This window comes from Melanotaenia boesemani, chromosome 21 (genome assembly GCF_017639745.1).
Source record: "Melanotaenia boesemani isolate fMelBoe1 chromosome 21, fMelBoe1.pri, whole genome shotgun sequence".
Taxonomy (NCBI): domain Eukaryota; kingdom Metazoa; phylum Chordata; class Actinopteri; order Atheriniformes; family Melanotaeniidae; genus Melanotaenia; species Melanotaenia boesemani.
In genome coordinates, this window is record NC_055702.1 from 11,047,479 (window position 1) to 11,099,478 (window position 52,000).

At 38.5% G+C, this 52,000-nt stretch overlaps 1 protein-coding gene across 1 annotated transcript; it reads left to right on the forward strand.

The window, feature by feature from the left end:
- The first annotated feature begins 3,766 nt into the window (after positions 1-3,766).
- cpxm2 (carboxypeptidase X (M14 family), member 2) lies at positions 3,767-42,481 on the forward strand. Its single transcript, XM_041974371.1, has 15 exons — positions 3,767-3,871; positions 10,468-10,949; positions 13,658-13,759; positions 20,477-20,586; positions 23,066-23,205; positions 30,430-30,514; positions 31,471-31,621; positions 32,046-32,134; positions 34,130-34,253; positions 34,416-34,612; positions 35,916-36,095; positions 37,440-37,737; positions 38,014-38,153; positions 38,816-38,915; positions 41,569-42,481. Exons 2-15 carry the CDS (start codon positions 10,667-10,669, stop codon positions 41,823-41,825), a joined length of 2,256 nt encoding a protein of 751 aa, XP_041830305.1. The 5' UTR covers positions 3,767-3,871; positions 10,468-10,666; the 3' UTR covers positions 41,826-42,481.
- Positions 42,482-52,000: the final 9,519 nt, after the last annotated feature.

The following is a 52,000-nucleotide window of genomic DNA, read 5'->3' on the forward strand; positions in this document are numbered from 1 at the left end:
TTATCAAAGCTTCTTTCATTCTGGTCTGTACTGTATCAGGATACAATGACAGTAAAATTGGCAACTGATACCTCTGGAAAAACCCAAGAGACTATTTGAGATCTCTTTATTTCACTTTTTTTATTACTTATGTGATTAATTTTGGTTTTAGTGATACAAATATGACAGAAAATAGAAATAACTGGCACTGGCAAGCCTCACAATTCATCACCTCTTGTGAGACTGATTTAAAATGGCATCAAGGAGTTAATGTCTGGCGTATCATCCCTAACCTCTGCATTTCCCTCAAGGATGCATTAAATTCAACCCAACAGAGACCAGTAAGATGCAGGATGACAACCCTCAGCCCAGGGGAAGTAAGCCTGCAGATGTTGGTATGAAATGCTGGAGGATTAGCAGCAAGAGCGGTATGGAGGGAAATTCTTCATTCAGCAGACAGCAGATGACCATCAGCACATATAAGTGAGCCCAAGGTTGTGAATTAATGCAATTAAATGGAGCAGCAGCGTTAACCACAGAGGAGCAGTTTAGGAAAATGTAATTATGATAACAAAGTGTAGGCTACAACTCAACTTAAGCTTAACTAAATCTCCTCTTTTATGCTAATTATTCTCTAACATTCTAACACAAATTGTTGGTACAAAAAAAAGGAAAAAAGTGTTAAAAACAATGTGGTTTTACAAAAGACATGACATTGAATTCTTCTGTATGAAAATGCTAAATAAAGTTTGATTAATCATGTTACAGAGTTGTATGCAATTATTTTTATGAGTCACTACATTGATCATAAGAATGTGTTTTAATATTAAAACAAAAAAAAAGTTTTTTGTCTTTATATGCATTGGACAAATACATTCAGTGTTAAGTTATGAGGATTAGAAATGGATTTATAGATATGATTTTAGATGCTGATCCCACAGTTTAAGTGTAAAAACGCTGGGCTGAAATTAGAAATTATGGTCTGTTCATATAAAAAAATGTCCTCAGATCAAGTGGGAATGCAACATGGCATCTAAACAAGCTAAAGCAATACGTCAACACACATACTCGATATTTATCCACATTCATGATATTATATGTAACAGAAAACTAGATCCTTTTCTCCTCACCCCTAAAGCAATAAATCCTTTGTAAACAGTGTTGCCATAGTGACAGGACAGCAAGAATTAACAATTGTAAGTTGGTTTCCAGTTTAAACTGCATTGTGGTGAAAATACTGTAGACAACTAATGCAGCTGTCACTGCCAAACACATCTGTTTCATCCTCAAATGCCCTGGAGCTATTTGGACTGTTATAAAGCCCAGCTTATGAAATTTTATGTCAACAGAGTTGTAATTTATGAACGTTGCTATTGATAAATAATTTGTGGCTAATTGATTTAATGCTGTTAGTTTTAAATCATTTAAGTAGGCCCCAAAAACAGTTTAGGCGAAAGGAACAAATTAGGTGCAGTTGTCTATTTCTCAAATACTTCAACACATGGAAAGGCTGATTATCAAACCAGTGACCTCCAGACCAGTACATGCCAACTCTACCAACTTAGCTACATCAAATTCCATTCAACGTGCAAATTAAATTAATTTAGCATAATCAAAATATCCAAGATGAGCTGTTCATAGATTTCCTATGTAGAGCTCATAATATGACTCCATCTAAAGCTGCTGCACAACAATGATGCATATGAGATGATTTTGCCTTCATATGGGTTTTTAAAGCCAAATGGAAAATGATGCTTTTGTAGTAATAGGAGTACTTGCTCAAAATGCTTTTATTCTAATTTCTGTGGAAATAAAAAGGCATGAAAATGCCATTACCCCGAAGCTATTATTATAAAGCATTACAGTAATGATATCACCATGAACAAAGTCTTCCAACCAAAATGAGTCTGTCTCATTATTTGAGAAATATATATATATATATTGAAATAGAATAGTTTAAGCATTTACAATTAGCCAATCAAATTATCCTCATAAAAATGTGCTGATAAATTTCCACTCTGTAAATGTTAGTAGAACTGTTTCATGTCTTTTTGTGAAAATTTGCTTCTACCTGTTTATTATGTGCTCAAAGTGTTATAACATCAACTTTAACATTGGTGACTTTCAATTTTATTTAATTGTTTATTACAAAGTAATCTGGCTTGTGTGTTTTTACATGATTTTATCATGTGATCAAAATCATGATTACATGTAATTCTGTACATGATGCTATATATATATATATATATATATATATATATCTTACTAGACTTCAACAATCAGTTAAATATGATTCAGAATTATTCTGCAAGTGGTGCCTTGAAAAAAAAAAAAAAGAGCACACTTACATTATGTTCTTTTTTTCCCCCTTTGGGTCAGTGGATTGCTATGAGGAAATACCTGCTGCTATCCAGTTTCCTGAACAGCAAATGTGGGAAAAGACTGGCTACTTTATGTCTGTTCTTATAAATAGATCTTGTTAAAGAGGAAAAAGTTACTAATTTTTTCTGAGGAAAAAAACATAGTACTAAAAACATGCTTAAATATGAACTGAACTTAAAAATGAGCCTTTGTGCAGCCATTGGTTAGACTTTGGAAACAACAGCCAGAACAAAATTAATATCACTCTTTTATTAATCCACTGTTTGATCCACTGTTATAGATCATGGATCAAGAGTTGGTGGACCACGGTCTGAGCATTGCAGGCAGGTCAAAAGGGCTGAGAAGGAAAGGTATTCCTTCTCAACCCTAGGAAAGTTTGATTTGAGCCCTTTAATGGGATTTGCTGACAAAAAGAAGTTAAAAAAAATGCAACTCTATCCTTTGGGGGCTGTCAGCGCCATCATCCCATGGAGCCCACTCACTTGAAAGAGAATCCATCTAGACTTCTGTAGCATGACAACTGAGCCTGTCAGTCTGTGTAAAAACGTAGGCAAGGCGTTTCCGATCACGTTTGTGGGTTTTCAACAGGATGTTGAAGGTGGTTGGGAGACAATTTTCTTTCCAGGTCCATTTATCCTTGGTCACCTTAAGCTTTGAAGTGGAGCTTTAGCAGAGATGGTGGACTCTTCTTTGCTTTCTCATCACTTTTCTAAAGTTGATTTTTACTTTTAAACCTTTAACCAACACAGTCAATGTAGAAAATTCAGCAACGATCACCAATAAATTAAGTAAAAAAACAATAAAAACGTATTTGGATAAGTAACAAGTGTCAATTACATGAGATTTTGAGTGAAAATTGCAACAAGGCAGTTATGTTTGTCCTTTGTTATAATCCTAAAAGAAGATGAGGTTATTAAACAGAAGAGTCCTTCAAGTCCTGTTCTGTTCTTTGTCCTAATATTTGTTGGATGGACTGAGCCGAAAACATCTGTTTGTGATATACAGAGCTATGCTATGCTGTTTTTATCTGTTTTGGACACATGCTGTAGAAAAAGAAATGGTCCCTGGTAAAACCTGCTATCACTGTCTTGTGTATTTCTACACAGTCCACTAAGCGCAGTTAAGAGGTTATACAGTTTGTATGTCTTAGTTTCACTGTAGAGTCATGCATTTTTATTTTTTCTGTTAGTTGTGATGGTCCTTTTTCCAGTCATCTCTCATTTCTTAACAGTGGAGAAAGTTGCAATACCAGATGTTTTTTGTTTTGTTTTTGTCCTCTCAGGCCTCTTATGTCCTTGCAGTCGTGTCACTGTTTAACAAAGTTCAATGCATCCAGGGTCATTGCTCTGCATTAGCTCCCACCTCAGACTCTAGCCAACATTTCAGAACAGGGACAGAATTCTAATGTGGCTACATCTGTGGCTGGGCGGACCATCTCCTCCAAGCAGTAAACCTGCAGATGTCCTTTCACAGTGTCCATATAGGACATAGCTTTATTTCTTCACTGCCAGTAACCTTAATTCTGTTTCTTTATCGAATCCTTAATGGTGTGCCGAGGAAAACTGTGCTGTTTAAGAGCTTTGTCACCTTTTTTTTTTTATTATGTAATTAATGTGTAAACAAGGTCTTTCATGAAGAGTTTTAATTTCCTGAGACAACATGGGGCTAGTACAGTAAAAGCTTTTACAACAAGGAAACAGCTTGGCAACACACCAAGGCTGGAATTTCCCTAATTTTGTTTACATATTTTGCCATGCCCATATGCCAATTCCTTCTTCTATCAAAATAATCTTGTCATTCAAATTCAAAGCTGTTCGTTGATAAGAACATCTAGCATGTTTGATCCCACCCAGATGGAGCCCATCTCAATTGTGGCTGAGTGTGTGTTTAGAATTAGAAACACAGGTGTCCAGGAAGAGAGCATTTAAAGGGAGGAAGCTGAGGGCGGTGGTGCTGAAACTCCCTGGGATGCAGGCCATCTTGTTGTCAAACCAAAATGTATTACAAATACTGTAGGTAAAGTGAATTTTCACTAGCGGTCACACAGGCGATGATCTTTTGTCTGGTACACAATAAATATTAATATATTTTCCATAACTGAAAAGAGCATGGGTTAGATCCTAGAGAGGTTAAATTTCACTTGAATGATTGGTGGGGTGAATACGACTTTTCCCCAACCAGTGGCCATAAATGCCAATGGCTGAGAGAAATTGCATGTGAAGGATAAAAATGCCCTGATTTTGATAGATGCATTGTAAGAAGAATGTATTTTTGCAGTAATTATCACTCCTTTCTAACCTTGCCCAGTAGATGTTACAGCCCAAAGCCAATCAGGAGATGATTAAGTTTCTTCGTGGCATGTTGATTTTACATGTAACCATGGCAATCTGTAAAAATAGCATAAATGAAGGTGACATGTGCATTGAAAAAAGCATGGATTTTAGCTGAAACCATGTCTGTTTTCTAACTTTACCATAGAATTGTTTTTGTCTAAACCTAATCAGGCGAGGACCAAAATGTTTTAGTAAAGATTTGTCATGTTACTCACAGAATGCAGACTGGTTTCAATCTCTTGTCTTACAAGGCCTAAGATTGAATACGCTGTACTCAGCAACATATACTGTTGTATGAGTTTATACTGTGCATGTGTGAATGATAAATACATTAGAAATAATTTTGAACAGCCTACATAGGATTAAAAGATGATATATGAATGCACGTTTGTGTATGGAGTCATATGTAATAGTTTCTGCAGGGATCCTACAATAAAGTTGTCACTGGACAGGGTCACTGCCGAAAGAAGAAAACCATAAAAGCAAGGAAGAGTTGGAAGAGTAAAAAACAGATGCCCAAAGAACATTTTCTCCCAGTTGGCAAATTATTGTGCTTATTGTAGAGTTTTTATTCACATTCCACTATGAAACAGTTTTTTTGTTTTTTTTTAAATATAATAAAAGTAACTTTTGTAGATTTATGACCTACGGTCAGTGCTTTTATCTTTTAAAATAGCTGAGTTAAGAGAGTTAATGGCATTGGAAGACAGCAGAAACAAGGTGTGAACAACACTGACACACACTATTATCACCTTTTAAGTTGACATGGAGACCCTGTTAGCAAAGTGTAGCGCAATTACACATTCAGCAGATCTAAGTACTGGCTGTGCCATCTGATGAACTTAAGTAATAGTCACTGTTCATTTATAGGCCTATCTCTGTTTTGTACAGCACTAGGTCTGCCAAGTTAATATTTTAAAAGCTTAACTATGTTTATCAGCTCATTTTTAACTTTGTACTTCAGAGCTGGGAAAATAATTATTTCCCTTCTAGAAACAACTAGCCTGAAGCATCTGAACATAATTGCTTTTAGGGCACTGAGAAAATGGGCAGGTAGGTAAATCAAACTTGTAAATATATATGAACTAAGGACAGAAAGACTACCTAAGACCCCTAGATGAACTGCTTGTTAGGCACCTTAGGTTGTCGTCTTTGTGGTAATACTGGCCATTTCCAGATACACAACCAAATTTCATGCCAAACTCCCTGTAAACATGCATTGGAAATAAAACCCAACATGACTTTTCATGTATTTCAGTATGTAGTAATTTGTGGCAAAACTTTGACTAGTCTTTAAGGATGCTACCTTATTGTTGAGTTGGAAAATTGTTATACTGAACAACTGGTAACAAATAGTGTCTAGATTTTAATAATAATTTCCAAAAATCTAACCCCTTTACATGTGTGTTACATTTATATTACAACTCCAGCAATTAGCTGGGAGCTTTGTCACCTCACATCTTATGCCAGAAAAGTGATGAGAATATCTCTTTCATGGCAGTTGTTCCCTGCATTTTTACTTGCATACTGCATATATTGCTGAATATATGGTCAGTCAAAGTGCAAAAGCATGTCCTTTTATAATGTGAACCATTTATATGTACCTCTGGCATGAAGATCCCATTTACCCCCTGTGATATTTGGCATTGCATTTAGCTCCTCAGAACGGAAACCCCTGCTTCAAGTTAAGGTGTCACCACTGACAGTTTTAATATAAGCATCCACTGGAAACACATGTTAAGTACAGGTTTAAAAGGTAGATGCATCAAGCTATGCATTTGACCCTTATGAGTAAAACCTATAAAACTCCTTTGGTCTCCAAACGCTGAGTTTTTGACCTTTTAAAGCAGATTCAAATTTTTTCATCATAGTTCAGAAAATGCTATAAGACTTAATATTTTTGGTTTCCATTTGCATGAAAAAAGTGTGGAAAACATCAACTACAAGATCAACTACTTGATGAAATCTGATGAAACTCATGAATAACCATTTTGCTGGACTTAATTTTTGGTTGTGTGGGGTGGCCAGAGAAATGGTCAAATTTATATGGGTGGTAGCCATGACCACCCTTGCTCATCCCTTGACTCTTTCCCTGCAACCTCCTCATGACTATACTTTGTGGCATGGAGAAGGGGAGAGCATTAAAAAACCATAAAAATACCGTTATTCTGATGCAATCCTACTACCTTAATCAAGTTTCATACTGGCTTTACTGACTATAATAACAGCACTTGAAATATCTTAAAACATCTTGACTGGTGAAACAGACTGAACTCCAAGAAGGAAACCATGAAAACATAAACTGATATAGACCTCAAGTCTCAATGTGTACTACTCTGTGTGTGTGTTGGTCTAGCGAATTGACTATCGCCACATTTCACACAGTTTCCATGGACACAAGAGAAATTGTGCCAGGATCCAACACCCGTTTGTTACCTATTTCTCATGTTCACAGCTCAATTGAACCATTTTAGAAGTACATACACATGAAGCCACACAGAAATAAATCACATAGTTTAAAAACATAAAAAGCTGGAGTTTTTGGTGGATGAAATATAACACACTGAAATGTCTTTTAAAGCCCTAATTATACTAGAGGAACAGTGACTCTACTGTACTTATTCTTTGCATACAATTTGGGCTAATAAAGAAGCACTGCTAAATAAGTTAGAGGTGAATAGAGATTTAAATAGCATGTTTTGTTTTCATACTTGTCTTGCTCTGAACTATCACTCTATAGGCCAGTTTGCAATAATTTTGCAGAAATTTGTCCTTTCTTTGTATATAAATAAAGACAAAGTCGAGCAAAGCAGGCCTATTTGTCCTCAATGAACTCTTAATATAAATTTTCATTTGAATTTTTGTCCACCATCCGGCTACACGCGTTCTAAAGTTTCTGCTTAATAGATAAACACAAGATGCATTTGCATGGGTTTTTGTATGTGTATGTGTGCACGCTGTGTGCTGTTACACATTAATCAGATTCTCTCCTCCTGCAAAAACAATTTAAGGGCTGTGTGGGCTCATTACCAACTTTTATTCATTTGATGTTGTGACTGAAGCAGAGTGAGACACTTCTCTGTTTCCCAATATTTGGGACAATAATCTCTGCATGTTGTTTATCATGGAAAACATTGCTGCCTTGCTTTTCCTCCTGAACAATACAGTATTGTTGTGCATTATTCTTTACACCCCCAGATTATTGAAGTTACTTCCACCTATAAGTTACAAGATAAGAAAGCAGCAGCAGGGAGGTATTTGCCACTGAGCCACTAAATTGTTACTCCAGGCACTGTCATTCAATTAATGAGAATTCAGACAGGGATTTTTCTCTATAAAATATTATGCAGGGAGGAAGGAGGCATCACTCTTCAAGTTAGGTGTTCATCACTTAGAAAGACAGGTATTGTCAAAACATCCTTCGCTCAGGCTGCTTTTATTAGAACCCCAAAAGCAGCTGTTTAACGTGCCTTGTTCGGACTATGACAGGTGTTTTACTATGGTTATCTGGCTTTTCCAGGCAGCAAAATTAGAAGCTCATCCCATGCTTTGATACATGTCAGCAGTTGCTAACTTTTTCTAAACTCACTTATTCTGTGAAAACCATGTTTCAAGTGGCACATAGCATTTAAATAAAGACAGAGTGGGGGAAAAATTAGTTCCATAAGCTGGGTAGGTGGCCATGCCTCTTTGCAAGAGCCTATCCTAGATGCTTTGAGGTTAGAGAAGGAGGACAGTCTGGAAAGTTTGCCAGTTCATCACAGGGCCAACACAGAGACAAATGAAACAAGCAACTTTGTACACTCATATGCACTATAGGGTCAATTTAGAATAATCATTTTCATCTGCTGTGCATGTTTTTGGATTGTAGAAGGAAGCCAGAGACAGGGGGAGGGCATGCACCGTAGCTGGTTGATGCATCTTGATTAGTTTTGCTGACTGAGACCAAAACTGAGACAGGACCAAGGTGGACTTATATTAATTGTGTGACTTCTGAATGGAAACGATTGCACCAGGGCTTTTTTTAAGGGCTAAATAGCAAAGGGGGTTATTGATATGAAAGAACCAGTTTTAACTTTTTGTACTTTTTATTATATTTTTTATAATTCCTCTATACTGTAGAGCTGTCCACAAGGCATCATGGCCACGGTGTGTCTGTGCATTTGACATCTTAAACTGCTGAGTTGGGGCTGCAGGGGAAAATGTGTAATGTCTCAGAGTCCTTCTGCTTACGGTAAAATCTCACAGTCCTTTGTGGCTGCCTTCTTCTTATTCCTCCTTCTGTTTCTTCATTCTCTCAGACAGTTCAGGATGGGTGTAGTCTAGATGAGGAGTGGGCGAATTGCAAGTGCCTGCCTTGTTGGCAAAGGATTGCGCCAGCAGAACACAGAGCCTGCCAGCCTTGAGCTGTCCACCCACTCCGGTTCCTGTTCCTCAGTGATTAGCCTGCAGTGTCAGCCCCCTTTTGCCTCTATGCAGCTGCTCTGTCATGGGTGTAAGTTGGATTTCCATGCAACCTTTCCTGACTTGTCTGTATGCTCTGTCCACCTGCTTCAGTTACATGTAATGAACCAATGCATTTAATGGGTAGCATCCGTGCAGGCAACTAGGTTTGTTAAGGGATTATTATATTTGTCTTGGTTTGTCTTGCCTGACGTTGATGAAATGTCAGGAACTGCGCTTTTAAGTTGTGCAAGGACTCACTGGATCCCCCACTCCAGATGATTAAATCTTTCATGCCCAAGGCTTGACATTTCTTCCCTTAGCAGTAACTCCACATTCTTTTTAAATACCAGAAATAACACAGAGGGAGACTTGTAATTAAACTTTAGTCAGTGGCATCTTCAAGTTTTGACTCAAAGAAAATGTTTTGAATATTGGTTTAATCAGGAATGTGTGAGTTTAAAGCTTGCTTTTGGCTTTGTTTCTGTCTTCTATGCAGAATAAGGCTGCTGCATTCCCATATGCCTGTATGAAAGAGGGAAAGGAAAAAAAAAGAAAGGAAAAGCTTTATGAGGAACAGACACTGCTGATGTGATGAGCAGTGACATACAGGGCAACGCTCCATCTCTGTGTTGGAACATGCCTGGTTGCTCCACGGACAGTTTGTTTGGTTAAATTTCAGCTGCTTGTTAATGTGCAAATTACTGTAGAATCCTCAAATGTATTGACTGTACAGGAACATTCTCAGAAAACAAGGCAGCCTGAGTCGGAGCAACAAGTTCAGCACAGGATTTTATTTAGTATTTGTTACACCCAATAAATGTGCTTTGATAAATATATGACCATCCAACATGACATTTTATTTAACCTTAAAAGGGATGTGACTGCTACGGCTGGTTGCAAATGCATATTTTATCCCACTTTAGATTTTTAACATACTACTCCATTGACAGGATACTTCCTTCTGCCTTTCTTTTAAAGAAATGAGATGCAAGATCTATTTAAGCGTCCAAGTTGCTTGCCCTCTATGAAGGAGGAGATCTTCATCTGGTGAAAGCAGCTTTCATCCCAGACAAAGTGGGAGGAGATGAAGATTAAAGCAGATCCTGAATGTGTCACTTGATGATTCTATTACTCATTCACCTCTACCAGACCAATGAAATGAATGTGTAATGTGTCAGCTGCCTGGGTGGATTAGATTTTTAAGAGAAAAGAATAAAGAAAAGATTTTAGTTTGAGTCACCTGTCTCTCTTTCTCCTTCCTCCTTCCTCTCTGCTCCCTCATCTCCTGCTCTCTTTATTTCTCTCTCCCTTGCTGCATTTTTCCCAGACTGAAGCGTCCATGGACCCTCTGGCTCCACTGCTTCCGTCAGTAACTTGGAGTGCTTTAAGAACTTTGTGAACTCTTTGTCTTGGAGTGGGAAGGGAGAGGAAGGCGAGCAGTTGATGGGACACAGCCCAGCAGCAGCAGCAGGCTCCTCTGGAGACGGCATCGGCACTTTTAGCTGGAGATAATCCTCCCCCAGGCCATGACAAGGCAGTGCCTCACCCTTATGACCCCCCTGGCTGTACTGGGACTCCTTCTGTGGTTTGCAGACCTGAGCCTTGGCTCTGTAGGAGAGGATGAGGATTACTACATACAGGAGCTGCTGACAAGAGAACAGTACAATCAGGTTCAAGTGTTGGAGAAACCAATTTCCTCGATAGCTCATCGGGATGAACGTCCAAGACAAAACCCGACAGCAAAAATGCCCAAAAGAAAGGCAGAAAGCAACAAGAAGACAGATAAAACCGCAGCTGAAACAAAATCAGGTAAAGGCATGGTTATTTTCTCAGAAAATAGGCAGGTAGATAGAGGATAAACAATTGTATATTTTAAAGCAGGTGTTTGAGGGCTATCTTCAATATAAATAGCATGATTGCATGACTAAAGAAGAATGCTAATGCTTTTAACAATACAACAAACATTACACTTAAAATTAAAACTTGCTAGTATAACATATTGTATCAGTGGAAGTGAAAAATGGAAGGATTTCCTACAAAATGATGATGGATGAAAGCTGCAAAGACACATCTAAATTAACTCCCCATCCTGATGGATATATGCAAAAAAATGACCTTCTGAGGAGTCCTCCATCTCACATTACAGCATGCACAGACCAGAGTAATGTTTCTGCTTGGATTCTGCACTACAGGAAGATTAAAAGCTTCTTGCTCTGCAAACGTGAGAAAGAGGTGCTGGAGCACATGTGAAATTCATGCAGTGCTGTCCCACTGTGGTCCATGTGGGAATATGCAGCACAGATCTCTTCTTCTCTATAGGAGTCTCAGCTTAGGCAGTGGCAGGTTTGTGGGTATGTTTGAAATACAGTTGGATGATTGGAGAACAGTAGGGGGTGTGAGGGTTTCTGCTGTTTGGTGGCAGATTGAGCAGCTGTGTAGACAGTGACCTCATGTTTCAGGCATCTGGCTTCACATGTTTCTGCAGGCTGAATGCAGGTAGGACTATAGAAGGAGGATAATGGCAGTTAAGATTACAGATGTCAAAGCTTTTTGTCCCCAAATAAGTTTTAAGATAGAATTTGCCTTGGTGCTTCTGAGCAGTTTAGCATCCTTCAGCTTATAATTTCAGTTATGCAGGACACATTTTTTTTTCTTTTACTGATCTCATCAAGTTAAGGATAAATCAGGCATCTGTTTTAAAAAAAATGTGACAGATTTAGAAATAGCTGACAAATTATGGTAGACAGGGAGAGAAAATAGTGGCTGATATAACTGGGCATCCTGATTCTCTGATTTGATATGCTCAACCCCTCCCCTCATATCCACTCTTCCCCTTTGAATGCAAGTGGATGAGGAAAGGGGAGTTGAGGTAACAGCTTTTAAATAAAATTCAACATCTTTACCATTCTTATTAGAGCTTTCATTTCAAGCAAACCTCATAAAAAAAAATCTTAATTGTTTTATATTTTCTTACTGCCTTGTTGTATTATATCTACCAGAAGAGTATTCAACTATTAATTTATTAATATTCGTTCAACATCATGTGACATAACCCTTTTATACATTTACTTTACAAATAAAGTTGTGCCAAGGATGTACCATTGGTTTTCTTTCCTCCACCAGGCCTCCACAGTCTTTGCTTCTCCAGGTGCATTTTTGGAATTGAGACATCCTTTGTTTTTCTTAAATTGAGAGCAGTTTCTGAGTCCTGGTTAAGATGATGGAGGGGCGAAGAGATAGGGGTACAAAAGAGCTTACAAGCTAGAAGTATTTTTAGTAGGTTGCTTGAGTAACTTATTGGTTTAAATAACCAACCTCTTGCAAGTATGGTGGCAAATTGTACACATTCTAGCTTCTAATGACCAAAAAAATATTGTGTAAAAAGCACTGGGAATCTGTTTTCTGGAGTAACACCTTATATTTTGAGGGATTGAGCTCCTGTCCCAACAGTTTTTTAGACTTTTTTCTGGCATTGTTTTTAAAATTAGCATGCATTATTTAACAAAAAAACAAAAAAAACAAAAAACAACCAAACAAACAAACTAACAAAACCAAAACACATTCATATATATTTTATGGATTTTACAAGTGCAGCAAACTAAAACATCACTGCAACCACAAAGATATGTGGTTGTGGCATATACTGTATTCCTGTTTTATCTTGAGGCCAATGATTTGATTTTCTCAAAGATTTTCCGGCATAGAATGATAATAGAGACATTTTTCAATAAATGCAGGGAGGCATTAGTATTTCTTCTGATCTTACAAAGGAAAAAAGTATGTTCACTGCAACCATAATGTGGAACAACTATGCACAGACAGTGTGAATGCAGATATGGCGGAAAATGTAGAAGGAACTAAAAGAGAAACCTTTATATGTCTCTCTAAAACAATGATTCATACATGGTAAAATATTCATGCATTTACTGCTTAGAGGGTTTGACATAAATAGAATATTATTAACATTTACTTAGGTTTGTTTGGATCACCTTCGCATCCTCATGTGGTGTCTGTTTTGCACCAATATATCATTGACCATATGTCGGCATGGTCTAAATCCATTATGCTGAACCACATCTGCAGAGAGGTTTGAAGGATTTAACCTGTCCTCATAATAAGACAAAGATAAAGACTTTCAGATGTGAGAGAAGTTGTTGTCATGTAGGGCCTTTCTTGACTTTAGACTTTGTCTAATACAAAGCACAAGCCTCGCTCCTATCTTTAATCCCTGGAATGTGACTATCCTCCTTCATATACAGAAAGTTGTCATGATTGATTTGAGCCTAGAGGGAATCATTTCATACATGATATCTAAATAAATTAAAGATTTTTAACCAGAATTTAACTAAATTAATCAGGTCGAAAAAAAAAAACAAAAGTTGGGACCACCTCTTTTTTTAACAGCGTTTGACTAGATGAGATCGACTGAGTCAGTAATTTTGAATGCTTCTGTGTCAGCCTAGTAATATTGTATATTTAAAATTCTTTTCTTGACCAAATGTCATTTCCACACTTAGGGAAAGCACCCAACAAAAAGGCAGAGAAAAGCAAGAAGAGCATGGTTAAGAATTCTAACATCATCTCTGAAGGAGACAGACAATACAGCTTGATAAAAGAAGGTGAGTGAAAAACCGAGATCTCTCACTTGGGAACTTAATGATCTAATAAAAATGAATCTTTCCTCCAATGTGCATGGATCCTTTCTCCAACTCCACAGAAGCTGTTAAGATGGGAAAAAAGACACAAACTCTCTCAGAGATGACAAATATTTTGGAAAGGGCAGGAGTGTTCAGAAAGCATATTTTCCCTCAGAGGAAAGGTTTGGCATTACAAGATGATACTTGCAAAAGTCTGTGAGGCATTGTGTTAGGTTTCCATGGATCACAGTATATTTATTTAACTAAAGCCAGGATGCCTCAGTAGCTTTTCTTGCACGTCAAATGTTGATTAAACATTCTTTACTGAGCGTGCAAAGTGAATGTAGTTTGACCTGAGACTGTCTCTCTTCAGAATGAACAGACATTAACCAAATCAAACTTAAAAAAATACTTTAAAAGAGAGATCTTACGGAGCTGCGTTTCATATTGCTGAGAATTGAGAAATGGTTATGATGACCAGCAATAAATTAACATTTTTATGTTTGAGCAACTGTAAGGAACCTCTATAAAACAGGGTGAATGGCTGCCATCTTTAATTTGGTGTTGGGTAATAAGATCAAAAAGTTAAATAAACTTGTGGGTTGGAAAATAGAGGAGTGCTCAGTGGCATGCCTGGATCAAGTGACACTCACTGGCAAGAGGTGGCTCAGACAGACAAAGCCATGTTTTCTTGACTAAAACTCTCACTCAACATTGATCTGTTTTCTGATTTTGTTTTACTGGATATTGGTAGCAGCTGATGTATAAGGTCTTTAAAACAGTAAAGACACATATTCCCTATAAATCAAGAGCTTCATTGGTAAAGTTTTACGATCGTTCCGGCTCCAAACTCATTCAAGGCTTTTCTCGAAGGTCTAGCAGATTTGACTGGCTGCCACGTGCACATATCAAAACAATAGGAAGTTCATTAAATGGATGCGTGGGGTGGGGGGGACAACGGCTGTAAAACCAATAGGGATTTGGAATCAGCAGATGTCTCAACATAATGACCATCAGATGTAACAGAAATTTGTTGAAACTAGTTGTTTTTCAAATATCCCACATATGCTCTGCAAAGTTGCAGAGATGTTAATCAAGTGTAGAGTCTCGCACTCTGAGCAGTGAAATTCTTTTTCTTTTAATGCAATTCTGCTCAAAACACACCGACCAAAGGACATTCATTGCCACTTCATTTTCAAGAAGTGCATTCAGCTGTCATAATAATGTAGAGATGACTTTGATTTCAAACCAAATAAAAGTGAAATTAATTTTATTGTTCAATATTTTCTGATATGTGAACTTAACTGTCTAATCTGTGTTAAATATATCAGCAGCAGATTGTTTGCAAATCAGGAAAAAATAATGTCTTATTCTGAAATACCAGCTGAATGCACGGTTCCTAGATAACATGATGCACAGCCCACAGTTTCTTTTCTATTGTGGTTGTAAAGCTTCTTTTGTAGAATAAGAAACAAATATATTTTTTTATTTAATTTTATTTGATCAGCTGATATCAAAAGTAGTAAAAAAAAACGTTGACTCTTTGATTTGGGTTGCTGCTAACAGATGAAAATATGGTTTGAGATGTCATTTTATTATGTTTAGTGATTAAGGTCTAAATTCACTGACTTGATTTGTGAATTATTGATAATCTGTCAGTTTGTCCTTGGACATTACAAATCTGATTCTGCTGTCTTAGATCATGAAATGTATCAGTGAAAGGATGCTGCTTGTTATAAACAATAGGAGCTGAGCCTGAACAGAAAATGCTGCAGAGCCGGGTTATCACCCAACATTAAAACCACCATCATCACACAAAAAATACAGATTTTAGTCCCAAGTCATTAAGCTGACATTACAGTGTATCATTTGGCAAAAAATACCCCCGCCCCACCCCACCACACACACACACACACACACACACAGACACACACACCTACCCCCGGTGCGCATCACTAAGCATGATTTTTATCCTCATGATCAGAGGTTTAAATTAGGACAATGAAGCTGATGCACCAGTTCTTAAAATGTGATCTTAAATATTAGCAGGGATGCTAAGGGATGTAACTGGAAACTATTCTATGTCTGTGGTGTTCTTGTCAACCTCTTTGTCATTTTGTGCATCATTTTGGCTCTCAGGTTCATTTTGGTCATTTTGTTTCTCTTTGTGGTAATCAACCTTTCCTTTAAGTTTAATTCATTGTGAGTTTCATTCTGCCTGTCTTCTATCTTTATTTGGCTTTCTGTCATATTGCTTTGTTGTCATTTTCATCACTGCCATTTTATATTTTAATTTTCAGGGTTGTTTAGAATCTCTTTTGAGAATAGATATATGTTTTCTAGATAAGACAATGAGACCTTTGACTCTATGACCTGACCTGGGCCTTATGGTTTTATTTGACAATCTGATCTCTGCTTTGTTTTATTTATGGTTTACACAGTGCTGCTTTTATTTACTTCCCTGTGCTCAGAAATTTGCCATGTGTTAGATTAAAAGCTGCAAAACTTTTGTTTTGAATTTTTCACTACGTAAACATCACAAAAGGAATAAATCCTGCTTGTTAAGTATTTCAATACTGAAAAAGAATTTGTGATCTGCAGAGCCTGACTAAATTTTGACTCCAGAACTGCAATGACATGGCAATTGGCCTAGAGAGCATCATACAAGGACACAACTGTCTGTTTTTTATCAGTTCTATAGCACATTATTGTTGAATCCATATGCTGTGCTCTTGTGAGGGTCCTCTTGGATTGCATGCAGATGGTGATAATGATTTAAGGCTTTGCAACATGGCAGGCACCCATCTGTTCTCTCCTCCTAACTTTGATCCATTGATCCATTGGGCTGCTGAAACGGTATCATATATTCTGTAACAGTTAAAAAACTTGTGGACTCAGAGTAGCAGTCTAATATGATTGTACATGTGGGCATAAATCAAATCAAATCAAACTTTATTTTATTAGGGGTCATAAGTTCAGCAACACATGTTTTGTTGACATATAAGCTTACTGTTAATACAACTTTAACTGGGCTCACCAGTGACTTTTCAACTTTTTCCATCAGTTTTAAAGGAGAAGGCACTTTTGTCTTAAATTATATTTACTATATGCTCCACACATACATTATCTTTATTGTTTGTGCATTTTGAATGCTTATCTTTTTGCAGCTGCAACTTCTCCTTAAATCAAAGTATCATGCAGATAAAGCTGTAATACAATGCCTTTCTTCTTTATGGAGCACAAATGTACCTCAAAACCTATGGAAAAGCAAATCCACATCCAATGTATTTTTTAAGAAATTTGATTTTATCTTCTTTGTAGCTTTTACACCTCTGGGTATTCATTTGTGAAGGTGATCCTGGCTTTGTGACAGGGCCATGTGCTGCATATGGTGCATGTACAAACAGACTGGTGCCCAATCGGAAATTCTTCCTCTGATGTTCCATTGCTGTGGTCCAGCTTGATCTAACCGAAAGAGCCTTTGAGCAGTGGAGATTTCAGATGTCAGGTTTGATTTGCCCATTTAGCTCTTAATGGATGACATTCACCGTAGTGTAAAAAGATGAGAGAAACTTACACAAAGAGCCCCTTTCAGCTCAGTTTCTGCAATCACTTAAATACGGGCATTTGTTCAAACAAAATGCAAATCCATTCAGCATGAAAAAAACAAACAAAACAAAACAAAAACATATCTTAGAGATCTGCAGCTTTTCTTTTTTAAAGACTATGTTTAGCAAGCGTCCCCCCCCACCCCAATAAACATCGTGTCTTGAATGCAGCTGAAACTTTTGCAACCATTCATTCTAACGGCTGCTAATCATTAATACTACCAATAAATATATAATGGAAATAATAGCATGCAAGGCTAGTCAATATAACAGATTTGGGCTGTTAATTATCTACACCATCATCTCTTGTCACTTAGACATAAAATTAAATTCTGATTAAAAGTTGTTAATAACAAATAACTTCAACTACGTCAAGTTGTGTTTGAACATCTGACAGTTTGACGCAGTAAAGAATCAGTTTATTATATTTGCAGTAAAAACCAAAGCTGCCAAAGGAATTATAGCCTATGTTTATATTGAAACAAGTAGAACGCGTGCATTTCTACATGACTAAACTTGTAGCTGTACAACATATCAACAGGCCTTATTCCCTTTCTCCAGCACTCATCACAACCCCATGGAGTTACACAGACAGCTGTCACTGTGTCCATCTCAGGTATCTGTAGGTCATTATGGAGAGAATTGAAAGAATGGGTTTAAGTTTATTTATGCACAAGAAATCAGTTTTGGGTCTTGAGAGACAAGCAATGTTCAATCAAGGCTATATACAATTTTTCTTTGGTAGATAGATGCTAATAAATCAATGTGGTGGAGTGGGGGTATAAATAAAGGAATGAAGGAACAAGACAGTACCTCTTGGAATCTGGACACTGATAGCGGATGAACAGAAGTAAAAGGTACAGATTTCTGCAAGACTTCTCAGGGTTTACAGAGTCAGAGATGAGCATGAAGTGGACTGCAAAAATCCATCTGGAGGGACAAGAATAGAGCAGAAAATAAATTTAAATTTGAGCTACAGTCTGAAAAGAAACAAGCAGAAAGATCATTTCTTACCATTGGTGATTTAAGAATTGGTGAGTGAGGTGAGTTTGACAGCATGAAAAAATGAGAGTGATGAAGTATAGATAGAGGAAAAACTTAAAGAATGAGCACAGACATAAAGGAACAAATACTCCCTATGGATCTTATGCATATGCTCTATTTTCATAGGTATTTATTCATTCTTTACTAATCATAGGACCAGTTGTGCTCTGATCAGCCATGGTATTAAAACCACTGAAATGTAAAGTGACGCTATTATTATTGTTGTTGCACCTGTGAAGAGGTTGAATACATTATGCAGGAAGTGAACAGAAAAGTGTTGAAATTGAGGTACTGTAGGATATATGGAATAAACCCACTAATTTATTTTTTTTTAATTCCTTTTTCCCAAGTTTAAACCTTCTCTGATGTGCATCACAATATTGGACTACTGGTATCAAGCAGCACAAATTATGTAAAAATGTGAAGATGCCACTAACATGCCTTTAGCAGTAGCATTCATTTTAGGATCGGTGCTTCCTAGCATGTGCAAAAATCTTCTGTATTGCATGTATCTCATGCTGCCCCCTGTATTAAGGTAGCTCTTTGTCAAGAAGAAGCTAAACATGGAGCTCTGTACCAGCCGATATGTGTTAGTCTCTTTGACTAGGGAGGAGATAGCAGCAGGAAACAAGAAAAGAAGATATAGCAGATGCAGTTTGATGATGCACCAGGCAATGTGGCATCGAGAAACCCAAGGAGCTTAGATTTATGGGGATGACACTCTGACACTAAACATTGTAGCAGACTACATACAATCCTTCATGAAAACAGTATTCCCTTCTAGCAGTGACCATCTGTAGCATGATAATCCATCCTGCCACAAGACAAAACTTCAAGGTGTTAGCTTGCACATTTCCAGGATTCCAAGTTCAATGATGCATCAGTAAGGTGAGATGGAAAAAGAAGTTCCATGTAGACTCCATAATGTATATTGCAAAACCTGCTGCAAAAAATTAATAAAATGCAAAACAAAGTTTACGTGTGCAGTTTATCAGGCAGGGTGGCTCCAGTTTGCATTGTGATTGTTATAGAATCCATCATTTTGGGGCATCACCGCATACTGGAATAAAAGTCAAGATATAAAAAATTTGGGCTTTTACCTTTTTAAAAAATGGACCTCTTTCCCAGGCTGCAATTCTAAAATGAATTCATCTACAGACTGTGGTTGCCAAGCTGGTAACTGTGACTGGACTGGCATCCAATTCAATAAATGTATAATAATAAAACAGATGTTGAGGATTTTGTGATAAAATCATTTCTTAAACTTGTCTTATTTTTTTTAAGCCTGTGGACATCTCAGATACAAAGATTTTCATCATGTATGAAGTCCATTATTAAACTAAAAAAACTTTTTATTAAACTAAGAAAAAAAGTTTTATTGTGATGCACTATTTATTTAGCCACATTTAGCCATAAGCAGAAAATGGAGCTTGCCTGACACTTGATGCGATTTCTTATCATCTTCCTTTCTGGAGAATTGAAATGTAAATATTTAATAATGAATTCAGGTTGTGGTTTGATGGCTTTGATAAAGGTGCTTTGCAAAACTACACAAAGCATGCATTCACAGTTTACAGTCATTAATCACCACTAATGCATGACACATTTTGAAATGAAATTCATAGTTCAAACATCAAAGGCTTCGTCACATATTAACAATCTGATTAAGCAAATTTTCTTCCTCTTGGCTTAATTTTGAGGTTTGATGTTTTCAAAAATGGAGCTCCAGCATTACATTGAGTAAGTCGTGACACTGGATGCACAAAAACTTTACTGTTAACTTTAATTTTAAATTAGCTTACAGGAGAGCTGTCATCTAAAAGAGTATAGAAGGCAGTTGCTTTGTGCTTGCTTTACACATAACAGGACATAATAAACAAGAAAAAAAAATGCTAAACAAAAAAAGCTATTGTTGAGTCAAGCTATTAGCAAATGCATGCTCAGGAGTTATTGTATATAATGTGCACAGAGCAACTCTTCTGGAATGATGCAACTCATGATACATAATAATACCATCACCGGGCAATTTGTCTTTCTCCTTACTCAGAATGCCCTCCCATGGGATTGGAGACATTAAAGATTGATGACTTCCAGCTTCACGCTTCGTCTACGAAACGCTATGGCCTTGGTGCACACAGAGGTCGCCTTAACATTCAGGTAAGACAGGAATGTAAAGTGCTGGCGTAGCTTGGCCAAGCTCACAGGATATGTCAAGGCTTGCATTACACCCTAGGCTCTCTCACCTTTCCTTAGAAGATTAAATGTTTTCTAAAGTCTTTTTTCCCCACAAAGCAGCAATACAAAAGAAATATGATTGGGAAATCACTATCCTTAAATTTCAGAACCAATTTAAGTTCCTATTTAAGCATCTTGAAAAGATGTCAGATGACACTGGCTTTTTAATTCTCAGTTTGGGGGACATTATCTCGTTTCAGCTTACCACATTCAGTATTTCAATATTCCAATGCTAACTAAAAAACAAAAGTAATGGTGTTGCCATCAAATCAGGGACATGTTACCAGACCTAATAAAAAAGGTGGGTATCTGGGAGAAGAGGTATTTCCTGTTAGTGCAGGCTGAGCTTTGAGGGTGTTATTCTGCAGAAAGTTTGCACCAAACCTCATCTTCTCCGAGCCGAGCTGCTCCAGTCCAACTGCAAAGTTAATGAAACACGCAAACACATGCTCTTAATTCAGTCAAGACACACCAAGCAAAAGAACAAAGGATATATTGTCTGGTGTGTGAACCCATGTGTGTGCAATTGTAGGGTTCATAGGAGGACAGAGATTGTGTCAGGAGATATACATAGTGACCAGATGCTGAAAGGATCTGTTGGTTCTGGTCTGTTTCCAGTGACTTTGGTTTATTTACACTTTTGTAGCAGCGACAGTTAATTTCTGGAATCTTGATATAAAAAAATATCAGGAAAAAACATGAACTAATATTTTAGAGAGTTTCCAGATAGATATTAAGCTATAAATTTTTAATGACTGCGACATTAATTGCATACAGAATCTACACAATGTTCTCAACAATGATAAAGCAAAACCAGGAAATAGAATTGGTTTAGCTCAAAGACAGAAATATAACAATGCTTTAAGAACTTAATTGGTGCCAACTTTGTCTTAATTCAAATCATTGGACACAATGAAGATGAGAGGCACTTGTATTTTCAAGGTCTAATAGTTGATGGTTTGCGGTAATTTAAAAAGCAAGACATGATGATGAGAGAATTTTTTAGACCTGTGAAAAATGATTCTTTCAAGAAGCTGATCTGAGGACAGATTTCTACAGCATCCAAAGTTTCATAAAGCCCAGTATCTAAATCACTATCTCAACAAAAAGGAGGCAATCAAAAAGCACAGATGTGGTTTGTAAAATACTGTTAAAGTCCTGCAGTGACCCGGCCATAGTCTAGACCTGAACCCAGATCAGCATCTCTACAGAAATCTGAAAATAGCTGTACAGTGGTGGCCCTCATTAAACCAGTTTAAAATAAAGGGTTAAGCAGAACCAGTTTGCAAATCTCTCCCATCGCTGAACACACACATGCCATAATTTTAAAACAGCAAAATGTTAATTTGATAATTGCCTCCTACCCATTTTAGGAAACCAGTTTAAATTTACGTAGTCACCTTTAACCCATCTCTTAGATGTCAATGTGTAATGAAGAGCTGGTGTTTACATCTTTAAACACTTAGTTGTTCCATGTTTAAAGGGCTAATGCACTTCAAGCAGACTTGACATGTATGATAAAGAGGTTATCTGCACTCAGCATGTGCAGTATAGCCCAGTGTCCTTTTCTTTTCATTTCTTCATCCACCACTGTACCTTATTTTACAATCCCATACTTTTGTTGTTCATTTTTTAACTGGAAATTTATTTGTAAATTGTATATTGTAAATTGTAGTATTTTTCTTTTTCTTTTCTTTTCTTTTTCTTTTCAGTTTTTGACCTGAATATTTGTAAGATCTGCTCTGTATTTGGTATTTTTCAATCACACAGTTTTATTTTATTCTGATCCTCTTTCTTTTTCCTTAATGCTGCTGTAACACTACAATTCCCCATTCTGGGATCAATGAAGTGCATCTGATTCTGATTCTGATGTTATAGTGTTTGAATTTGGATGATTAAGATAACCAGTGAAGCCTGCCAGCTTGCCAGATCATGTTCTTATCAAGTATTAAGTACAATAAGCTGTGTATAGAAAAGCGTAATAATTAAATCTAGCAGCTGAAAAAAAGGAAAAGGATTAATAAATGTGTCACATGGACCTTAAAGAACAGTGTTTTCAAGACTGTTTTACAGAAGTGAACTGTTTTACAACCCAGCTACTTTTTTCTTAGTTCATTTTCACTTTTTAAGGACCAAGATTCAATTTAGTTTTCACAAACTTGTGTCTATCTACACTTGACATGCAGTTCTCTCATGTCAGAAGTCAGATTAATCTATCTTTGCCAATTCTTGTATAGGCAGCACATTTTAGAACATCATGACAGTTCAGTCATACTTAGTTTCACATTTTTCACCATCTCCATTGCCAGCACTGTAAAAGACTTTAATTAAAACCACTTTACCATACATAGACTGCATGAGTGGTTTGACATTCTGCTTCAAATGACTGTTTGGCCTGCAGGCTGGCCTTTATGAAGATGACCTGTACGATGGAGCCTGGTGTGCAGGGAGAGATGACCCACTGCAGTGGCTTGAGGTGGATGCCAGAAGGCTAACAAAGTTCACCGGGGTCATCACACAAGGCAGGAGCTCCCTCTGGTCGTGAGTAGGATGCCTGCAGGCATGCACAGTAGTTGCAGATGATTGCACAGTAAGGATGAGGATTTTCTCATCCAAGATAATGCTGAATGATTTTGTGCCAAGTGTGTTACCTTTTAGAGATGTGACGTTCGTGAACGAATCGATTCTTTTGAACGACTCTTTTAAATGAACGATGGGAACCGATTCACAGCTGTGAGCCATTCATTTGTGAGCCATTCTTTTTATATAGAAATTTTTGACACTCCCTTCATCAAATCAAATCAAACTTTATTTATAAAGCGTTTTCATGACATAGGCAACACAAAGCTCTTTACACGATTAAAAACATTGATGCATATCTCAGTTCATATCTCATTGTTCAATTAAACAAGCCTTTACAAACACTCAATAAAATCTTTCACACAGTCACACGCACACATGTATACACACACATGCCAAGCCCAACCCCCCCCCCCCCCCCCTCCACCTATAAAAGACTGAATGAATAAATAAATTAATAAATAAGTAAATAAGAAGTAATACAGTTGAGTCAAATGAAAATAAAATAAATAAAATTTGTGACATCATAGAAGTCTGACGTCCAACACGGTCCATTCATGTGAAGCATCTATGGGCAGAGAATATTGTTCGGAAACAAATGCTGTGAGTTCCATCCAAAATATTTACTAGAATTTACACTGACTGCTCAAGTTTATCCCTTTTTATCTATATTTTTCCCATAATTTTTTAATCTTGTATAGTGGATTTTACAGTATATAGGTACATATTTTGTCATTCGTATGTATTGTGAAATTTTGTAAGATATTGTGAGAACGAGCCAGTTTTTTGAATGGCTCTTTGAAAGTAACGGCTCCTCAAGATCCGGCTCCCTCCAAAGAGCCATAAATCCCATCTTTATTACCTTTTTAAGGGCTGGCTTAATATAATTGGATGTTTTACTCAGCAAATTTAGGGTTTTTTTTTTTACTTTGTTTATTTGCTGTGTAACTATAGTCTGGAAAATAATGTAAAATAAGATGAAATATGAAGAAGAAAATGTGCGTAATATATTTTTCATGCTGAAATCTGAAATCACCAGCTGAATTCATCCAGAGGCTGACATCATGCCATTTGTCTGAAAATAAGAGTCTACAGCCATGCTAGTGGGTCTGTGAAGCTGGCACTGTCGTCAAAACAAACTTTTCCGTGCAAGGAGCCACATCATTAACATCCCTAATTCAAACCCAAGCACAGCAAACTGCCAAATATCTAATTACATACATGGCACAAGTTTCAAAATAACTTCGAGACAAGCACCACTGGAAACAGACAGACAGTGGGAAGTGCTCCAGAAACCAAAGTGATTCTTGGATTTTCCTTTTAATCCATGGGGAAAATTGGACCTCACAAATATAAACAAGAAAAGCTTTTCAAACTTTCTCAGATGGTGCTGAACCTTCACTTGGCATTTGCCCTTTTCACAAGTCTTTTCTGATCTTCTGACTGTAGGATTAAGGATTTATGGATTTGATTGATTTGAGTACCTCCTCATTCTTTCATATCTCTTAAAAGGTCAGTACATTATTAAAATAACACTGGATTTTACAGCACTGAAAACTATGAGAGGAGGATAACAACGGATACAACAAGTAGATCAAATTTACATTCTCAACAGATTATAATGAACTTAGTTGCATTTTAGTAACTGCTTTACTACCAACATTTGTAGTCTGTAAATATTGCACATACATAATATTAAATTCCTATGACATCTATGTAATTTATTGAATAATACCATCTTCCACTGATTCACCTTAACAATATATTATGTGTGTATGATGTGTTTGTTGTCCATGTTGAGCTGAGCAGCTGCAGCATGATCACCTGTGTGTTTAAACAACACTACTTTACTGCTTGCATAACCACTTACTTAGCAATGATTTGGTAATGGCCATACATACACAGAAACTATATAATCAAAAAGAGGCTTTCAGATATACCACCCTCATTGAGTTTGAGCAGAAACAAGCCTGCTGGAGGTCATTTTGTAGGGTTTTGGCAGTGCTCCTCCTGCTTCTCCTTGCACAAAGGAGCAGATAGCAGTCCTGCCCCTGGGTTTTTGTCCTCCTACGGCCCCCCCGTAACATCTCCTAGTATACCGGCCTGTCTCCTGGTCTCTCCTCCATGCTCTCAACACTGTGCTGACAGACACAGCAAACCTTCTTGCCACAGTGCACATTGATGTGCCATCCTGGAAGAGCTGCACTACCTGAGCAACTTCTGTGGGTTCCAGACACCGCCTCATGTTGCCTCTAGGGCCAAAAATTATCCTGAAAGGATGAAGACAGAGAAATGGTCTTAACACTACCTGCAGGACCATTCCTTTATTGGGGTTGTCTTCCTAATTGCCTCTAATTTCCATCTATTATCTGTTCCATTTGTACAACAGGAGGTGAAATTCTCAATGTTACCTCCTAACTGGACAGATTGATATCCCAGAAGTGTGACTGACTTTGAGTTACATGGTTATGATAATGTGTTCCCCTTTTTTGAGCTGTGTAGTTCAATGTGATCAGTAATAAAATTCTTATTTGAGAAATTAACTAGTAACAAAATATCATTTTTTGTACTGCTTAGTCCAATTCAGTGTCACGGGGACGCTGGAACCAATCCCAGAAACTAGCAGGCAAGCGAGGCAGGGTACACTCTGGACAGGTCGCCAGTCCATCGCAGGGCAAAGACAGAGACAAACAACCACCTTTGACCACACTCCTATGGAGAATTTAGAGTAACGAATTAACCTAACATGCATGTTTTTGGATGGTGGGAATAAGTTGGAGTACCTAGAGAGAACATGCAAACTCCACACAGATAGACCACTTCCTCCCCCCAGCCAAGGCTCGAACCAGCGACATTAATTGCAAAACCTATGTCCAACGATATTGCTGCAAGGAAATAATTGAAATACTAATTAGTAAGTTGTTGGACTTAGGACTAAAGCATACAGTACTTTAGCATTAATGCAGCAGCTATACTGGATTTAGGCAGATAAAGACGGATTATGATGTTCACATTCTTTAGTTTTGAATTTTCAAAGACAAAATCTCTTTTGGGGTGAGCAGAGTGAGCAGAGTTCTGGCTTTTTTCTTCCTGAATAACAAACGTTCTTTAGTCAAAAAGACTCTCATGTACTAGGTTTAACTTTCAGTTTTGGCTAAGTTTAATTTGGATTTAGAGTCTGCTGTTCTGGTGGGCAAATAGGGGTTGTCTAAGGTCACACATTACACCTTTAAAATATATTCTATCTAATCATGCATGTAGATTATTATTTGCTGACTATACTAGTCTCATCTAATGATGAATACATTTTTAAATAAACAAATTAAATCAATAAAGTTTGGCCCTCATAGCTCAATAGTCATTAGTTTGTCACAGATTTGGGAAGGAATTTACTGAATATACATCCTCAAGGATAATTTGTGCCTTAGTAAATGTTGAAAAGAGGAATATATGTGTGTTTTTTTATGTAAAATGTCCTTTACTCTGACTGCACCTTAATCCATTCAGTCCAGTGCAGCTGTTAACAAGACCAGATTATACATTTCAAATGACCAGGCAAAGATTGCTCTGTGCCACACAGAGGTTATGTTTTCAACTGGATTTGACTGCATTTACAAATCAGATATACTTTATAAATTATGTATGAGCTGTAAGCTGGGATTGATATTTGAAGTTTTGTTTTTTACCTGGTAAAAGAAAAGTCAAATTTTGGCAACACTTGTTTATTTAATTAAATGCACAGTAAAGGACATGGACTAGTATTTCATATTTAAAGGTCCCATATTATGCAAAATTCACTTTTTAATGGTTTTGGAACAGTCATACTGGTCCCCCCGCATGTGTAGGAGACCCGTAAGTGTGAAACTCTTTCAGGCGCTCTCTCTCCCCCCTGCTCCACCTCTAGGGAAGTAAGCGCTGAAATGAGCTTGTTTGAAAGCGTGAACGTTATGACGTCATAAGGGACAATAACCACTCCCCACAGAGCGATGGACCCGTCTACCGGCTCTCAAAGCCCGCCCTCTAAAAATCACCTAGCGCCCAGTGTTTTTCCCTCTTCGGCAACCCTCGTTAGCGGACATGGCTAAGCGACAGAAGCACTGTTCTGTTTGTGGCTGCATAAATGAACACGAAAACGTTTTTTTACTTCCATCCACTGAACCCACGAGGACTGAGTGGATTAATTTTATTTTTGGAGGAAATGTACATGCATGTCTGTGGCCAGCATTTCAAAGAGGACTGTTTCCACAACATGGGGGCATGGAAAGCAGGCTTCGCCAACCGTTTGAAGCTGAAGCCAGGTTCAATACCAACTGTCCGTGACACAGCTGGAGAGGTAAGAGCTGGCAGTTATTTTATCGTTTCGGCCTTATTAGTCTGATAGCTTGAAAATATATTAACCTGTCAATCACCTCATGACGGGCGATGCGATGGGCGGAGCCAACAGCTGAGCTGCTCCACCAGGGTTCCGCCCACCATAAACGGCACATTTCTGAAGCTGCTAAAAAGAGGGAGGTGAAGAGAAGCCGCTGCACTCAAACTGAGGGTTGATTTGTCCATACCATGGCGGAAATATTTCATTTAGATATTAATGAATGGTCTCAGATTGGGAATAAAGTGTATAATATGGGACCTTTAAAGTTGCTCCTCTGCTCCATAAAAGCTGCTACAACTGCCTCCTCTTACTTCGCTAAAATGACTTTGCTTTGCAACAACATACAAAAACGTTCAGCTTTTATGCTTCTAAATTGGAAAGGGAGGCACAGATGTCTGGAAACTGCTGCATAGTTTGAGAGAAAGGGAGAGGCTCTTTAATAGGCTGCATTTGTGATTTGCCCTTAAGGCTAGCACTATCTGAAGGTGCAGAAGACACAGATGCCTGAGACAGAATTTCTCTGCAATTAGTTCTGTAGGGCATGTAAGTGTCTGCAGTGCCAACTCAGGGGCTCCTGTCTGTAACAGCACTTTAATTAGTAGAACTGGGAATTCTTACCAGGCCGGACCAGCGCAGCACCAATGTCTTTATCCAGAAGCATGGGAATCACTGCCAACGTATGTATACAGCACACTGTGGATAGAGCTCTGGCTGGCATGATGGGACATTAAGTCATCAGTGGCTTCTTATGCTCTGTAAAAAACTGAGAAGTTGAATGAACTTAAAAAAGTACAGCATCCAGCTACAAAGCTTGAGTAAACTGAACTTAGGAGTTTTAGTGTTGTGTGAATCTAAGTTAAGGGGGAAGCTCGAAGTAGAATCTTAGATTAAACAAAGTTAGGATCAGTTGTACCTATGTATTTAAAGCGATGGCAATATGTATGTTTAAATATATATATTAAATATATGATATATATATATGAAAAAGGTAAGTCAACTTATGTTCAAAAGTTGCTTCAGCTTAATATTGTTAGTAAATCTGAATAGCCAAACGGTCATTCATGCTCACTCACTCAACATGCAATCTCCACACAGGATGGTAAAGGTTTGAAACTTCTTGCTGTAAGGCAGCAGTGTTAACCACCACTGTGCAGCCCATCATCCGTATTAAAAAACTCAAATCCGCCTTGATAAATCATTTAATTTATTAAGAACAATTAAACATCTCATTGCAACATAATTGCAGGCTGTTTCCATGCCCAAATCAATTTTATTAGCTAACAAACTATTCATTAGGGCTTGAATCCTCACTGGGCACAGGTGCAGGTGCATGGACACCTTTTAAACTACCTCAGAAGTGTATTTCAAGTCCTTTGGATAGTTCAGGTTTAGAGCATAATAAGGCAAACCTGTACCAAGCAGGGTATTTGATTTCTTTGATACAGACTTCCTAGGGGCCTCACAGCAAGAAGGTTCTTGGATTCGATTACTATTTAGACTTACTCACGCAATTGAGTTGAGGCAACTTGTGAACATAAATTGGCAGAACTTTTTCCAGAGATATACTTAACAACCTGAGTTGTTTCAGTTTGAGCATACCTGAATATCTATCTTTAACAATTTAACAAATTCACTTCGTTAAATTTAAGATTCTACGTGGATTTGCTCTCTTAACACTAGAACTCCTTTGTTGAATTTACTCAGAACAGCTTGGCAGCTGGTTGCTTTACTTTTTTTTTAAGTTAACTCAGCTTTTTTGACATTTTTTTACAGTGTGGACATACATATAAAGGTCATTCTGCTGATTGTGTTACGTCTCTGAAATACACCACAAAGCATTTTCTTCTTTCCCTGTTTACGGTAACTTTTATGTAGTATATTAACCTCAGGTTGACTTGTGAAATTTAAGACCTTAACTTTTTTTGTAATCAGAAGCATCAAATCTGCATTTTTTTTTAAAAAAAAAAAGCTTCAGTATTGTTGCCATATTGACTTTCACAATGTTGATATATTTAATGTTCAGATTATTGATTTATCTAGCCTTTAGTAATACATAACTTGCAGTCAACACTCATCATGGCAGATTTCAGTTGGGCAATTTATCCTTCTACCCTCATACTCAAGTTGGATTAAAAAAAAAGTTTCTGGATGATGATGATGATGATGATAAAGTATTAGATTGCTTTTAAAAGTGGGCATAGTGTAATGTAACAAGAAGTTATGCAAATTAGATATTCATTGTGATGGACTGAACCAAAAGAATGATTTTCTGTAAGAAAATAAAAGGAGACAAAGACTAGATCATTAAGACATAACATGTTTTAGCAGAGAAATTGCACAGAATTTACAAATACTTAAGATTATTAAATATTTTTATAAAGTGAAAAGAAGTAATCTTGCATTGAATAGTCTCTTAGAATTGAGTTGTTTAATTGCTTACAATATGAAAGTTATATAACATTTATATAACAGGAGAAAAGAGTTTAGGACTGAAAAACCACTTAAGATGACTACAGAAATATACATTCTGGCGCGGAGCAAGGCTGCAGTATTCATGCAGTTTTTTGAAAAGAAACAATTATGTTTACAATGTTCTGCTATCCATATGCACTAAATCATATGAAATATAATATAAATTCATGCTCTCCAATTGTACTGTTTCTAAATGGGTTTTTTCACACTAAGAGAATTTAATTGTGCCTGAACTGAGCAACGTCTTCACAGTCTCCTTGGTGCTCAATATGCATTGAATTCTGGCTGACAATATATTGCTCTTTTCCCCTGATCCCCTCATTTGCTTGTAATGTTTACAGGAGCGATTGGGTGACCTTGTACAAGGTTATGGTTAGCAATGACAGTCACACTTGGATAACACTTCAGAATGGCTCAAAAGACATGGTGAGTAACAATCATGACATATCCAACTAATCCTCTGACATCCAGTTTCTCTGCAATGAACAGGCAATTATTATCACACTAACACTTTAAAACCTTAATTTCTCTCTGTTAACTAGCTACATGCAGAGTATTGTTGTGTGTATCCCTGCTTGACTGGAAACAAATAGAAAAATGAATGCTTGCTTGAGAGTAATTACAGAGGGAGATTTAGATGCCTGCTTATTTCCAGACTTAATGAGCTGTGAGGCTATAGTAAATACTGATGATACTCAAGCAGATGGGAACTCATTTTGGCTCACTGTCAGAGCTTAGCTTGTTTTCTGCTTTCTGCTTTAACTGTAAAGTGATCACTAATGCCTTCTGGTGTAAATCTTGCCATTGATGAGACAATATGTCAGATTATATTTTTAAAGAGAATCTTAATTGTTGCTCCGTACTCTGGTTTACATGTCAGTTAATGAAGTTTTGTGAAACTGTTCTCTCCTGTGGCTGGTGATGCTGTCTGTGTGGGTGATTATAACCTTAGTTTAGTCAGTCTCTGCTACAGGCTTGCCTCTCACCCACTCACTCACCTTTTGTGCCAAATGCCAAACTATCCTATTGGTCTTTCAAAATGCCAGAAAGGTGCAGAGAAGATCCCCAGCTGTGGGTGTTGAAATTTACAATGAACTCCTAAGGGTATCATAGTTTAATAATGTTGTACAGGTGCACATCTGTTAAATATTTATCCTTATCAGATGCAGGTTCCAACATGAAATATGTGTATATACTTTTTTTCTTTACAAAAGTTTATTTAGTTCCTTTGTTAGTTTTAAGGGTCCTTTTGTTACATCTGGTGAATAATTTATAATTAGCATTCCAGGGCCACATTTGCTCATTTCACAGATATTTAATCAAGGTGTTGATCTTCTCTTTCTTCTCCTCACTATTCATTCACCATGTGTTTGCCTCAGTAGATATTCAGAGCTAACAGAGAAAAAGAGATTCCAGTTCGCAACATCTTCCCTGCCCCTGTGGTCGCCCGGTACATTCGAGTTAATCCTCGCTCCTGGTTTCACGGTGGCAGCATCTGCATGAGAGTAGAGATCCTTGGTTGTCCAATGCCAGGTGACGGGTTTGTATGAACAAAGCAGAAACATGAATAGATCCTATCAAACACACATTAGCAGTGTGCTGTTGCTGTAGGTCTTATGTGCTAAGGCTTGGCACAGATTAAAGCTTGGCCCAACAAGGTCTATAGAGATTATACTCAGAAACTGGGACACTATTTCCAGGAAGCTGCTCGGGTATTAATGTGTAATTGTTGAATGCCAAGAGTACAATTTATAAATCAAGTTGAAGTTATTTTGTGTTGAAGATGTTGAGGAAGCAAATATGTCAAAGCCTTGGCAAGATAAAATAAACAAGAGGCTTTCTATGGCGTTATTTACGGTTTTGAAAGCCCTTTCTTTGCAAACCATTTCATATAAATGGAACTAATCCACTTGATTAAATTTGTGAATATCAGTAACTGTGTCTAATCTGATTCCAGATCCAAATAATTATTACCACAGACGCAATGAAGTCACAACAACTGATGACTTGGACTTCAGGCATCACAGCTACAAGGAAATGAGGCAGGTGGGTCACAGTGGACAGACAACAGACATTATACTCTTCTTATTATTTCTCTTTCAGCAGAAAGAGGCCATAATCCAGAGGGATAAACATTGTAAGGAGCTGTTAGCCGATGCCAGTCAGGTTGCTTCCTCTGTAAAAGCAAAGAATGCAGAACAAATGAACTGAGGGCTTCTAGCAGCATGAAAATGCATAAAGCATCTTCTGGGTTGTGTCATTACTTATTCATATAGTTGTCATGAGCAGAAGCCTGTTTGTGCTGAGAAGGAGGACAGCTGTATTTGTCACCACAGACGCTTTGCCTCAGTGGCTGTAACGTTAGAAGCGCTGTGAATTGTAATCTTCTGTAATGCAGCATCTCTCTGTGCCAAACGGTGGACCCGAGCTTCAAAATACCACAGTCATAATGAGACATTGTTAAATTAATGATGCCTTTCTAGTGTGACAGCCTGAATTGTTACATCAAAGTGAATTAATGGCCTGGTCTTTTTTTTTTTTTTTTTTTGGAGGCTAATGTGTGTCACACAGGGCACCCATTCTCAAAAGGATTTCACAAAGGAAGGAAAGACTATTTTTAAAGCTCCTTTAACAGAGCTTTTTCACCCTTGACATTTGCCTTCTCACTGTGAGCACCTGGTACCCTATCTCCCCTTTGGTTTTAATAGTCCTGTGAGAGAAATCTCGGGTCGGGGCAGTCCATTGTAGCTCCTCAAAAAACATGTATGTCCCCCATGAGACAAAAAACTGTAGTCTGAAAGCAGCATCATTGGAGCATACAGTAGATGGACGACAGAAAGAGGAAAATACTAAACTGATGTCATCCTCCTGTAACACTGCAGTCAATAAGCTCCATAAATTACAGTTTTTAGCTGACCTTTTAAAGTAATTGAAAACATAATCTCTCTAATTCAGGTTTAAAAAGTGTCTTTAAGAAAAAATAATGACTCTTCTATAGTTAAGAAGTGAAGATTCTAATAAGACAGAATGTCTTGCATTGATTATGGGAAATTCTACAATCCAGGTATATATTTATCAGGGGAATGCTGTGCTTTATTAAACTGAGTGCAGAACTTTCACCCCTGTCTTGTAATCCTTTATTTCATCAGCAAAACCTGACATTGATTTAATGATTTTCTAGGATAGACAAGTCAAGATTTAGGACGGAACTAATTAAAACCCCATCACACCTGCCTGGTTAATGAGTAGCTGGAAAAGCAGATAAACATGTTTCTGTTGGTTTTACAGTTGATTCATTCACAGTTAGTATTTTTCCTGCTTCACTACTTCTTTGTGTCTCCACTTGTGCCTATACGGTTAAATGATAATTGTTACTACTTTTAATCAGGGCCTCTAAGCCTGTCTTCAGAATTGCCTTGACTACCTCTCCACGGCAACCCTCACATGCTAGACTGTAATTAAATGAGATCTGTGGGTGCAGCTCGGGTGATAGGGTCTTTAAAAGGTCCTTTTTCACTGTTTTGAAGTTGCAAATAGCCATTATTAAAAGAAGCAATGAGATCCTTGGAAGCTGATAACTAGAAAATGTGCAGAAATAAAACTTCGTTATTAGATGACAACTAGATCAAAATACCACCAGCCTGTCATCTGGTGTTGATTCAAATACTGCTAAACTCTGATTGGTGCATTTAGTAGGTGTGCACCATCACTCCCTGGTGAGAGCCCACCCTCCTTTAAACTAAAGGAGCACTGAGAGAGGAAAAATAAGAAAAGGAAAGAATATTTAATTAGCTCAACCTAAAACAATTACAGCAGTAAAGTGCAACACACAGAACAAAGAAGCCACTATTTTAATCAAAAAACCATCACTTACGTCTTTCATCATTAGCAGTAAAGATTTTCAAGGTATCTAAATAAATGTGTTCATTTATTTTACTAAGTAAAGGGGAAAAGTGAGGAGAAGTTAACTAATGATCAGAGTGTAGCTCACATTAAATTTAGTTACTATTAATTTATGCTTATTTATTTATTTTTTCACAGCTTATGAAGGTGGTTAATGAAATGTGCCCCAACATCACCCGGATCTATAACATAGGAAAGTCTCACAGTGGCCTCAAACTCTATGCTATAGAGATCACTGACAACCCAGGAGAACATGAAGTGGGTGAGTAGTTATTGCAATAATGTGGTTTAATGCAACAGAACATAAGTCTAAATAGTAACAACATCATATATAACACCATGTTCTCACCTTTGTTCTAATGTTTGCATAATTAATTCCAATCTCTTGTCCTGATTCCTCCCTTCATGTGATCCGGTTGACCAGGTGAACCAGAGTTTCGTTATACTGCAGGTTCCCATGGCAACGAAGTGCTGGGACGGGAGCTGCTCCTGCTGCTGATGCAGTTCATGTGCCTGGAGTATCTATCTGGCAACCAGCGGATACGTCACCTGGTGGAAGAGACCAGAATCCATCTACTGCCATCTGTCAACCCTGATGGGTACGAGAAAGCCTTTGAAGTGGTAGGTCTGCAAGACAGCTATTAGTGACCTCATTTCATGAGGTGGTCTGTTGTGAAAACAGCACCATATCTGCTTAACTGGCAGGTCTTTTGTAAAAAAGGCATATGGTGCAGGTGCATGCTATTAAATTAGTTTTAATGGTCTGATAGAAAAGATGAAATGAACAATGACTGCACGTGGGCTGTGTGTTCTGCAATTTATCACTCTGAAACACATGTTGAGGCTTAGATTGGTTGCTTGCCAAGATGAAAGGCCCTGTTTTAAAATTGCATGATAGAGACAAGTCAGAGTGCTCAAGAGTAGGTCCTTGTCCTTCACATATCGCACAGTCCTCTAGATGTTATTTAGCAACATGATAAGCGAGTGCAAGCCAAGTCTGTATCTTCTAACTTAGAAATTAACTTAACATTAATAGTAAAGACAGTCTGTTCAGCTGTGTTTCAGCTCTGGAATAACAACAGCAAAGCCATTTTTAGCTAATAAAATCTATGGTTTTATCATGCCTGTCAGAATACTGTGAGGATTTACAGCTATGATGTAATATTCCCTTGAAAGAAATGACTTTACAAAATATAAATGGGTCAGCTGTAGTCATGCTAATCAGACATAGCTTTAGGCTAGGGTTTTTATCCTCTGGCAGCACATTGCCTTTAAGGTTGATAATGAAGCCACAGTTCTTTAAACTATATCAGAAAAGAAACAAATCAAAACTAGCAAGTTAATGGTAGTTTATTGCTTGTAAGTTTATTCTTTTCTTTTTTCTTTTTCCCAGAAAAAGCAGCTTTCTAATATTGGTTCAACTTTTTCTTCCCGCTGTTACGGTGTGTGTGGAATGTGGACCAAATGCAGGCTGACAAGAGGCGGGAGGCTGACTGGGGCAGGAAAACAATAGTTTTAATAACAGACCAAAACAACTTACAGAGAACATTGGGGGAGATACAATGGGGAAACATGACAATGATCTGACAAAGATCTAAAAGTAATGCACAAGGGAAATATGCTACAAAATAAAACAGAAAATCAGACAGGATAGGCAAAGAAAACCTATGACAGCAAAACAATAGCAACTAAACCAAAAACCCCAGAGACCATGACACCCAGTTTGAATATCTTCCTTAGTAGAACATATTTCTTCCTCTGGTACCTGCCACAGATATATATGCAAAGCCTTTTCAGGGTTAAAAACAATACCATGCACTTCCTTTCTGAACTATTTGCACGGCTCCACCAACAATGTGCACACTCGTGAAAAAAATATACTTTTCTGTGACTTTACAAAATCCTATGTTACTCTTTAACACAGGGTTCAGAGCTCAGTGGCTGGTCTCTGGGTCGTTGGACCAATGACGGAATAGACATTCACCACAACTTCCCTGATCTCAACTCCATTCTGTGGGAGGCTGAATCCAAGAAGTGGATTCCTCGCAAAATGTTCAACCATCATGTGCCCATCCCAGAATGGTACCAGTCAAAGAATGCCTCAGTAAGTCTGCTAGATAAACTGTTGTGTTGCATATTTAACTGGAAATTTCATAATCTTTACAGGGAAAACCATACTCAGAACTTGATTTCTTCTAAATTTTCTACTGTCACTGCTGGACACAGCAATTATCAACACCAACTTTATATGAACATTATTGCAACAGGGGTCAAAACACAATGTTCAAGCAAAAGAAGAGTATTTACAGCTGCAAACTCAAACAAATAGTACATTATTATGCAAATGGACTATTTGGATGCCAGGTAGTGCAACATTCACAAACATTAATAAATTTTTTCCAGCTGTGTTAATAAATGTTTACAGGGAATATTAAAAAGAATTGTTACCGGACATTTTTTTAACTTCACGTCCACGTTGTGGCTCGGTTTTTATGTGTTTTCCCTTTATGTAAGTAGACCAGATGGTGCACTAGCTCACAAAGTTTTTCTCAATCATCATAATCCTGCCCTCAACCCAATATATAAGCATTTCTTACTTTTAGAACAGCAAAGTTAATGTTTGTCAAATCTGGTGCTTTGATTAAAAACAGCTATTGCACATGTCCTGCTAGCTTGTTTTTTTTTTCTTCTTCTTCTTCTTTATTATTAATATTTTTTAATTCTGTCTTCCATGTGCTGCATCTTTAAAAACAAGATTGCCATTTAGTTTTCTGTGAGTTTACCTTTAGGTGACAAAGTGTGGTATTGTTGTTCTTGTCCTGCACCCCCTCCAGAGTAACAAACAAATCTCACAGTGAAGACCATCAAGCATTTGAAAAGGGTAAAGCAGTCACGAGGACACATCAGCGCTGTCTATTTTGGGAGAGGCGAATGTGTTTGCTATGTATGACGAAGAGGCAGTGAGCCAAAATACACCCAGCATTCTATTAAAAGCTCATCCTCACGAGTGTTTTGACGTTAGTGAGAGCCACGGGTGAGTCATACTGAGCCTCAAGAATAGCTGCTGCAACTGTATTGCTGGGATTCCCATCTGTGCTCACAAAGCAGTGAAACCTACCCTTGTTCGCCCTACTGACTGATCCAACAAGGCTTAGAGAAAAGAGAGCTGGTTTAAATACACAATTGCCAGCAGTGAGGGGCAATTCCTGATTGTAATATGCATGAACAAGCAGCTAGATTACAGCTAATTTTAAAACTTCATTCCTCAGAATAAAGGTTTTATTTTTTAGATAATTTAGCATTATTTCAGTAGCCTTATCACTCCCTTCATGAGATCAGATTGCATAGAGTTTTGTTTGTAGCATGTGGGGAGTTAATTGAGCATTCAATGTGGTGAGATGATTGCATTAATTTCATTATCCACTCTTCTCGTGTACCCCTGCTGTAGGTTGCCTTGGAGACACGAGCTTTAATAGCATGGATGGAGAAAATGCCCTTTGTGTTGGGCGGTAACCTCCAGGGAGGGGAGCTGGTGGTGACCTTCCCGTACGACAGAACTCGCTCCCTGGGGGTGACCAGGGAGCAAACTCCCACCCCAGATGACCACGTCTTCCGCTGGTTGGCCTTCTCCTACGCGTCCACCCACCGCCTGATGACTGATGCCAACCGACGGGTCTGTCACACAGAGGACTTTGCCAAGGAGGATGGCACCATCAACGGAGCGTCCTGGCACACTGCAGCAGGCAGTAGGAATTATCTGCTCAGCTCAAAGCTTTTGTGTTGTTGCCTTGTTTGGCACATACGAAAGCATCTGGATATGCAGTACTGGGCCTTTCTTTGAAAGCTTCTAGATTTTAGCCTGAAGCATCATGTAAGCTGTTAAGCCCAAACAAAGAAAGGCAAAAGTTCCAGACCCTCAAATCCATAAATGTCTTAATAATCACAGTTCTGGCCAATACGTGGACAAAATTCTGACCCTCCTGTCAAAGCGTGCAAACAGATGTGTGTGTCTTTCTTGGCAGGTATGAATGATTTCAGCTATTTGCACACCAACTGCTTTGAGCTGTCGATGTATGTGGGTTGCGACAAATTCCCTCATGAGAGCGAGCTGCCTGAGGAGTGGGAGAACAATCGCGAGTCTCTTCTTGTTTTTATGGAGCAGGTACAAAGGCAAAAACGCCCCCCCGCAACTCACACATGGTGTGCACAGGCAAAAAAATAATATAAAAAAAATGGTTTCTTATTCAAGTCTAAGGAATTTGTTTTCACATTTAATTTCTTTCTGATATTCCTTTTAGTTAAGTAGATAATTAAAAGTAATTATGAATAGAACCCCCTGACCAGTATTTAATGGATGCTATGGTAAAATGAATATTAGTATTCTCTGAACTTTGCTTTAAATGCCTATAGAAAACGGAATATAGGGGCATTTCCTTCAAAAGTCTGCTCCCCAGGAAACATAAAGGATGATTAATTAATGAATATTTCCATATCAGATGATTACATCATGTAAGGACTTCAAAGATCTCTTCAATTTAGCATAATAACGTTGCACACACATCAGTGCAAACAAAACTTAGTGATGAAACCAGTTCCTTACATTTATTTTCTCTAGAGTTATGGTCTTCAGACAATCTAGGCCCCTTCCGTGACAAAGCCTTTACTCAAACATTGATGCTACATTTACACAACATCCTATCTATAAAGCACATAGCCTTATGCATTATACATCATACTGGCACATCATGCAATATAGATTGCATTAAATTTAATTAGACAGTTTGTGTTAAAAAAGTTAACTTGAATCATGTTTTCCATGTGCAGGTGCATCGTGGGATCAAAGGTGTAGTTCGGGATCTGCAAGGTCGTGGAATAGCTAACGCCATGATTTCTGTAGAGGGCATCAGTCATGATATACGCACAGGTACACTGTCTTTTAACTTTGGTTAATGTTGGTTATTTTAAGCTTCCAACTAGTAAAAAGTAAAAATAAACGCCTCAAAATGTTCTGATTGCATTGATGTGAGCAGATGGTTGTACGTGCTGCCTTTCAGTGGAATTTTAAGTGTTTAAGCTGAGATTTTGCAGTTGAAGCAAGAGAAGATACCTCGTGGCGCTCTGATTCAGCTATCTCCACATTTCAGCTTATACCTCAGGAATAAGTCTCTCCTGCAGCAAAAGTATTTCAGAAGATGGAATAAAAGGCATAAACAAGAGCAGTTTATGTGATTTAGTTGTGCCACAGGTTGGAGTCTGATCCTGCTCTGAATTTAACCATTGATTGTGAGTCCTAAAGGCAATTTCTGCTGATGCCTAAAAAAAATACATCATTTAAAGCCAAAGTAGTTTCTTACTTAGAGCGTGAAATCAAATGTCTAAAAAGGACTTTAGGCATTATTATTCCTGGAACTGAGAATAAGTCGCTGCTTCCTTTCAGAAGCTTTTCTTTTCTCAGATGCAGTCAGGAAAGTTTTTTAGGCTGCTCATTTAAAAAATTATGACGTTTCAGCTGCTTTGAATTTGCTTTTTGAACCTTTAGGAGCAGACTTTAGCAAAGCATTTTTTCTTCCATCACCGAGAAGACAGGGCAGACAGCCTTACTGTTGCTGATGGATTCTGAAAAAAGTTTTTTCAAAGTGAAAGTTCACTTGTAATTAGCATTTCAGGAGACAGTTAGATTCCATCATGCCTTATAATTGTAGCTAGTCTAAGCATGGATGTCAGTGTAGATTTGCAGGCAAATCTGCTTTAAAATATTTGTCTCAAGTTTGTTTCACGATGACTGGAAGGAAGTAGCAGAAACAAACTTATCTATTCCAGTTGGATAGAGACAGCATTAAGCATAGATTCATGTAGAAAATCCAACATGCCAAAGCAAAGCTATTTTTAACACCAGTTCAATTCTTAAAAAAAAAAAAAAAAAAAAAAAAAAAACACACACACACACACACACAAGATACAAGAAGCATTTACTGTATATTGGAGTCCAGTTAAAACCTTAAATTTTTGCCCTGCTTTCTATGCTGATTCAGATATTGAGAAGTGTTGCATTTTAAAGAACAAAATACGTGTAACTGTTGCATTTATGCTTCTTATTCTTTAAACTGTGCAAACATGCTCTTTGTAAACACACACACACACACACACAAATGGGAAAAGAAAACACATTTAAAAATTTAGCAAAATAAAATGCATTTTCCAAATAAATCACATACATAAAATAACTAAAACAAAGAAATGGTACACTTTTTAGATAACTGCCAGACCTGGTAACTAAGATACATTTTTTTCAGATAACTATTAGATGACTATCTGCTAACTGTAAGATAACTTTATTCTGATGTTGCAGTAACTTGCACGTACTCACCGCTATATAAGTCACCTGGTCCTTTGTTCTGAGTATTTTGCAGCATGTGAAGATAGCAAAGAAAGATTTTTATGTATTTGTTATTAAAATGTGAAATGCAAAGAGTAACTACTCAGTAGAAAATGTTAAACTAAACAGTATGTTCTCGGTATGACGCTCCACTGTACTGAAAAATAAGTGCAAAAAATAAGTTCTATTTATGTAATGATTAGCTCTTACGAAGTCCATAGCTGTTATTAAAGTAATTCAGAAGTAGGCCCCTAAAAGGTCAACAGGTGGATCGGTGCGGCGTCTGCAGTGATGCGGACTCTGCATCAGTCTGTCATGGTGAAGAAGGAGCTGAGCCAAAAGGCAAAGCTCTCGATTTACCCATCGATCTACATTCCCACCCTCACCTATGGCCATGAGCTGTGGGTAGTGACCGAAAGAACAAGATTGCGAATACAAGCGGCCGAAATGAGTTTTCTCTGCAGGGTGGCCAGGCTCTCCCTTAGAGATAGAGTGAGAAGCTCGGTGATCCGGGAGGGGCTCAGAGTAGAGTTGCTGCTCCTCCACATCGAGAGGAGCCAGATGAGGTGGCTCGGGCATCTGGTTAGGATGCCTCCTGGACGCCTCCCTTTTGAGGTGTTCCTGACACGTCCCACTGGAAGGAGGCCCCGGGGAAGACCCAGGACACGCTGGACAGACTACATCTCTCGGCTGGTCTGGGAACGCCTCGGGATCCCTTTGGATGAGCTGGTGAATGTGGCCGGGGAGAGGGAAGTCTGGGTTTCCCTGCTTAGGCAGCTGCCCCGGCGACCCGACTCCGGACAAGCGGCAGAAAATGGATGATGGATGGATGGCCCCTAAAAGGTCTCTTCTAGTCATCATATAATTATCTGAAAGAATTTTACCAGTATTATATAGTTATCTGGTAGTTATCTTAAAAAAACAGCACTTTATTGTAGTGTTACCAACAAAAAAGAAAAAAAAAAAAAATTACTAAACCAAATTCAGCATGTCAGTATAAACTGGATAAATACAACAAAACAATTTCCCACACAAAACACCACACCCCACCACAAACAACTAACTGGTTTACAAAATTAACTAACCCCTAAAGAATTATCTAACCCTTCAGACTTGTTGTTTTTACCATTTCAAAGAAGGGCAACTGCACTGAAACAAAATTCCTAAATATTTACTTGCTTGTGTTTGCTTTCCTTTTCAGCCACTGATGGTGATTATTGGCGCTTGCTTAATCCCGGGGAGTACAGAGTAACAGTCAGAGCTGAAGGATACAGCCTCAGCAGTAAGAAGTGCGAGGTGGGCTACTTGATGGGTGCCACCAGGTGTGATTTCACCATCGGCCGGACCAACTTGTCCCGAATCAGAGAAATCATGGAAAAATTCAACAAGCAGCCCATCAAATTACCCGTGAGGCAGCTTCAAGCGCGCAGGTCCATACAAACCCGTCTGGGAACATAATGATCACATGAGAGAGCCAGTGGAAGAATAAAAAGTAAACATCTACTCTGATCAGTCTGGGTTGAAGGCCAAGCCTACGTTTGGACCTGTGTCAGATTCCTCCAGAGGGCTGTCAGTGGAATTAATGTTTGGAGACTGAAAACATGGATTAATTTAAATGAATGTTTTATTTGATTTTTGATTGATTTTCTTTGAGTTCATACCCAGGAATATGCTCCCTCTCTGTTCATTGTTCATTGTTGACATATCAAATTTTCTTCATAGCCATGCTAAACATTAAAAGTATTTTGTCTACTCAAAGGCCAAGTTTGTCCATGTCTAGAAGAAATATTAAAATATGTGTCCCCACTCCATGTCAGACTGACTAAATGCTGTTAATGCAGATTATTATCACAACCCAGATATTTTCATAAAAAAAACTGAAACATAAATTAAAGATGACAAATTGTTGCAGCACTTAAGAAACTACAATAAATGTCATTAAGCACATACCTATCAGTTGTGTAACAAAATTATATAAACCACAACAAAAGCTCTATTGCCTGCACTTGTATAATTTTCAGTCCTAAAAATGACTTGTGACCCCTTGTGTGTCATTGATTTTTTTTTTTCCATATTTTGCTTTTAGTTTTTCAATAAATACTTGCACAAACATACGTTCTTTAACTGATTATGTATATTGATTTAACTCATGGTAAGTACCACAGACACCAAAGAGTCATACTCTATTTGTATCACACCTTTCACAGTTATTACTGCAGCTTAAATAGTCTTTTTACAGTATATACTCTCAGAGTGACTGAAATTGTTTCTGTCTACTTTGAAAATACTCTGTATTTGTTAAAAATTATAGATAAAGCACTAAGATTTTGGGACAGTTCCTCTTAGTTTAACTGACAGGCCCATCTATGTGGAACGCAAAAATATTAGAAATATAAATTGGCATACATCAAGTTTACAGTTCATATTACATGGAGTATATGTGATATACTTCAGGGCCAAATACAAATTCACATGAGTTTATCATTCTGAAATCATTCAGCATTTCAAATATAGAAAATAAAACCACTAAAACGAAATTATTTGGCAAAGTAACTTTATTTATACAGTACATTTCATTAACTCAATGTGCTGAACATAAAAGACCAAATTAAAAAAGCAGCATATAATGCACCCATAAATATAAACAATATCAAAAACAACAACAAAACCAAAAAAAAAATTTAATAGCCCTACAGCTGTTAGGGTACTACTTGTTTGAAATGTGTGGATGGATTTCTCAAACTCAGTTTAGGATATAAAGTTTGCTAACTCTTGATAGATGTTTTGTTTTTGTTTGTTTATTTTTAAATAGGCAGTCCTAATGATGTCGGTAATGTGATCATCAAAACAGATCAGATCCAAAATAATGCCAAGGCTTCTGACTTATCACTGTATTTTAGAGATGGTAAAGACAGGTATGAACAAACTTTCTGTCTTTAATAATTTGGACAAAAACAAGAATTTCAGTCTCCTCTGTATTCTTCTTTTTTAATATTCAGCATTTAATATAATTGATACAGTTTAGCCTTTACTGAACAGAAATCAGATGAAAATGTGATGTAGAAAAGTGTGTCACCAACATGGGAATATTAAACTATATTATGATTCTATAGAATTGTACCAAAATATTAAAGATAAGTGAGATTTTTTTTCCAGTTGAAATAACATAAATTAGTAAAATATGAAAATTCCTGTCACTTTGGCTAATGAAAACCAATTAAGACCCTGACCTTAAACCAACCAACTAAACCAACAAACAAAATAAATATGTTAATTACATGCCTGTTAAATAGCTATTACAAAGTATAAGAGCTTTGTGCAATAAGAAATTTAAAGAAAGCCCTAAAAGAAAAAAGAGCAAAATGGCTAGCACATCTCAAATTTCAGGTACAAATTTACAAGCATTTAATGTATTTATTCAACTCACATCAAAGTACAAATACATGTGTAAGCACAGAGCCTTCATCAGAGCATCTTTAGTCCTAGTGATGAAGGCTCTGTGCCTTCATTTAATGTATGAGACCCTTAGGAGCAGCTCTAAAACCTCAATAAAAATACAAGGACAGTAAAGAAAGTAAAGAACAAAAATAAACTTAACATTTTAAAAAAGAGCAATATTTCTGAATGCACTGCACAACAGATAAAAAAGATCCATAAATCAAAAACTAAACAAAAAAAACACAACATTTCACATAACAATGCACTGCACAAAACTAAAAAGTCCAAAAACTGAATCATGGTTAAAAGAAAACAAAAACAAAAAAAATAACAATGTATGAAGCTGCTGCAACAAGAAGCAGTTTACTATGGATGCTGTAGGTCATTTGTATAATTAATGTTAAAATTACATCTGATCTTACATTCACTGTTGCTTGATTGAGCACCCTTGATGAAAAGCAAACACAGTTACATTCCCATAACTCAGCTGTAATAACGGTGGTTAATTTTAAGCATCAACTCATTTAGTTTCTACAGTAGTGAGATTGTATCTTGGGAGTGTCAGGGTAGAGTCTAATTATCGGAGCTCTGCCAGGGCTTTTACAGATCACTGGTTTATTCTGACAACACTAGCCTTCCTTCCCTCTGGCCAACATGTAATTAGAGGAAAACCTTAGCTTCTAATCCCATCCTCCAAAGGTTACTGAATGGAGTCTCACACACCTGTCATGTCTCAGAGCACTGAACAGAATAGGAACTGTCAGTTTGTTAATATTATGATTCTTTCTGCAGCTCGACACCATCATCAGAACCTTGTTGTGAAACAGGAGAAGTACATAATAAGTCACAGCGATGGTCTGGTGTTGCGTATGGAAGTCTAGCTTGTTTCAAACTGCTGAACAAAAATCACAGAGCATCTATAAAACACCACGTTTTAGCCAATAAAAATGACAAGTTGTTTCAGTTCTTATCATTTAAAGGACAGAAGAAATGTTCAAGAACACCAATTAAAACATTTTTTTTAAATGAAAAATTAATCAGTCACAAACTGAGTGAATAAGTTTATGTTGACCCAGCCCATGTATATTAAGGCTAAACAACCCAAACTGCTTTATTGCTGAAAGACAGCTATTTGTTTGTGTGGAAATCATATATACATTCTTTTTTTAAAAAGATGTTCATCCAACAAGTTTTTATTTTGTTTGATTTTTGTTTTTTGTTTTTTGAGCGTAAGTCAGTGTTGATCATGAGTCATATCTCTGTTATTAGTCTTGAGTTAGCACCAATCAGAGGAGTGTTTTCTATTATCTGGACAGTGTGTGAAACATAGCCAGTTTGAGGGAACATAGGAGGATATATTCTCCATTTAGTTGACTTGAGTTCACTGGCAATTAACACGCTAACAGGCTCTGAGGTATGCCAAACAAATCAGTCATGCCCTCAAAACATATTTCTCTTTGAAAGGGTAAATTTAGCTGCTGACATCATAATGATTTGTGAGCCAAATTCAATGTTGATTCTTTTCAAATGGAGGTTGATTAATTTTTTGGGCTCAGCCATTGGTGCCCTATAGTAGTACTGCTTACTAGGGTACTTCATACGTGGTGGTGTGCAATTTAGAGAGGGGTATGGCTGCAGAGCCCTACTGTGGAGTCAGTTCTGGCGGCAATTTATGCAATCTACTAAAAAGGCAAGCATGTCAATGCAAAAGCGGAAGGAAAAGCTAAATCAGCAGAGATTCTCATTTGTAATAAGAGATTGTAAAACAAAATGCCATCCAGACTGGGTGGCTATGAAAGGGATCATGTAGTTTGCAGTGTAGCTGGTGTCCTGCAGCTCTGATTTTGTGCAGATGTGTTGAAAGACACAGGCTTCCTCAGAAGTCGGTTAAGCCTTTAATGTTTTAGTGCACCAGCATTGACATCACAGGAGAGAGCTGCCATGGAGTGCTAGTGGAGTAAATCTTAACCTCCCTCCTTTTAAGCTTCAGAGTCAAATTGGATTCTTTACAAAGACATCAAAGGGGCAAAGAACTTTCATCAAAGTGCAAAAAACCTTTTTTAATACTGAGTTCATATTAGTATTTTAATTTAAACTCAGAAAGAAAATTACTGTCATGTAACATGGGTTGCTTATTTTTTCCTTTTGCCCATACCTTGTATTTGAGCCAAAACCCCTTTTCATATACAAGAGAGGAAATCTGCACATGTAAAGATGAAACTAAGTCTGAAGGAGCAATAAAAATTTAGAGTAAGATAATTAAACAAGTTGTAAAGAAGAAATTGGAGTGAATAGCAGAATTATGAGCTACTGTGTCTGTAAACACCACAGTGTACAGATCATATTCTGTAAGAAACTTGACTTAAAAAATAGTAAACTTGTTCAATTAGTTGACTGATTTTGGATTATTAGAATACTTCAATTTTATAAATATATATATATATATATATATATATATATATATATATATATATATATACATGTATATATATGAGCTATACATGTGTGTGTGTGTGTGTGTGTGGGTGTGTGTGTGTGTGTCACAATGTCACATTCACCCTATCAAAAATATAATTAAACTTAGTCTGATTTTTATCTATGTTGCTTGACCAAGTCTAGAAATCCGGCCCAAAGTGAGAGGGTTGAGGGTTTATAAAGAGACACCATAAGAAACATTCCTTTGTTTTTCTGTTCAAGGTGTCCACTTTTCACTTTGAGTTGTGGTATATTAGTCACTCAGGGAGGTCTGTTGACCGAGTGGGTTGAATCCAGCTATGATTAAGCTGTGTGTCATGGTCAGCACCACCCACTTGAAGATAATCATTGGCTCCTGGCGTGGTAATCAGTGTACAGAACCTATGCCATTTACAGCCAAGGCTGTTTCACTCAGCTGCTGATGTTGTTTCATTACCACCTGCGTTGTTGTGGGAACAGAAAAATTGCCTCCCTCTATCTCAGACTGATTGCAGGTGGACACAGTGTGAATAGCAGTAGATACATAAAAGTCATATTATCGTCCTATTTCTGCTGTTTCTGCCTTTCGTACGGCTTTCTTAAAATCGTCAGTGCCTGTTTAGATCTGAGTTAAGACTCATGCAATGGATGTACTCCATCTAAACAGTTCAGTGGTGTAGTAAAAGGGCCAAAAATAAGATTATTAGCCCTTAGCAGACGCTATATAGCAGGCTATATAGTCTATTTTAGTAACCTACTGGATCAGACACTCCCTCAGTTTTGCGTTTGCATTTCTTGGCTGGCAGTCATTACAGGTACTGCTTTGATTACTAGCATGTCAAAACCAACCAGATTAGCACCAGTGTTAGCACTCCTTTTTAATCTAGCTGCAAATTGTGGGATATGTTGTCACCACCTACTGTGCATCAAGCTAACACAGAGCCAAGACAATGAATGATTCAATGACTAGCAGGACAAATGAGTAGTCCCTCTCATTGGCCACTGCCAGCTGCTCTGTTACCTGAGAGTTTTTTTTTTTGTTGTTGAATCATAGGCTGGCTTAACAGGTGCATGTTCTCCTGACATATATATAGTCTCTGTTGATGCCTCATTAGTCACATTTTTGGAAATTTTATGGTCATGAGTTTCTAATTAATCACTGTCTAATGGTAAAGTGGAAATTATTTGTCACTGAATTTCAGGAGCAAGCCAAAAGCTATACTGGACTGTTATGCTACTGGAAGTTATTTTAAAAAAGATATAACATTGTAGATTAACGACATGAAATATAAACAGTGCACTTATATTTGAGAAAATGCTCCTTTCATTGTATGAATTATTTCACAATTTATTTCTATCATTGCCTTCACACAGCAATAACTTTGCTTGTAGCAGACAGCATGAAACATGGATATAGTCAGTGACTAAAAGGGCATGTGGGACAATTTTCATTTACTTTGATTTATTTTTTCTCACTTGAACTTAACAAAGAATAGTACGGAAACATGGGGTTGTCACCCAAATAAAAAAAAACCCTATCACTTCATAATGTGATAGTTTTATTGTATAAATGTGAAACATATCACGTTATAACATAAGTTAAGTTTTTTTGCAAGAACATGAATCAAAGTAGTCTGTACTGTATGCAGATGATGTTGTGACCTATATTGGAGCAAAATACATTTTATGGAAAATATTCTCATCAAGCAGAACCACTTCAGTTATTTTTTTTTATTATTTTTTTTGTTAATTATTAATTGTTCTACTTTGGTTTTTTGTTGTACACACAGAAATGTGGGACAGTTATGACCAACCATCATAACCGTATGTCACCAGCCTGCACTCAGTGACACGGTGCGTGCATGTAATGCCATAGAGTGTGTGCGCTGCTTTTAGTTAATAACATGCAATAGCATGTTTTCACAATAAAGTTATGACATTATAACTTGATAAGATCACAAATTTTCTTTTATTTGGGTGACAGCGCCACGCTTCCATAGAATAACAACTACAGCCATGTCCATCAACTGTGACCTACAAAACATCCCTAATATCAAAATACAGACAGGAAACATTAGATATTAAATATTTCCCCCAGATTATCAGATTTAACAAAACTAAACTATGTTCAGCTACTAAAAACAATAGAAGATGATCTCTTACGGTGGAGGCGCTTACCCATCTCACTAATGGGGAGAGTTGCCACCATTAAGATGATGATTCTACCTAAAGTTAATTATTTATTTTCAATGATACCCACTAAACCCTCCACCAGTTGGTTTAAATCTCTGGACTCTTTCATATCCAAGTTTCTTTGGAAAAACAAGCCGTCACGTATCAGCCTTAAAACCTTACAGCAGACTAAAGATAGAGGAGGACTGGACCTACCAAACTTTAATCACTACTTTATAGCTAACAGGCTGCAGTACATCTCCAAGTGGCTCAAACCCAGTTATCTGGATGAGCCGTGGCTAGATGTGGAGCAGGCTTTGTGTGAGGACTTAGTCATCTCTGACCTGCCGTTCATCAGCTCAACTATTAAACCATATAAGTGCTTTAAAAGCCTTAACATCCGTTTTTCCTTAATGGCTTGGTGGGAATTCTGTAAGATAACCAGATCTTCCCTCTTTCCATGTAGACTTACACCCATCTGGAACAACCCTGACATCCTGCAGAACAAAAAGATGATAAACTTCACTCAATGGAAGACTAAAGGAATACAACAGTTAGGACAGATAATAGAAAATGGAAACTTTGTATCTTTCAACACAATTGTCTCACAGTATGGAATCAACAGCAATAAATTCTTAGAGTACCACCAACTAAAATCAATTATATGTAAGAAGTATACCCCTGTACAGTTAGACTTGCAGCTTCCTGTCAGAATAGCAGAATTCCTGAATCATAATACTCCAAAATTATTATCAAAAATATATAGATTACTTGCAAAGCTAGAAGACAGGATATCTCTCCCAACTTCAAAATGGGAAGATGATTTATCTAATAACTTTGATCAGAAAAGATGGTCACAAATATGTTTAAACACGTTTAAAATGACTCAGAATTCAAATATACAACTAATACAATTCAAAATTCTCCATAGAACTCATTATACAGGACACAGGATGTTCAGGATGGGCCTTTCACCATCAGATATCTGCCCACACTGCTCTGAGAACACCTCTGATAGCTACATCCATGCGCTGTGGTCCTGCACACCTGTCCAAAGGTTCTGGATTAAGGTGTGTGAAGATCTCTCAAAATGGTTTAAAACTAGTTTTCCTGCAAACCCCACACTTTGCCTACTGGGCGACCTGGGTGACACCAACATAGGAATAAACTCCATAAACTTGGTTCTCGCAGTCTTATGCATCGCAAAGAAAACTATTCTTGTGAACTGGAAAGATAAGAACAATTTGTCTATCCAGCAGTTTAGAAATCTCCTGTTAGATCACATCAGCATTGAGACAATGTCTGCCTCCTCCAGGAACCAGTCAGTTGACTTTCATTCCCTCTGGTCCCCTGTGACTGGTTACATCACTTAATGTAGGTGGAGGATTGCGGCTTCGCTGGGATAGGGGCGGATGTGGGTGGGGGGTCCCTGGTGACTTCAGGTCTCCGGTTGTCTCCTGGGTGGGGATCTAGGCTGCTCCTCTGCTGGGTCGGCTGGGGGTTCCGGTCTGGGCGGGCGGCATTGGGTGGGCCCCGGGGTGGGGCTGCCTCGTGGCGGTGGGGGGTGGCTGCCGGGGTGCCTGGGTCGGTGTCCGTCGGCCCCTGGCCGGGTGGCCGGTCGGGCCCGGGGTGGGCCGGGTGGGGGCCCCGGGCTCTGGGGCGTCGGGTCTCCCCCCGCTCCTGGGGGTGGAGGGTCTGCCGCTGCTGGGGGGGGCTGGGCCCGTCCGGATGTGCCGTGCCGGGGGTTGGTCCGTGCCCTGGTGCTTGGTCGCAGCCCCGGAACCTGGGTGGGGGTGTGTTTGTGTGTGGGTGTGTGTGTGTGTGTGTCTGTGGGTATGCTGGTGTGTGGGTGCGTGTAGAGGGACGTGTGTCCTGTATGTGTGTGTGGGTGTGTATGAAGGTCTGGGTGTGTGCGTGTATGTGTGTGTGTGAGTAGTGTGCGGGTGTGTGTGTGGAGGTCTATGTGGGATGTGGGTGTGTGTGAAGGTATGTATATATGAGTGTGTGCACGTGGAGGTCGAGGTGTGTGTGGAGGAGTGAAGGAGTGGGTGGAGGCGTGAGTATGTATGGAAGTGCTTGTGTGTATATGCAGGTATGTATGTGAGTGTGTGTGTAGTGGTGTATGTGTATGGAGGGGTATGAGAGTGTGTGTGTATGTGGGCACCGGTGTGTGTGTTTATAGGTATGTGCGTGACGTGTGTGTGTGGAGGTATGTGCACGTATTGAGGTGTTGGTATATAGAGGTGTGTGAGAGTGTGTGTGAGTGGCTGGGGAGAAAAAAAAAAAAAAAAAAAAAAAAAAAGAGTGTGTGCGTTTGCAGGGGGTTAGGACGTGTCCTCTGGGGGGCGCCCTGGCTGGGTGTTGGGGGCGGGGGCCTGGGGTTCCCTTCCTTCGCCTCGCCCCCCTCCCACTCAGAAAGAGGAAAGTGGCCCCTTGGGCTGGTGGCTGGCCCCTGGGGGGGTTCGTGGCGTGCCTGGGTTGGGGTGCCTGCTCTGGGCCTGTGACGCCCTTCGGGGCCGGCGGGGGACGGGGGCGCCCTAAGCCACTGGTGGGTCGTCTTCCAGGGGGGAGGCTTACCCCCCTCTGGACCTACATCTCCTGACCCCTCCCCTCCCCACTCTTCACTACATACACAGGTAGGGCCGTGGGGGGTGTGCTTGTTGCGCTGGGCGGGGCAGGGGGGTCATCATAGTGGCCCCGTTGCTTCGCCGAGCGGCAGCATGCCTCCCAGCTTTTAATTCCACTTAGTCACTGAGCACAAATAACATTTGCAACATACAAACACGTTTTGGGGGGTGGAACATGCGAGGTCAGGTGGGTGGGACTGCTCAGGTGGCCCCACCCCCTCCTCAATGCAGTTACTGCCCCCCAATTTTAACCCTCTTTTTTTTTAATTGCAAACAGCACATAATATATTCCCTCACTAGTGGGGGAGGGAGGGGGGATGGGGTCTTCAAGCGCCCCTGTCTCCATGGATGGCCCGGGGGCGGGGCGGGCCGGGTGGCCTGTCGCGTTGGCCCGGGGCGTGGGCGGGCTGTCCCGGGGGTTTGGCTGCTGGCCCTGGGGGGAAGGTGCTGTGTTGGGGGTGGGGAGTGGGGGACTGGGGCGGGGTGGGGGGGGTGGGGGCCTGGCTCGTGTCTCCTCGCCTCCTGGCTGGGGCTGTCCCCCCGCGGCGTGGGGTGGCGGGAGGATGGTGGTGGGGGGATGGTGTTAGTGTGTGTGTGTGTGTATGTGTGGGGGGGGGGGGGGGGGGGGGGTGGTGTATGGGTGGGAGAGTGGTGTGTGTGTGGGGGGATGGGTGGTGGAGGGATGGTGTGTGTGTGTGTGTGGGAGGGTGGGGTGTGTGGAGGTGGATGTGTGGTGTGTGGGAGGGGGGGTGGTGTGGGTGTGGGAGGATGAATGGTGGAGGGATGATGTATGTGGGGGAGGATGGGGTATGTGTGGGAGAATGTATGGTGCAGGGATGGGGAGTGTGTGGGAGGATGGATGGTGAAAGAATGGTGTGTGTGCAGGAGGATGGATGGTGTATGGGAGGGAGGATGGTGTGTGTGTGGGGGAGTGGTGTATGT

Excerpts from the sequence above, each read along its gene's own strand:
- cpxm2 (XM_041974371.1), top strand. The coding sequence starts at position 10,667 with ATGACAAGGCAGTGCCTCACCCTTATGACCCCCCTGGCTGTACTGGGA. Across the intron at positions 23,206-30,429 it reads GGCAGGAGCTCCCTCTGGTC|GAGCGATTGGGTGACCTTGT; the intron begins GTGAGTAGGATG and ends TAATGTTTACAG. Across the intron at positions 30,515-31,470 it reads AGAATGGCTCAAAAGACATG|ATATTCAGAGCTAACAGAGA; the intron begins GTGAGTAACAAT and ends TTGCCTCAGTAG.